Raw genomic sequence first — 64364 nt, forward strand, 5'->3', positions numbered from 1 at the left:
TGAAAATTATCCAGTGCATGGTTTTCTCTAAAATATTTTTCCAATCAATATTATGAAACATTGTTATTTTATTTAATGCCTGCAATATAAATGTCAGTATAATGGTAAGACTCCAGCAAAAATTTGGAATTTCACTTAACCCATTATGTATCATAAATTTAATCATTTAGCTTAATCCCTACTTGAGTCATTCCAAAGCCAGACTTACATAAATTGATGGAGTTCTATTAAAATGTTAAACAAAGAGCAATCACTTTCAAGAAACCTGTATATTTTTATAACTTCCTATCTACTTATACAATATCAATTATGCACAAAATTCTTTCTACCTATTCTAAGTAGTCACACAATTGTGTTAAATGCTAATGGGGTTTTTAATACCCAAAGGATTTAAAGAGACAAATTACATATTCTTGTTATTTACAGTTATTAGCCCAGAGACTTCATAGTTATGTATTTTGTAGTAAATTTATTAGAAGTATCATTAAAGTATTCAATAGGAATACTTTTATTTACTTTGTAATTTATAAACAATAGGCATTTATTTCTCATTTTTCTACAGGCTGAAATAAAAGGACATACTTTTAATGTCACATCTATGCAAGGTATGTTATCAGATATATCTACCTCCAAGTATTGCAACTTTAATTTTTTTCCATTTTTTCCAGTTTTTATATTCTAAAGCTTTAGTTAGTATTATTGCTATAAAACTTGATCAAATACAGAGTTGTTCTTATTTAAAAGAAGCCATAATTCCTTTGAATTTTACATTGTATTATGTAATATTTTCTCAAAACAGTAAACATTCACCCATCAGTTGCCCCCACCAGAAGTAAGGAAAAAGAAAATAAACCTAAGCTTAGGATAAGGCCCACAGGAAGGTTTGATAAAGAAGGCAAAGATAATGAAGTTTGCCTACAAGATCTCTGAAATTAGAGAAATGTTTTGAGCCAGCACTCAGTCACATTTCCAACATAAATAGTACAGTTTGTTCTGCTGGACACTGAAACATGAGCTGTCCACAAACCTAAAACAGACTGTGAAACTGAACTGTATCAAACCATATGACAGAAACCACCTATTTCAAGACAAAAAGGGTGAAGGGGAGAGGGGACTTATATTAAACTCAAGAAAATATTAAAACAACTTACCAGGTCAACTTAAAATCAGCAATATACCAAATCCACAGCTAAGTGTTTTTCAATTGTAAAATGACAAAAATCTCAGTTTTGCTTTTTTTTATTTTTCCATTTCAGCAGAAAAGAAAGAAATGCTGGGTTTAGAATTTTACAAATTTTATATAACCTCTTCCTTTCAAAATGCAATCCTACAACCCTATCCATTTCCTCAAATCTAATTTGTACAAGCAGTAATCCAAGCTCCATAATGACACCACATTGGCCACTATCACCCTTGCTTCCTGAGCAAACCACTGTCTTCCTTCTGCTAAATTTGCTGTTCTGCAACCTTTTCTGATTACACCATACCTACACAGTTGTTTCACTTACTTTTTCTACAATGTCCTCTTCCACTCTCACTTAATCTTTCTTTCCTGAACCACTTAAACTAATATACATGGGAAAAAAAACCTTTGCTAAATTAACTATAAAGATTGTATCATCATCTAATTGGGTCAAATTAGCTAAATAAAATAAGTGAGACTAGAATGTAAATAAAGTGACTACAAAAGAAACCTAGTTTTAAGTCTAAATTCTGCCATCTATGAGGTGAACCTTGGATAATCAATTGATATCTACATGATTTCATTAAGGTCTTCACTTTGGAAATGAGTGTGGTAGTATTTTAATGAATGTGGTAAAAGAACAGAATCCTCTAAGGATATTAACAATATGTATTGAGTGTTGCTTTCTAATTCAATGTTTTATCAGCTTGACCCACCCTCACCCCCCACACAGGCCCTGAAGGATAGAATTATGATTATTACGATTTTTGATAGAGTTTTATATTTTTTCTTTTTAGTTATACATGGCAGTAGACTATATTTAATATACTTATACAGGTATAGAATATATCTTTTTCCTATTCATACCCCAGGACCTCTTCTTCCCTTTCCCTCTTCCCACCCCCTGCCTCTACTGATTGTCCTTCCATTTACCCATAATTTTTTTTAATTAATTTCTTGCCAAAATATATCATGGTGAGATTCACTGTGGTATATTCATATATGTACATAGGAAAGTTATGTCAGATTCACTCCACTGTCTTTCCTTTTCCTATAACCCTCTCTTCCCTTCATTTCCCTTTGTCTACTGCACTGAACCTCTACCCAACCCCTTATTGTGGGTTAGCTTCCATATCCAGGGAAAACATTCAAATTTGATTTTGGGGGATTGGCTGATTTCACTTAGCATGATAGTTTCTAGATTCATCTATTTACTGGCAAATGACATAAAGTCATTCTCTTTATGACTGACTCATACTCATATCATTGTGTATATATGCCACATTTTCTTTATCCATTCATCTGTTGAAGGGCATCTAGGTGGGCTCCATAGCTTAGCCATTGTGGATTGAGCTGCTATAAACATTGATGTGGCTGTGTCTCTGTAATATGCTAATTTTGACTCCTTTGGACATATATCGAGGTATGGGATAACCCTGTCAAATGGGATTATCACTATTTTTAAAATGAGAAAACAGAGACATTGAAAAAAGCAAGCTATAAGATTTGTTCATTGTCAAATTGTAGAAAATATTGGACTGAAATTCAAGACAAAGTTGTCTAACTCTTCAGTGAGCTCTTCCTATAGTTCCCCTTGTTTGGTTGTTATGAAAATCAGACAAAGTATTGTTGGTGAACATATTTTGGAATATATAAATTCCTATTTAGTTAATAATAATATTTTTAGAAGACTGTGGAAGTGGTAAGAGTTCCTCATATATTTCTTGCTTTTCAAGAGTTAACTCAAATGGAATTATATCTTTCTGGTAGTTTTCAATTAAAACTTCACACTCACAAACAGAAAGACTATTGTTCACAATAGTTGGGGTGTCTCCCTGCAGGTGAAATATACACCTGTTTGAATTTGAGGAAGTCCAAGTAATGTGCTTTGGCAATGAAAAGCAATAAAAAAATAATGTTTATTTAGGGGCCTCCTAAATTGTTAAAGTATTTGTCAAAATAAAGGTTTTATTGCCATTGCAAAGGGACTAATAAGAATTCCCTTGCTGATCTTAGATGAAAATGAAAAACAAACTTGGTCATTTGAAGCCACTGAAAATTTTTGAGTTTTTCTTACTACAGCATAGTCTCTTGACCCATACATCCACTAGGTTCCTGTAAGCTTTTAAATTCATAAGATATTCTATACATTTCTTTTTTCATGGGATATGAAAATTTAAGGGAAGAATAAATGATAGAAAAATGCTAACAATCAAAGACACTATTGGAATAATTACTTCAGTATTTTCCAGACTTAAATTTCTAAGTAACCAGTGAAATTTCTGAGAATACTTCAATATAAAAATACTTCAATATAAAAAATATAAAATTAATGTATTGTTGTATTGTTGTTTACTTTTAAATTTAATTTTATAATTTATACTTTTTGGTCACATAGAACCACTTATCTAATTAAAATTTTATTTTATTGATGTGATTTAAGAGAGATACAAATGACATATACTATAACAAAAAATAATTTAAAAAGTAATAAAACCTTTTGCATGGTAAATAGCTAAACCAAATAATAATGCCAGCATACTTTTGGTACTCCCTATTTATTACCAACATTCAAGATTACTTAAATTTACACTACAAAAATTATTCAAAAATAAGTGATGGACAGGTAAAGAATACATCTGCAATATATAACAAACTATAACAAGAATACAAGGATTCCAAATTCTCAATATGAAGAAGAAAAATCTAGAAGTAAAAATGGCAGAAAAAGAAACAAGCAATCTTAAGTGAAAACCCAAGTTGCCAAATCTATAAAAGTTGCTGAATTTTGCTGGTAATGTGGGAAGTACAAATTGAAATAAAAAATACTTGTGGACTGGGGTTGTGGCCCAACAGTAGAGGGCTCAGCTAACATCTGAGAGGTCCTGGATCCAATACTCAGCATCACATTAGAAAATAAATAAATAAAATAAAGGTATTTTTAAAAAATTAAAAAATTTTAATTCAACAGAAAGGCAAAAGTTAGATACTTCATACAACAATTTCTGGTTAGACTATGATAAGTGTGCTAAGATATATTACAACACAACTAAAGAGACCACAGAGTATACCTTTGTAAGGAACCAACTTTAATAATATTAAATATTATTAAATAATATTAAATTAAAATTAATATTTGCATAATATTAAAATTACAATCAATAGAAACCAACCATACGATATTACTATAATTAACATCTTCTGTTCTATTTTGACCTTATAAAGACTCATTTTCTGATCCCAGATGTACACAATAGTCAAAAGAATATTTTCTCCATATTTCCATTTGATTAGGTTAATTAAATGCTATTCAAATCTATTGTTTTAACAACTCCTGAGGCTGGTATGTTAAATATTTCCCAATTTAATTGTGAACTATTATTTCTTACTATTTTTTTTAGCATTATCTATTTTAAAAATGGATTTTAAGGTGAGTTATAATTTGAAGAGTTAATTTCCAGAGTCAAATATTTTATTATTAAAGAATAGCTATTTTTGCCTTTTGTGCTTATTTGGCTGTAAAGCTAATATTTTAAATACTAACAAAGATATACTAGCTTGTATTTTGTTAGACTATCCATAGATTATTTTGTTCTGGTTTTTTAACTTTATTTTTTTTCTATCCCTACACTTTAATATTATGTGTGAAAATGCTTTTCTTTTAACAGAAACATTTAGTCCACTTAAACTGAAAGTAATTAATACATTTGTGTTTAAATCCACTTAATATCACATTGATTCTTCTTTTTATACCCTTGTCTTCTTTCATACTATTTTTATAAATCTCTTTTTACCCTTCATCATAGTGGAAATTAGGTACTTGGTTTCTATCTTTTCAATGAAAGTCACACCATAGAGATTTTTAAAGTCCAAAGAAAACTCTTAGATCCTTTGCCAAAGTCAATAATAATAAAAGATAGTAGTTCAATCAAACAGAATAGAGAACTCAAAAATAGACTCATGTAAATATAGCCAACTGATCTTTGACAAAGGAACAAAGGAAATACAGTTGGAAAAGGTAAACTTTTCAACAAATGGTGCAAGAACAAGTGGACATCCAAATTGAAAAAAACATAATGAGACAGACTTTACCCCTTTCACAAAAAATAACTCAAAATGGACCACACTGTAAGTATAAAAGGCAAAACCATGAAATACTTAGAAAATAACAGAGGAGAAAATCTTGGTAGGCATGGATGTGGTCATCACCTCTTAAATACAACACCAAAGGCATAATTCATGAAAAAATAATGAATCACCTGGACTTAATTAAAATTCAGAACATCATTTCTGTTAAAGATGTTATCAAGCTACAAGCCACAGACTGTGAGAAAATGTGTGCAAATGACATTTGATAAAGGACTGTTATCCAAAGTGTACAAAGAAACCTTGAAACTCAGCAATGAGAAAATGGACAATCCAATTAAATACTGGGCAAAATATTTGAACAGATATGTCATGAAAAAGATATGTTGGTTGTAAGTTAAGCATATAAGAAGATATTTGATATCATATTTCATTGGGAATTGCAAGTTAAAACAACAAAAAACTACTACACACTTATTAGAATGGTGAAAATCCAACATTCTGACAGCAACTGATTTGCTTGTATCAATACAAAATGTTATAACAAAAACTAAACATTCTCTCACCATACTTTGGTATTTGCCAACATAGCAAAAACTAATGCTCACAAAAATCCCACAAACCAATGTCCATAACATCTTTATTTATAATTGTCCAAAATGGGAAGCAGCAATATGTCCTTCAGAAGGTGAATGGATAAACCGAGGGTATATGTATGCACGCATGTGTGTGCGTGTTTAATTTTTTAGCACGAAGAAGAAATGAGATGAAAAGTTATAAAGGAAATGTAAATTAATGATACTAAATGAATGAAGAAAGTTTTTAAAAAGTGCATACTGTATGAGTACAAATATATGACATTCTTTAAAACAAAAGTGCAAACAAAGTAGGAATATCAGTGATCACCAGATGATAAGGGTAAGAGAGGGATGAATACGTGGAATATGGAGGATTTATAAAGTAGTGAAACCATTCTGTATATTTTAATAGTAAATACATATCATAGTTCATTTTCCAAAATATAAAATGTTCAATACCAAGCATGCACCATAATGTAAACTTTTGGTAATAAAGGTGTGTCAATGAAGATTCATCAATTATAGTAATGTTCCACTCTGGTGCAGTTGATAGTGGGAGTGGAATTGTGGGGTTGGGTTGAGGGTATATTGAAACTCTGTACTATACATTCATGTTTGCTATGAATCTAAAAGTTTTCATAAAAATAAAATCTATTAAAATTTTAAAAGGACATCAAATTCTATTTTTTAGAACTTCTGAACATTACCTCATTTAGAAAAAGGGTCTTTGCAGATGTGTTTGAATTAATATTCTTGAGATGGGTTGAATATTTTAGATTATTCACAATGGACCTAAATGCCTTGACATGTGTCCTACTAGAAGGAATAAAAGAGAAATTTGACATACAGGAAACTAAAGATGCAGATACTGGGTGATGTGGTCCCAACTCATGGAATTCCAGCAGCCACCAAAAACTGGAAGAAATAAGATTGGAATTATGTTTGGAGCCTCTGAAAGGAGCATAGCCTCACTGACTCCCTGATGTGGACTTCTGGCATCTTGAACTGTAACAGAATATGCTCCTGTGGTTTTAAGCCACTAAGAGTATGTTTATTTGTTACAATATCCATAGGAAATGAATTTAAGTATGTTCTTTGTGTTTATCAGTGTTTTTAAATATACTTTCTTTGGTGATGTATGATACAGATCAAGAGAAAGAAACTGGAGTTTTAGAGATTGTTATGCTCACAGATCTTAGGGAGAAACAATATACCACACAAAACTCCTCAGGAGAAGTACTAGGATGGAACACAACAATATCAGGCAGAAGTATAGAGGGAAATATGGGCAAGCACTTTCATTATGGTTTCTACAGGATAGAATGGGCAAGCAAGGGCTAGGGAGTGGTTAGGACTAGCTCTTTTGAATAATTTCATTGACGTTTAGGTAATAGGAGTTGTCCCTAATAGTTTGGCACCTAGACCCTGGGAAATCAGACTGCCATACAGAGTGAGAATTCTATAAGGGAGGTACTTGGGTCTTTGGACTTCATCAGCTGTTCTAAAAGGGAATCTTACTTAAAAACTTAATCAATGTGACACTTATTTTAAAAAATTATGTTGTAGTAGTATTATCATTTATATGGCTGTGCTGTATGCTGATTTATGAAATTCTGATTATTTGTTAATCTGTCTACATGTTGATGGACCTTTTAGTTATTTTTATTTTGGCTTTTATTTTTATCTTTGGCTTTATATTTTATCTTTGGTTATTTTTTATCTATTTTTATCTTATATATCTTACTTTAATCCTAAATGAAACTACTATGAAAAAGCAAGAAAAAGACTTTTCAGAGACTTATATTTTATATCTCTTTTTAAGATCTAAAAATAAAATTGTTGGTATTCATTTTAAATGTATACACTTATAAAGATCATGAAACTCTTTACCAACATTATAGCATATACTCCCTTTAGTAATTTAAGACTAATTCAGTTGCTACACATCATTTACATGACATTGCCTTTTTTGTTTGTTTTTAATATTGTCATTCCCTTTCAAAATGAATCTTATTTAGCCTTTAATTTTATTTTCTTGAGAACCAGTAAGGTTGACAATCTTCCTCCCATATATATTTTATACTTTTCACTATATGGGTCTTATTTTTCATATTTGTTATCCATTATTTTATGTTTTATATTCTACCATAAAGGACTTTTTAAAAAATTCACTTTCCAAATCATGCTACTACATGTAGAATTTATCTTGTATCTTTGATAAATTAATTCATTATTTCTAAGAAGTATATTTTTAAGATGCTGTAGGATTTTCTGCATAAATAATCATGGCATCTGAGAACAAAGACATTTTCACTTTTTTCTTTCTTTCATACCTATGCCTTTTCTTGCCTTATTGCATTGGCTAGAAATTCCAACAAACTATTAAATAATTTACATCCTGACCTTGTTCTTGATCTCAAAAAGGAAACTGGTAGGGTTGAGTTGTGTATTTTTTAAAAATTCACAGGTTTGAGTTCTAGTGCCTGGTTCCTCAGAATGTGACCTTATTTGGAGAAAGGGTCTTTATAGAGATAATGAAGTTAAACTTAGGTTACTAGAGTAGTCCCTTAATCAAGATGAACCTTGTCCTTGTAAAAAGGGTAAATTTGGCACAAAGATACCTACATGAGGAAAAATAATGTAAAACCACATAGGGAGAGGAAGGTCATCTACAAGTCATGGAGAAGAACATACAAAGGATCTTTCCTACTCTGGCATAAGAAAGAAGCAACAAGGGCAGAGGGGTGAGAGGGGAAGAGAGGGCCTTGGGATATTTAATGATGGTTAAATGTGATGATCATTATTATCCGAAGTACATGTATGAGGACATGACTTGGTGTGAGTATACTATGTATACAACAAGAGATATAAAAATTGAGCTCTATATATGTAATAAGAGTTGTAATTCATTCCAGTGTTATATATAAATTTTAAAAAAAAAGAAGAAAAGAAAAGCAAGAGTGCTGTCCCATTGACTTTAGACTTTCTAACTTCCAACACCAAATTTCTGTCCTGGAAGCCAAACAGAGTATGTGTGTGTGTGTGTGTGTGTGTGTGTGTGTGTGTGTGTGTGTGTCTGTCTGTCTGTTTATATGTAGTGCTGAGAATTTATGGCAGTCCTATTAAATTAATACAGAAATATTCAAATTTTTACCACTAAGAATGATATTAACTGTACATTTTTTACAAATACCTTTATTAAGTAGTCTATTTTCTTCTCAGATTGTCTTTTACAATGAATTTTGTCTTTTACAAAGAATTTTGTTGAATACTTTTTCTATCTCCTTTGATGTAAAATCATTATAGTAAATTAAATCTTTTTTTTTTTTTTTGTTACTGAGGATTGAGCTCAGGGGCACTTGACCAATGAGCCATATCTCTAGCCCTATTTTATATTTTAATTAGAGTCAGAATCTCACTGAGTTGCTTACTGCCTCACTTTTGCTGAGGCTGGCTTTGAACTTGTGGTTCTCCTGAATCAGCCTCTCAAGCTGCTGGGATTATATGCCAATGTCTGGGCTTGGCACAGAATCACGAGCCACCACACACCTTGTAGATTCAAACAGCAATCCTTTATTCCCGAACTCATACCGGCCTCTACAAACACGTTCTCCCGAAATCCAAGTTCTGCCCGCACAATTCACCTACTCCACGAGGCATTTTTTCAAATCCCATTTTAATCTCACGAGAACTCAACGGGAACAAGCAGCAGGAACATCCTAATCCCGGCAGCAATAATCTTCAACCGCCAACTTCCCTAAAACCCCTATTGTCTTAAACCGGGAACGCCCTAAACCCAAGGACCGGGATACTTCCTCAAACCTGATCAGCTCTAAACCCGGATCCGCCTTGGTCCTTGAGCAAGGTCACCTTACATGCAATGTCAACAGCGAAATCCATTTAACATGGGGTACGCTGGCAAGGAAATTTTGATGCATCATTCCTACTTGGCAATGGCCCTCAGCAATTATAGGCATGAGATCAATTGTTTTTTGAATATTAAAAAATCATTGCTGGGGCTGGAATTGTAGCTCAGTGATAAAGTGCTTGCTTAGCATGTGCGAGGCACTGGCTTTGATTCTCAGCACTGCATATAAATAAATAAAATAAAGGTCCATGATTACAACTAAAAAAATATATTAAAAAATTGCATTGCTAGAATAAGTTCCATGTGGTAGTAAACTATTATCTTATTTTTCATATTAGAGTGTTTATTTTCTTAAGGATTTTGCATCTATGTTCATGAGTATGTGGCTTTAACGTTTCTTTTTTATACAAGTCTTTTTAGGTGTGAATGTCCTCATAAAAATAGCTACTTACGGTAGAATGACAAGATTAAAATTAACACACACACACACAAACACACATACACACAATAAGATAATCATCTTACAACGAGAATGGCATGATTAAAACTAAAAAGACTGACTACGTCAAGTGTTGTAATCTGATAAGATATATCAGATTTTGATGTATTATAGGGTCATTATTTATCTCAATTTTTTCTAATTTCTTTTGATTTCCTTTTGAGTGCAAAGATGACTTAGAAGTATGTTAATAAATTTGCAAATGTTAGGGACATTTCATAGATATCTGTTATATATTTCAATTTAATAATGATGTCTTCAATATCTCTAAGGATCTTATCTTCATTTTTTAAAAAGTTCTTTTTTTGGTTGTAGATGGACACAATGCCTTTATTTATTTATTTTTATTTGGAGCTTAGGATACAACACAGTGCCACACATGTCAGGCAAGCGTTCTGCCACTGAGCCACAACCCTAGCCCCTTGTCTTCATTTTTTTCTCTCTGGTCCAGAGGTTAATCAAATTATATTGATTTATTTTCAACTATATTGATTTTCTTTGCCATCTCAAACCTGTTACTTATCTATTTAATGAATTTCTCATTATAGGTATTGTACTTTCTAATTTCCTTTTTGAAACTGTTCATTATGGTAAAAAACACATAACACAAAATATACCATCTTATCATTTTACATATAAGTTCGATAATATTAAGTATATTCATATTAATGTGTAGGAAATCTCTGGAATGTTTTGTCTTTCAGCTTAGAACTCTATATCTAATGACATTAATTTCCCATAGCCTCCTTCTGAACATAGTGCTCACTTTTCTAATTTCTATTTCTATGAATTTTGACTACTTTAGATACTACTTATGAGTGAAATCACATCATATTTTTCTTTTTGCAGTCATCATATTTTGATTAGCTTACCATCCACAAGGGTCATGTGTGTAATGACATGAGACAGAATTTATTTTTAAAGGCCATATAATATTACATTGCATGCTTATCAATTTATTTTTATCCATTAATTTTATAATTAACATCTCCCCAATACCATCTTTCAGTTCTTCGGGTTATATAGCCAGAAATGAGATTGATAGAAGTATGATAATATTATTTTTAATTTTTTGAAAACACTATGCTGTTTTCCATAATGGCTGCACCATTTTACATTCTCAACAGTGTAAAAGGTTTACAACTTTCCATATCCTAAAAAATAGTTATTTTCTTTTTATATTTTGTTTTAGCAAAAATATATATTGTATTGTTTCTGTTTGCTTTTCTCTAATAACTAATCATGTTCAGCATCTTTTCATAGGTTTATTGATCATTTTAATATTTTCTTTGGGAAAATGTAAGTTTTCACAAAATTTAAAAACAGATTTATAGGGGTTATTGTTACTGTTGTTGTAGAATTGTAGAAGATTCTTACTCATTTTAAATAGAAACTCCTTATCAGATATATGATTTGCAATTATTGTTTTCTGTGCTTTCATATTATACCAAGAAATCTTTGTCAAAAACAATGTGTGGAAGTTTTTCTCTGTTTTTCTTCTGGGATTTTAATAGTTTTAGATCTCATGTTAGCTCTTTAATCCATTTCAAGTTAACTTTTCTGGGTGGTGTAAGGTAAAGGTCCAACTCATTCTTTTTGCATGTGAATACCCCATTTTCCCAGTGCCATTTGTTAAAGACAAATGTTTATTCTAAGAATTTCTGTCAATAATCACTTGGCTATATGTGCAGGGGTTTATTTCTGGGCTTTCTGTTCTGTTATTTTGGCCTGTATATTTCTCTTCATATCCAGTACCACATGCCTAAAATATTTTTTCTGTGTTGTATACTTAAAATCAGGCAGTGTTGGGGCTGCGGTTGTGGCTCAGTGGTAGAGCACTTGCCTGACAGGTGTGAGGCACTGGGTTCAATCCTCAGCACCCACATAAAAAATAAATAAGTAAAGGTATTGTGTCCATTTACAACTAAAAATATTAAATAAAAAAGGCAGTGTAAGCCCTCTAAATTTGTTCCTGTTGAAGAGAATTTTGGCTGTCCATGACTCTTTGAGATTCCACATGAAATTTGAAATCTTTTTTGCTATTACTCTATAAAGGTTATTGGGATTTTCATAAAGATTAAATTTAATTAAATTAAATGTAGATCATTTTGGGTAGTATGAACATTTTAACAATTTTATGTCTTCCAGTTCATGAACACACGATGAATTTTCATTTACTTGTTCTGTTCCTTTCATTTCCCATAGCAATATAAGTTTAATGTATGTTTTTTTCATCTGCTTAAGTTTATTCCTAAGTATTTTCTTCTTTTTGATGTCAGAATAAATGGATATCTTCTCTTCATTTTTTTCCTTGTTTGCTTATTTATTGCTACAACTGAATTTGTTGATATTGCATCCAGCAGCTTTGCCAAATTCACTTATTCTAATAATTACAGGTTTTATGTGTATAAATCCTCAGAGATTTCTACGGACAAGATCATGTTGTCTGTGAGCAGAAATTGTTTGAATTCTTCCTTTTTTCAACTTGAATGTTTTTATTTTTTTTTTCTTGTCTAATTGATATGGCTAGAACTTCCAATCATATGTTTAAAAATAGTGGTTAGAGGGGGCATCTTTGTTTTTTTCCTAATCTTAGAGAAAAAAAATTCAGCCTTTCCCATTGAATATGCTATTAATTATGGGCATTTTATATATTAAATTTAGTATGTCCAAGAAACTTTCTCTTCCTTTTTTGATGAGTATTTTTATTATAAATATAAGTTGAATTTTATCAAGTGCTTTTTCTGCATTATCATATTATTTTGTTCTTCATTCTGTTAATGTGATATATCACATTCATTGATTTATATATGATGAATTATTTCGAATTTCATGTATAAATATTGGTGGCCATAATGTATGGTTCTTTAAATGTGCTCGTGAATTTAGCTTGCTATTTTTTTGTTAAAGATTTATGTATCAACATTCACCAGATATATTGTTCTATAATTTTGTCATGCTAGGTAATTTGGTATTAGGGTAATTTTGACCTCCCAGAATGAGTTTGGATATTTCTCCTCCTGTTTCTTTCTTTGGAAGAATTAGAGAAAAAAATGATGTTAATCCCTTTTTAAATGTTCAGTACAAATCTGCTGTGAATGCTGTGATCCTGAGTTTGCTTTGTGGGGAGGTATTTGTTATTGGTTCAATAACCTCACTTGTTATGGATGTGTTTAGATTTTTATTTCTTCTTGATTTCTTCTTGGTAGATTATACTTTTGTAGGAATTTCTACGTTTCTTCAAGGTCAACCAATTTGTCAGCATACAATTCACAAAGTAATGCTCTGAGTCCTTTTACTCCTTTAACATCAGTTGTAAGGTGTCCTCTGTAATTTCTAAGTTAGATATTCAAAACTTCTTTCTTGTTGGTCTAGCTAAGTATTTGTCAACATTGTTGATCTTTAAGAAAATTCTTGATTTCATCGATTTTTCTATTGCTTCCCTTGATTCATACTCATATAATTTTCTTTTTTCTGCTGACTTTGTATTTAGTTTGTTCTTCTTTTAGTTCTTTGGGATATAAATTTAAGTTCTTGATTTGCTATCTTCCTTCTTTTTTGATGCAGGTGTTTACCACTATGAACTCCTCTCTCAGAACTGCTTTTGCTGCATCTCATAAGTTCTTATGGTGTGCCTTTGCTTTTGTTTCCAAATATTTTATAATTTCCCTGGTCATTTCCTCTTTGACTCATTGGTGGTTTAAGAATGCATCATTAATTTCCATATATTTGTGGAGTTTCCTGTTTCTCTTCCGATATGTTTTTTTTCTTATATTCCTTTATGGGGTCAGAAAAGATGCTTTGTGTATTTTAAATCTTCCTAAATTTTTCAAGATTGATTTCATGATCTAATGTGGCTATCTGGGAGAGTATGCCATTGTTGCTTGAGAAGAATGTATGCTCTATTGTTGGGTGAACTATTCTATATAGGCCTGGTAGATCTGATTTTTCTAATGTGTTGTTCCAGTTCTGTTTCCTCATTTATACTATTTTTCAATCCATTGCTGAAAAAATGGAATTTTGAAGTCTCATGATATTATTTATTTCTTGTATATCCCATGAGTACTATCAATGTCTGCTAAATACATTTAGTTGCTCTGATATTAGGTGCATATTTAACCATTTATCTTGTGTTTAAACTGATCCTTTCATCATCATACAATGTTCTCTGTCTTGTGACAATTTTTGTCTTAAAATCTATTTTGTATAAGTATGGTCAGCCTTGCTATAGGTTCTAATATAACTGAAATATCTTTTTCTACCTTTTCATTTTGACATTAGATGGAAAGTTAGTCGCTAATAGGCAATTTATCATTGTATCTTATTTTTTATCCATTCAGCCTAAGTATATTTGCTGGTGCATGCAACCCATTTTCATTTCAATAAATTACTGATTTTTTCGTCTTATAGGATTTTTGTTCCTCTTTTCCTCCCTGATGGTTTTCCTTTGTGTTTCACTAATTTTTTTTGGGGGGGGGGGGCAGTGGCATGTTTTATTTCTTTTCTTATTTGCAAGTTTGCATATTACAATGGTTACCATTGCACTTATAATAATCTAAGGGCTTGGGGTGTCATGAGGACCTGGGTTATATTCCCAGTACTACAAATACAAAATAAAAATAAGTAAAGGTATAACGATCTATTTTAAACTGATAAAAATTAATTTCATTTGTATATAAAACACTATTTGGTTTATACCATGTTTCATGCTTTATAGAATGTTATACCAGATGTATAAGTGATTTGTTCACTTACATTATAATATCAGGGGCTTTTGTATTGTTCTGTACATGTACCTTTACCAGGGCCTTTACATTTTTGTGAGATTTTGCATTGTTATTTGTTGTTCTTCATTTCACATTATCAGACTCTTGTCCATATTTCTTGAAGAGCAGAACTAGTTGTGATGAACTTTTTTATCTCATTTATATAAGACAGTCTTAATTTTTCACTCATTTTTGAAAGAGAGCTTTGTATCCTAAAGCATCTGCTACATATATGGGCCTTATCACCCTAAGTTTATAGTCTTCACATCAAAACAGTTTCACTGTATGTGGCAGAAGGAGTGCAGGTTAACCTGGAGAGCAGTTCTAGACAAGAGATCCAAACTGTACCTGGTCTTACATGTTATGGCAGCTTTGTATTGATATATGTTTCTCAAATTGTTGCCTTTATTGAGTTTTCTCTGAAGGGATTAAATGTTATTAATTCTATAATTCATTAATAGTCAATATAAAAATAATTAAAATCTGTCTTACATAAAGAGATTTAAATGCAAAAAGTAAAAATGTCTAACATCTGATTACATAGTATTTATCTTGTCTAGCATTATGGGTTTTAAAGAAATGTTAATCAATTCACACTACATTGTCAAAGTGTTCCTATACATTAAAAAACTTGACAAATCCAAGTCATCTAGATAAATCTAAATCTTCCTGTTACATATACCATGATGTTTTAATACATTTCTGTATGCTTTATATTTTGTGTATTAAAATCTAACTTATTCCATGATTCTTAATGATTTAGTATTAAACATACAAAATTTAAAAATATTACAATGTTAACAGATTTGCTTAAAAGCAAAAGGAAATATGTCTAAATTCTGATTACACTAGTAATGATCAGTATTTAATCAATAATACTATAAATTCACAGTAACTTAAAGAAGCTTAATGTCACTGTTTCACTTAAGCCTTGCCCCATTTATACTGTGATTATATTTACCAATTATATTTTAGGTAAGTGATTATAAAGCTCATAAAGATTACTTCTATATTTTTCTTATCACTTAACTACTCACCTCTCTTAAAAGTAAAACACCTCTATCTGAGGTAAGACCTGTCAGTTCTGTTTCATGATAGGATAATTTAGGAATGCAAGGCCAAAGGTGATTAAACGCTTACAAAGCTTAGGTTGGCACAAAGTCCTCTCAAAAGCCTTATCTTTTTTGAGGCACTGGATCAACAGTAAGAAATTTGATTCTTTGTAAATTCTTTCCTTAGTATTAGACAAACTTTATGTTTACTGAATCTAAAGGGGGATGTATGGCTGCCCATCTCTCTTAGGAATGGCATGAAGATTTTATATATGAAGGTACTTTGTAAATTATTTCACAAACACAAATACATACATTTTAATAAAGAACTCACCTCATATGTATCTGGAGTAGGAACAGATGCTTTTTATATCTGTGGGCATGTATTTGCCTCCTAAACAATACTGCAGGGTTGGTTTAATTATATCCAAATTATAAATGTGAAAGCCCAGGGTCAGAAAGGTGAGATAACTTGTTGAGGTCAAGAATTAGTTTTGAAATTACAATTCTGCCTCCAGAGATAGTAAAATGTTCCTTTCTACACAGAGATAGAGTAATACACTATTAAATACCTTAAATATTGATTGGTGGACTTATAGAAATAAAAATCAATGAATAACCATCTCCTTTAGCAAAGCTAAATACATTGTTTATATTTGAAACTGATCATAAATTAAATTTAAAAATCCTTGAACTCATCCACTTAAAAATAAATTCCTTCATAATTTTAAAGGAGAAAATAGCATGTTTAATGTTAAATGATAGCATATTTCATACCAAAGATAACCAAAGTGTATCAGAGCTTAATTTTATCAATAGAAGTTCTATCCTACTTATATCAAGTGGATAAGTGAAAAAGGGTGGACTTTCTTTTCATTAAATGCAGTGTTTTTTGTATACAGTGAAATTCTTTGTGCGATGTATACAGATCCACAAGTTTTAGACACAGTGCACAGCAATAACAACAATCTGTATATTTCTATTATGCCATCAAATTCTCATGATCCTCTTTAGTCAGTCAAATTACTCAATCACATCTGACTTCTGGCAACCAGTTATTTTCTCTGTCATACAAGTTACCTTTACAAAATTTCAAGACAATGTTTTCACACTATGTAACTTTTTTGAGTTTGGCTTCATATACCTAATACGATGTATTTAAGATAAAGTCATATTGTTTCAAATAGCAGTCATCAGTACTTGGTTTAGATATACTACAATAGTTGAAAAATACCTGGGTTTCCATTGAAGCACTGCACTCACATATACATTTTTGTGTGAGCACTTTTCTTGGATACTTCTCTAATTGAGTCACGTTTAAAAGTTTAACTTTAGAAGAAACTGCCCCAAAGTGTTTTGCAATGTGGCTATCCATTTTGCATGACTACAAGCTATATAGTTATAGATGTACTACATTCTTGATAATTCTTGCTATTGTTTGAATTTTTCAGGCTATTCTAAGTGTGTTGGTGTTATTGTAGCTATATTTTACATTCGTTTATAGTTGAATGATGTTGAGTAACTTTTCACATAATTATTTGCCCTTTGTAAATCTTGGGCGAAGTGCCTGTTCCAATTAATTGTCCATTTTTTAAAAATACCTTTGTTTACTTATTTTTATGTGGTGCCAAGGATTGAATCCAGTGCCTCCCACATGTTAGGCAAGCACTCAACCACTGAGCCACAGCTCCAGCCCATTGACCATTTTGAGAATGTGTGTGAGATTTCTTTATTTGTTTTGAGATTTCTTTTTATAGTCTGGATATAATCTTCACCAAATACATGGTTTGTAAAAATTTTCTCCCAGGCCCTGACTTAAACCAATATATATATATATATATATATATATATATATATATATATATATATATATTTATAGGTAGATACAATACCTTTACTTTATATTTATTCATATGATGCTGAGGATCAAATCCAGCACCTCACATGCACTAGGTGGGCATTCTACCACTGAACAAAACCCCAGTCCCCATGCTCTGTCTTTTTAAAATTTTACTGTCTTTTAAAAAGCAAAATATTTTTATTTGATTAAATCCTCTGTATCTTTTTGTCATTTAAAAATAATTGATCCAATATTTGGTGTTGTATGTAAGAATTCCTTGCTGAACTATAGTAACAGGGACTTTAGAGTTTACATTTTACATCTAGGTCTATGATACATTCTGAATACACTTCTTTGTAAAGTGAGAGAAATGTGTTGAGGTCCTTTTTATTTCATTCATAATTTTTCTCTTATATGTTGAAAAAAAACTATCTTTTCTCCACTGAATTGGTTTCTCCCTTTGTCAAAATTTAATTGGCCATGTGTGAGCCCATTTTTGATCTTTTCTGTTTCAATGGTTTATGTCTTTTATTTTGTTAATACCACACTATCTTGAGTAGCTTTAAATTAAGTTTTGGTATTTGTAATATAAGCCATCTGGTTTTGTATGTGTTTTTCAAACCTGGTGGTTCTGCTTGTTCTGTTGCCTTTAAACCAAACAAATCTGAGTTAACCTGGCAACGTCAACAAAATATCCTGCAGGGACTTTTTAAGAGAATGAACCAAGAGGGGGAAGAGTGGACATCTTAACAAATCTTCTTACCCAACTAGGGTATACATCTTTCCATAAAAATTGGCAAAGATTTTCCAACATTCAGGCCTAGCACATATTTCAGTGATATACACCCAATTCTTTCTTAGATTTGGCATTCTGAGAAGTAATATTAAAAAAGGAATTTGAATTTCTAGTTGTTTATTGAAAATATATAGTACAATTGATTTTTTCATATTCACCTTAACTCATTTGTTGTTTGTAGGAGCCATTTTGCTATTTTTTAGGTATTTGCTACATCCAAAATCATTCCATCTCTAAGAACAACTTTATTTCATTCTTAATTTTTATACTTTTTTTCTTTTTTCATTTCACTGGCCATCCTGACAGTGAGAGGCTGAACAGGAATCTAGAGTTTGTACCTCCTTTCCTCGTTTACAACCTTAGGAAAAAGACCTTCATTATTCACTATTTCCCCATCAAGATAGATATAAGTTCTGTAGACACTGGTAGCTTAAGAGTCTGTTTCATTCCTGGTTTTCTAAGTTTTTGTTATAAGTGGATACTTAATCTTGTCAAATACCATCTCTTCTTCCCTAATTAAGATGATCATATGCTTTTTCTTTGTTGTTATACTTGATTACAATGATTTTCAAAGCCTCAAATAATCAAGATTTCCCAAGATAAATCCCACTTGACAAAATGAAATTTTCCATATTCATGAAAAGTAGTAATTTGTAGTTTTCTTGAACAGTCTTTTACACTGGACTCACGGTGTACTTTCTTCCTTTATTATTTGGCTGAATTCACCAGTGAAACAATGTGGGGAAACTATTGAGTTTTCCTTATGTGAAAACTTATCTACAGAGTAAATATCTTAAACATATATAGAATTCAGGTAACCTACTTTTTTAAATAGGCAGTAGTTTGTGACCTTCATGAAATTGTTCTTTTCATCAAATTTGTGGACATAAATTCTTCAGAATATTCCATTAGTACCTTCTTAGAATTTGGGGATTTAATTATAGCTTTCATCAATCATAACCTTCTACTCTTGACATTTGTCATTCATATTTTCTTGGTAATCTAGCAATAACTTTTTCAATTTCTCTAGTCATTTACTGGAATTAGCTATTGTTTACACAATTTATTTTCCCTTACTGTTTCATGTTTCAAGTTCAGTGATTCAAGTTTTGTTTTATTTTTTCCCTTCTACTTGCTCTGGGAATTTAGTCTTCCATTTTTAGTTTCTTAAGAAGAAAAATTGTGCTGGAAATGACGGCACATGCCTGTAATCCCAGCAGCTCAGGAGGCTGAAGCAAGAGGATCACAAGTTCAAAGCCAGCCTCAGCAAAAGCGAGGTACTAAGAAAAAGAATATATCAATTCATTTTACAAATACTTATTGAATTCATACATAATATTTTCTGGGTGCTATACTGAGATTAAGGATTCAATAAAGAGCAAAAGAGACATTTTCCAATGTACTAATGAGTAATAAGAAGGATGATATGGGCAGTCATGAAAGAAATCAGAGGATCTGACCTAATCCATAGGTCAGATATTGAACCAATATTTGAATGATGAATAGAAGTTTATTGGGAGAAGAGGTAAAGAATATCCCAAGTAGAAGGAAAATAATTTTTTTTGCAAGGGTTGGGTACTGGGATTGAACCCAGGAGCACTTGGCCACTGAGCCACATCCCAGCCCTATTTTGTATTTTATTTAGCGACAGGGTCTCAATGAGTTGCTTAGCACCTAACTTTTGCTAAGGCTGGATTTGAACTCCTGATCCCCCTGCCTCTGCCTCCCACACCACTGGAATTACAAGCGTGCACCATGGGCCCCAACCTAGAATGTTTCTTGTTTTGAACTTTAGAAGCTAAGTGAGGTTTGTTAAGTTCAAATAACTAAAAGGTTAGCTTTGCTAAAAAACAGAAGCTAAAGAGAAGGAATCTTTTGAGGTGAGGCTTCAAATGCAGGCTTAATAGTCTAGTTAGACTTTTGGCCTTTTATCCTATGGAAAGTAAGAAATCCATTAATGGGATTTGGAAACACTGTAGTGGTGATGGTAATGGTTTTCCAATTTCAAAATCACCTTGGTTGTGTGGTGGAGGACCATGTGATTGGAGGAAGGACTAAAGTACGATTATAAAGAAAATCTGGAGAATATAGTGTCATGAAAGCTTTAACTGAACATCCATGTTAGAGGTTAGAGCAAGAATGAAAAGCCATGTGACACCAAGTCAAAGAAAGAAAATGAAAGGCGGGCAGGGATTGTGGCTCAGTAGTAAAGACCTCGCCTAGTATATGACAGGCGATGGGTCTGATCCTCAGCACCACATGAAAATACATAAGTGAAATAAAAAGGCATTGTGCCCAACTACAGCTAAAAAAAAAAAAAAACAATTAAAAAAAAGAAAATGAGAGACAAGACCTCAGGGAAAGGAGTAGAATATTCTTGTGGGCTCAATAATATTAAAAATTATAGACTATGTAATTGAAGTCCCTTCTATTTTTCTAACTATATTTTAGATGTTGGTGGACCTTTATTTTATTCATTTATTTATATGTGATGCTGAGAAATGAACCCAGTGCCTCACACATGAAAGGCAAGTGTTCTACCACTGAGCCACAACAACAGCCCCAGTCTCTTCTATTTTTAACTCTGTAAATTATAAAAGCACTTCTGTATTGTAAAAAATCATCCAATTGGGCTATCTCAGTATGTGAATCACCATTAAACCAGCTCTTTCTAATTGACAGAAAGACTCTGTGAGAGAATTACAGACAGAATTTCAGACTATATCTGTAAACTGTAGACAGACTTTCAGACTATATCTCAGAAATAAGAGATACATAGTGGACAAATGGTGTCAATGACAATAAATATATTTGTCAAAATGCCTTTCTGAGTTCTTAGAAATTCCCTTTACAGGTAGGTGAAAGTGTGTCTTCTAAAAACAATAACACCTTGCCTGTTGTTTTCTTATAATTATACATATAAGTAATGCAATTTTTTAATACTTGAGCTTTTCAAGTTGATGACATATATCTTATAATAAAATATAAAAGATTATGAAAACTAATGTATATACAATAAAAAAGACACTTGATAATGCTGTGTATTTGCATTTAATTTAAATTTTACAACTTTGAATCAGCATGAATTGCAATGAATGGGTCTTCAGCAGAGTTACTAATAGAAAACTGAGCCTTGCCATCATTGGAAACATAGACTTTAATTCCTGTGCAATCTCCATTAATTTTATCTCCAGAAATGACATCACAGTATGTGCCACCAGGAAGACCAGTTTGCAAAGTTGTTGACAATGACCTATAAAACAAAATTTGCTATTTAACTTAAATTCATTACAGTCAAATATAAGAATTCAGATTCTCTCTGAAGTAAATAAACAGCTTAATTTTGTGCCATAGAATTTTAAGCAGTCAAGGTCTCAATAAGAAGAAAATGGAAACACAGAGACCATTCCAGTGGATGTGAACAGCACTCTCATTACAATGTACTCATACAGAACACCTATCCATTCCTAGTCAGTGGTGACTATTACCAGACCATAAAGGTTGAAGAATAGCAGTGAAGATCTACAGGAATTGCTACCCTTAGATAAAAGTACTGCCTGTGGTAAACATAAATATTTTCTATTTGTCTTTTTTGAACTTATAAAAATACTGTTTGCTTTAAAGAATTAAAATTGGAATTTTTCTTCAAAAAATATTTTTTTCAAGGACTTGAAGAAAAAATATTCTAACACTTTCATGAAGAAGTATATAGCTTGGAATAGAAAACTATATTGTATAAATTTATTTCAGTTCTTCTACACAGAAAACACAGAAATTAAAGAACTAGCCATAGGCTCTTTTGGAAATACAGAAAGACACATTATTTACCTATTTATTTTTGCCAATAAAATATGACTTTAGGCTAACCTGAGCTAAACATGAGCAGAAGTTGGGCTGGGACTGAGACATTCCAAAGCTGGCAGAGTTCTTCTGGCTGTAGTTCTCCATGTGAAAGACTCATTAGACTACAAGAATAGGCTATCAGTATCACTAAAGAAAGGCCAGCAATGAGAAGCTTTAAAAGTAAAACTAAAAAAATCTACAGAGGAAAGTCATTGGCCATAAGATACAGTTCTAAAACATACACTTTAAAAATAGTACTTGTCTCTGAGAGATAGATAGAGGAGTAGTTGAGATACAGAGCTTAAAAAAATGTATTCCAGTACTAAGACTGAGACTGAAAGCTACATTCTTTTAGAGATTTTTGCCATCCTTATATTAACTGTTGGTATATTTAGTGGCTCATGTAATATTAACATAAAGTGCATCATGTTTATGCATGGATGCATAAGAACGCTCTAATTAAAACAAAAACCCCTATAAAAATAGGGGGGGGGGAAATAAATGCCATCATCATTTTTCTTCTGTACTTTTCTGATTTCTTATTTTCTTAATTCCCTGACTTAAAGGATTTTTCAGATATGAAAGAAGTAAATTAACAGGAATAGAATAAAACTAGAACATAACAGTGTAAAAATTATTTAAAATTGATATCTACTTACCAGTCATCATTATTAAAGACAATGAATCCTTTGTTTCCTCTTCCAAAAGCCACTTGGTTGCTACCATTATCCCACCAGTTTTTAAAAGGCTGGCCATCAACCACATTTCGGAAAGTAACCATGTTTCTGAAAGCACAGGATCACATAAAATGTTGATATTCTTAAACTCAAACAGTTTAAAGTAAAATGTTAAGGAAAGTGTTATAGGATATGTATTAGTCTTACCTTATTTGGCGCCATCGATGTTCACAGACCCAGTCATTGCCACAAGTAGTGTCTGGATTAATAGTTACTTCTTTAGTCACTCCATTATTATTTGGTGGTCCAACCCAATCATTAACATCCTTAATTTAACAAAAACAGATTTTTAACACAAACGCATAAACACACGCAAACATTTATCTTTCACTTCATTATACTAAACTCAATTACTTGGTCCTGCTACTTGTCTCTGCAGTGTCTTTATTTAGAATACACGATGTATAGTATTTTTATAGACCTTTACTGAATTTTTATCATCTCTGTAAACTCTGGTTCTCTAGGTATCTGTCTGAATTATAGGATTTTAGATATGAAATCTCTGTAATGATGCTACTTCTGAAATCTTCAGTTTAAAAAGAAAACCCTCACTTAACTTTTAAAACATCTACATAATTTACTTCTCAATTCAGTTTTGAAATTGATATTTGGATTAATGTTTTTACCATATCCCCGATATTTTTCTCATTCTTCCTTATCCTGAAGTGGTCTTTAAATTTTTAATTCTGTAATATATATCATTTCATTCATCTTTTAAGATATTTTCCTCATTTAACTTTGGCTCAACTGTACCATTTCTTTGCAGTCCATAAAACTTTTTAAAAAAATATTTTCACAGTATTTATTTCTTATAATAAAAGCAGGAACTGATTTAAGTTCTTGATAAGTTTTAGCATGTGTAATCTTCATATCAACTCTATGAAAGTGGGTACTTATGATAAGTATATACTTTATACCCTGTAACTTGTTCTTTTTCATAAGTTTCTTTTCTTAGTGTGTGGATATCTGTCCTATTACTGAACAGTTTTCATACTCTTTGAAAAAAGAGAGCATAAATTTTATGTATTTAATATTCTTTCCATTATGAAAATCAGAGATCAGCATTATGTTTCCATTTAAATAAATACTTGATGAATAAATATTGAATGCAATAACCTCGTGAGAAATTAAAACAAAATTACCTACTTTTTCTTGAGAAAAAGATATTTTGAACAAATTCAAAACTTACTTGTCCATTCACAAAATATCTTGGCCAACGGTAGCTTGACATTACTCGTGTAAATCCATAAGGATGAGCAAGCATAAATCCAACTGCCATTTTATACAGCCTGAAAGTTATAAAAATATATTACAATAGAAGAATAGAATATTATTACTCTCATTAAAAGGTGAGTTAAAGACATATAGACAGGTTTTTTTCCTACCTTGCATCCCAGAACGTAAGAATGGATGCTCCTCCAGCTCCATGTCCTCGTTGGTTGTCATGGTTATCCACAAAGACTAGAGCTCTGTCTGAGGGCATGAAACCCCAACCTTCTCCCCAGTTCCTATTAAAAAAATAAATATTTTTATTCTTTTACAATAGGTTTAGGGTAACCTAAATCTGCATCTCTTTTTATATAGCATCCTTAGATAAACTCTCTAATTATTCCACAGAATTTAGTGTTTTTGTAGATTAACAAATTTATAAATTCATTGTGTGTTTGTATATACGTAGGATTCCTTGTATCCATTCATATGTAAGATTTTTGTGATAGAAAAGTTTCTTTTAAAGGTTTCAGTATATGCATTCTATGTGGATTTCTGAAGGTTAATATTCATACCACATTGTACAGAAAGGCAAACTTGGTTAAAATGAGGCTTCACCACTTTATTCTTTAGTGTGAACACCTTAATATTTCAAATTAATGAGTTGAGAAAATGCATACTTATTCCATAGTTATGGCCAAATTGTAGGTACTTTATAAATGGTAGCATCCTCTTAAAAATAACTTAGCTTTAATAGATTATAAGGAAACATTACTCAAATCCAGTGTACTCAAATAATAGATAGATGGAAATATTTAGGAGATGTTTTGGTTTCCAGAATACTTCCTGGAGACTGATATTCTAAATTAGAAAGATGATTAATTAGGAAGATGTTTGAGGAAGAATAACATTTATTAATAATCTACTTCTTGATTATCTAAGAAGGTTCTTAGACGATAACCCATACCGGAGTAATATGTCTAATAGATCTGTAAAATACTATAAATGACAAATTATATTTACTTTAAGTAAGCCATCTTCTCTCCATTCCACCTGCGAATAACTGTGCCCAGTTTTGCACCATACTTGAATTCTGTCACACGGCCATTTCCAAAGTACTCACTACTTTTAATTGCCTCACCACCCAGATCAATCACCTGGTAGAAATATAGTGCAAAATATCATTTTAATGTACAAAAGTTTTAAAGTATTTTAATGAAAAAATTAATATAAAAATAGCTTTAAAACATTTGTTATTTGAAATGCTTAAAACTGCTTTCATCACACTGAGATTCTTATTTTGTTTTGATAAAATATATGTCAAAATATTGAAATAAATCTCTTGACAAGGTAACCTGTGAAAATCTTGATCTCATTTAGTCTTACACATAAATTATAAGAACAATAGCTCACACTATCATAGAACTTACTACCTTGTCTATATTTATCATGCTTGATAATTACTAATTCATTAATTACTAATTAATTTTCTAAAGAGAACAAAAACATAAACTTTATCATTAGCTCTTTTCTTTACATAAAAAATATTTTTTCACAGAGAGGAAAATTAATTTGACTAAAAACTTAGACAGCCAATAGTGGTATAGTGAAGACCCAAACTCAGAATGGCTTGGACAACAACTATTTTATTTTTGGTCTTGTATAATGGTCTCTGGAATGTAATAAATATCAGGGATTTGTAGCCTAAATAAATTTCCTGTAGTTCCAAATAACATACTTTGATAGAATTAAATGTGTTATTTCTGAATAAAAATTTTAAGAATACTACAGCATATTAATGACTCACCCATTAACCTACAGAAATTTCTTATTGAATTAAATCTGCCATTTATTTTCTAGTGAATGAAATGATATAGTTTTTATGCACATATATAGATGAATGTACCTCCTGGAAAATGAAAGGCCTGCTTCCTCCAGGGAACCATTTTGTGTTTAGATTATGCAGTTTATCCAAAATTGCCTTTATGTCTCCAGGCCACATATGCTTAGAAGCATCCAGTCTGAACCCTGCTACACCAATATCAATGAGATGGTTCATATAATTGGCAATTTGCGTGCGCACATAATCTTTCCCCAGGGCAAGATCAAGAAGACCAACCAGACGACAATCTCTGACCTGTTGAGGTAAAAATTTTGTGTTTTTTAAAAATATCATCTATCACCTGAGAATCCATTTGATCATTTATTCATTCATTTATTCATCAAGAGATATTTCCATAATTCATTTTTTAAATTGCGCATTGGGAATATTGGCATTATTCTGTGGATGCACTTTGAAATATTTTCTAGCATAAAAATGGAGAAAGTAGAGAATGAGTAGATGAGATTTTTAGTTGATTGGAGGAATTTATTTATTTATTTATCCTTCTGGGATTGAGGAGTGACACCAGTGCCTAACACATGCCAGGCAAGTATTCTATCACTGAGTTCTATACCTAGTATCATGACTGCAGAAGCTTTGGATTATTGATTTTTTAATTTTTATGCAGTCATGGTTACTTATTTTACCTAGGAATCTAAACTAGTGTTTAAAATCAGTGTTTAAGTAAGCTACATGTGCATAATTAAAGGTATAGGTAGTTCTTTATTCAGATCATTATTTTAAAAAGAAAATTACCTGATAAGCATCATTATAGTTCTCAATGCCGCCACTTGAGGTTCTACATTTACCATCATTAAAATCCCAACCAGAGTATGGAACTGCAGGAAACTCCCTATTTCCAGCATTGAAGTAACTTCCACAAGTACTGCTTGTTCCTGCACCTCCCCCTTCATTACACATATGATTAATTACAGCATCCACATAAATTCGGACCTGAAAAGCAAAGGGTTTACTTCAGTTTTTTTTAAGTAAAAATCTGACACATTATTGATTGAACTTTACAGAGTATTCATTAAAATCTAACATATTTCTTTATTATTGTATAACTTCATTTTCCTATAAGACTAAAAAGTGAAGCATGAAAGGAAACTAATGTGAAATGAAGAGTGATATCCATTCTAGTTGTCTGGTCATATATTTACAAAAATGATGAATTGAGAAAAGCAGAAACTATGATAATTATTAAGAAAGTCATTTTAGAGGAGGTAAGAATCAGTTGAGATAGAAAAAAAATATTAATTTTTGAAATTTCAGTGGATCACAAGGAAAAAGAAACAATTAGCCTTTATTCTCTGCCTAGGATCTGAAGAAAGGAAGATAGATATTGCCTATCTTTACACTCCTCACTCTAAAGTGAAAATGGCTATTTATTATTTAAAAAAAAGATGAAGAAGAGTACTCAGGAATTTACTTGTAGATAAATCACATAAAATTCACAGCAACTATTATAATTGGAAATTTTAATACTTAATAAGAAATGTATTTAGTTATAAGGGTTAAAGTTGATGCCTTGCTTTAAAGTGAATTATTCTTTAAACTTTAATAGTCTTTTCTTTAGTAGATAAATGGCACATATATGATTATTTATAAAGGTTGAACATATAGCAATAGTTCATTTTGAGTTATTGCTCAAGTATGAAGTTAAATTTTAAAAAATCAAGTCCCAAAAACTTACTGCTCAAGAGAGAAAGAAAAAGAAGAAATTATCTTCCTATGTAATACTTTTAAAGAAACTTAAATTCACTTACACCAACATTGTTACACCTAGTCACCATGTCTCTGAACTCATCTTCATTTCCAGATCTTGTGCATATTTTATAGCTAATTGGTTGGTATCTTTCCCACCAAGGTCTTGAAGGGTTGTTAACAACAATATTTTCATTAGGTGGTGAGATCTACAAAGAAAGCAAACTTAATAAGTATCAAATTATAGCTTATTTTATATCATTAAAACCTCTAAAACAAATTAATAACCTAAAATTATTGCTGAATCTTTGTACATGCAGCTACAGTACTTTATAACCACTCTAAAACATTAACATCCCATTAAAGATGTCCTGCTGTTATTCTGAAACAAAACATAAAGTTGACACCAATTCTAATTTTTTTTTCTTTCTCAAAAAACTGTTTCAGAGGACTTATATGAGAAGTAAAATATTATCTCAGATTCACAGAAACGGATTGTCATATTACTATATCATTTATCATAAGCTCAAGTAAATGTTGCAATTTATGATGTGAACAATCCTTACCTGAACTCCTCCAAATCCATTGGGAGCTAAGTATCGCTCACATTCCTTAGCAATATCAACCCAGCGCCACTCAAACAAGTGGACCATAGAGGTCCTTCCCTGTTGAGTGTTTGGGGAATACTGAGCCCAACAGAGCCCAAGGGCTGAAAGCAGCACAAAGAACTTCATTTTGCTCTGAAGCTGCCACTGTTCTTTCTAGCAACTATATATATTCCTGTAAAAGAGCACATTTGACAAAGTAAATGTTAAGATGAAAAAATATTTAGAGTAAAAACACTGAATGTGAAAAAGATTATTAATAATAATGTTAACTCAACAGGTGAAGAACATTCATAAACTCTCCCAAGAAAATGATCTTAAATGACCTTTTAGAACTTTATGTTGTTCTTATTAAAGGAATATTAGTCTTTTCAAATATCTGGCATGTGACATATGTAAACAGTCCTCATTCATATATTATTTACCTAGAAGTAGATCTTATTTCTGATGTCCTTCACTAATAGAAAGTTACAATCAGACACAATTCAACTTATACTCAAAATGTTGTTTGAACTATTTATCTGCAATGTTTGTAATATTTCAATTTCCAAAAAGAAACAAGACATTAATTTTCTTGTCCTCCTTCCCACACACCAATTTTTATTTATTTACACTTCTGCATTCCCATCAATCCAAGTGCTTAATAACATGGCTAGAGAGTAGACTTTGTGCTAGAATAGTAGGATTTGTGATGGAATAGCAGAATTTGTGGTGGTTATGATTTTATCCCCATAGCCAAATATATTTTATATGTAATAAAACACTAAATCAATGAATGCACATCCTTTTCCTCCTTAATTAATAGTATAGGTGGGAAAATGTTATCCATCCTTTCAACAAGGATTGAGTGTTCTCCTTTGTCAAGTATTAAGGATGATATAAGGGATATAATGATGAGCAAGACAGTCATATTTCTATTCCAAGAGAGCTTACATTCTAGTGGAAGAAAAACAAAATATGCAAGTAAATATAATATTAGTAATGAGAATAACAGTGATGATAAATAATTTCAGATTTCAATAAAAACTACTATGAAGTAACAGCATAATAAAATAGAGAGTAACATCACTATCAGAGTATTTCAGATTGGATGGTCAGTGAAACATTACTTGAGGGAGTGATTTTAGCTGTGAATTAAAGATTTAAAAATAAGTAGTCATTTGAAGACAAGGAAAAGACCAATCTAGATACAGGAGAAAGCAAAAACTCATGGATGAAAAAAGCTTGGAATACTTGAGACAACTTTACTTTTTTTAAGTTAGCAAGGCCTAAGCATGTGTGATAAATGGAAAAGCAAATGAATTGAAAATAGATAGGTAGGTCAGATCTTATAATGAATCAAGAAAGAGAGCTAGTGAGGCTGTAAGCAGTGCTGAAAGAGCATGCTGTACTTTAAAAGGAAATCATCATTGCCTCTTGGAGGACATCAGAAACTGGAGTATAAGAATGAAAGAAGGAAGAATAGTTTGAAGCTTTTTATAGTAGTCCAGGAAAGAAGTGGGTAACTTTAACTAGGGCATAGACAGGATGTTTCAAAGGTGAGAGGCAACAGGTTTATGGATATATTAAATCTAAAGAATTAATGAAATGCAGACACTAAAGATATAGATATTTGATATGATATCATTTATCAAGATGAGGGGAAATGAGGAAGTACTATCTCTGGGGAAGAATTATTACTCCAATTATTAACTATTTATTTCTCTAGTATTCACAGCACTCTCCTTTGGTCCTTCCTGGGACCAACCATGTGGACAATCAAAGTTCCCTGTGTTTTACATGTAGTTCATACCTCCTGGTATTCTTCCTATGATCCTCTTCTACCATTGTTGTGTACATGGACCAAGCTTTTAAAAGGTAAACATCATATGTAATGTTGAACCTAGCAAATGATTACTATGTCTAATGTGCTCAATAAATGGCTATCTAACATATACTCATAAGTTACAAGTATTGTGCAAGACATTGAGGTTACTATGGGTTATCTCTTCATCTTATAAATAGATGAACATCATGTCAGAAATTCTGTAATACTTCAACCCTTGTATTTCCAAAAGTTTCATATACATGAAGAAACTAAGGCCTAGAGAGACTGAGCAAATTGCCAAACTTCTGTAGCATGTGACAAGGGCAAAATATGATAACGGGTCTGACTATGAAGTGACATTTTCTGTGTTATATCAATATTTCTTCCATATTTCTGAAGTTGAGATGTTCACTATAGAAGCCACGAGCAAAATTATCTATGGAGCAGTTGAAATGTTGCTAATTTGAACAGAGATATGCTCTAAGTATAAAATATACTTTATATTTCAGAGTTAATATAAAACCAGAACATGAAAATTAATAATTATTTTTACTTTATGAATTAATATTCTGAGAGAAATTAAGATAAATAAAACCTAATATCAACATGAATAAACTCAGTTCATTTTTTTCTTCTTTACAAATGGTCATTAAAAATGTTAAATTACATATATGATATGTCAGATCCTACTAGAGTTATTCTAGATGTTAAGTATGAGAAGGGATACAGCCACACACAAAAGCCAACCATAGTAAAGTGAAGGGTGAGATCATTGTGGTAAGAGAGTCATGAGTAAAGTGTGTTAAGATTTTATTGACACAAAAAATAATTTCTGACATAAATAGGGGAAGATGAAATTGATTCGAAGAATGGGTTTGACTTTAATGAAAAAAGATCAGGTAAAATTCCATTTTAGTAAGAAAATAGAATTATCAAATGTGAGTAAGGGCAAGGAGGAAAGTAATGCTTTAAAACCGTAAGCTGAGGTGTAGGAGAACCATGGGCATCAAGGTGGTAAAGATGTATTGAGAATGCTCAAAGTCAGGAAGAAGAAAACATTTTTCTTGGAAGCCTATATGAAGGTACTGTTTGTTTGCTTTAGACAGGAAAGGAACTTGATTAGAACTTTTTAAGTATAACAGATGGATTAGAAGGCACAGATAGCAGGGACAGAAACACTAGAAATCCTGCAGATTATTATTTTTTTTTAAAGAGAGAGTGAGAGAGGAGAGAGAGAGAGAGAGAGAGAGAGAGAGAGAGAGAGAGAGAGAGAGAGAGAGAGAGAATTTTTTTTTAATATTTATTTTTTAGTTCTCGGCGGACACAACATCTTTGTTGGTATGTGGTGCTGAGGATCGAACCCGGGCCGCACGCATGCGAGGCGAGCACACTACCACTTGAGCCACATCCCCAACCCTCCTGCAGATTATTAAACAGGCAGACATGAAAATCTGAACTAGGATTATAGCAATAAGAATGAGAATTAGGAGAGTAGTACAGATTGTTGCAATAAGGGCTACCCTATGAATAACATTTCCAGTGGCCATACCTATGTGGAGTCTCTTCCTATATAGTGTGTGGGCTGATTTACCCAGTGTGTGATTTGCCTCATAGAGTGAAATGTCAGTCAACAGGAAACACACAAAAATTTTATTAGGACTTGCATGAGGCTTAATCTTATCAAAATCAGAGTCTATTGTGCTGTGTGCAGAGTTGGAATGAATGGATAGGTAAAGAGGTCTGGTTGTCCCTCGCCATTCCAGTCATCTGAGTTTTTGACCCACTAGCTAACAGTAGGTGAATAATGCTCCAGGGCTGAATCAGCAGAAGGGCCATCTGTTCACCCATACAATTATAAGACATGAGATATTTTTATTAAGTAATAATTAACTATACAGAGAGGAGGGATGCAATAAATCTGGTGAAGATTGACTACATGAAGTGGTAGCTAAATAGACATCAGTGGAGAAAAAAATGGAGTTAAAGAGGACTCTGTTATTTAAAGGTTGGGTGAGTGGAAAATGGCGATGCCCATGTCACTTACAGTGCAATTTAAAGGTAGAATGGTTACAGGAACACTAAATCCTGAGTTTGAGCTTCTACTCTTAAGCCTTCATGGGAATACAAAAACAACTTAAAAGATAGGTGCGAGAAGCAAAATATCAGAGAAATTTGGGAATTTCCAATAAAGCTATGATATTTTGAGGAATGGCATTCAAAGTATTTATTGATTTACCAGAGATACTGAGCAGAACAGATGTCATCCCCAAACAATGTCCCAGCTAATGCTGTCTGAATTATCTGGTCTGGAAACCTGCATCCTTGATAGCTGACAAGGTACCAAGAGAGACATTTAAAGCAAAGATACTATCAATTGATATAAAAGATGGCGTAGATGGTATAAGAAGGAGAGAATAAAGAGCTCTTTCATTACCAGAGAATGGATTTCAACAACAAACAAAAAAAGGAAAATTTGCAAGGTTTACAAGACACTAACTGGATGCGGTTGAGTATTAGAATCAGATTAGAAGAGAAGACAGATTAGAAAGTTGGTGGTAAGATAGGGCTGATGCTCTAAAGAGTTGAGAGAGAAGAGAGGAATCATTAGAATGTCACAGTTGGTTGTAGGTTACAAATTCAAAAATGTGATGATTCAGAACATGATCTCAAGATTAAGATGAGCTAGTTTTAAATCTTTCTTTAATGTAAATTTTTTATATGACTGCAGAACACATTACAATTCTTATTACATATATAGAGCATATTTTTTCATATCTCTGGCTGTATATATAGTATTTTCCCACCAATTTGCATCTTTATATATGTACTTTGGATAGCAATGATCATCACATTTCACCATCATTAATTACCCCATGCTCCCTCCTTTCCCCTCCATCCCCTCTGCCCTATCTAGAGTTTGTCTATTCCTCCTATGCTCCCCCTCCCTACCTCACTACGAATCAGCCCCCTTATATCAAAGAAAACATTTGGCATTTGGTTTTTGAGGATTGGCTAACTTGATTTAGCATTATCTTCTCTAACTCTATCCATTTACCTTCAAATGCCATGGTTTTATTCTCTTTTATTGCTGAGTAATATTCCATTGTGTATATATGTCATATTTTTCATCCATTCATCTATTGAAGGGCATATAGGTTGGTTCCATGGTTTAGCTATTGTGAATTGTGCTGCTATAGGCATTGATACAGCTGTGTCCCTGTAGTATGCTGTTTTTAAGTCCTTTGGGTATAGACCGAGGAGAGAATTAGCTGGGTCAAATGGTGGTTGCATTCCCAATTTCCAAGAAATCTCCATACTGCTTTCCATATTGGCTGCACCAATTTTCAGGCTCACCAGCAGTGTATGAGTGTACCCTTTTCCCCACATCCTTGCCAACACTTATTGTTGTTTGTATGCATAACAGCTACCACTCTGACTGGAGTGAGATGAAGTCTTATAGTGGTTTTGATTTGCATTTTTCTAATTGCTAGTGGTGATGAACATTTTTTTAATGTATTTGCTGGTATATGAGACCTCTGAGAAGTGTCTCTTCAGGTCCTTGGCCCATTTATTTATTGGTTTATTCATTTTTTTGGTATTTAGCTTTATGAATTCTTTATATACCCTAATGATCAGTACTCTATCCGATGTGTGAGGGGTAAAGATTTGCTCCCAAGATATAGGCTCTCTATTCACCTAAAAGCTTGTGTCTTTTACTGAGAAGAAGGTTTTTAGTTTGAGTCCATCCCATTTATTGATTCTTGATTTTAATTCTTGTGCCACAGGAGTCTTATTAAGGAAGTTGGGGCCTAATCCCAAATGATGGAGATTAAGGCCTACTTTTTCTTTTATTCAACCAAGGGTCTCTGATTGTATTTTTAAGTCCTTGATCCATTTTGAGTTGAGTTTTGTGTATGGTGAAAGATAGGGGTTTAATTTCATTTTGTTGCATATGAATTATTTTTCCAGATGAATTTTATGATTGCTTTTTCTATTTCTATGAGGAATGTCATTGGACTTTTGATCGGAATTGCATTAAATCTATGGTGCTTTTGGAAGTATGGTCATTTTGATAATATTAATTCCCCCTATCCAAGAGCAAGGTAGATCTTTCCATCTTCTAAGGTCTTCTTTGACTTCTTTCTTTAGGGTTCTGTAATTTTTATAATATAGATCTTTCACTTCTTTCATTAAATTGATTCCCAAGAATTATTTTTTGAGGCTATTGAGAATGGGGTAGTTTTCCTCCTTTCCCTTTCTGAGGATTTGTCACTGATAAACAGAAATGCCTTTGATTTATGGCTGTTGATTTTATATCCTGCTACTTTGCTGAATTCATTTACTAACTCTAGAAGATTTCTAGGTGGAACTTTTAGGGTCTTCCAGGTATAGAATCATATAATCAGCAAATAGTGCGAATTTGAGTTCTTCTTTTTCTATGTGTACTCCTTTAATTTCTCTCATCTGTGTAATTGCTCTGGCCAGTGTTTCAAGAACTATGTTAAATAGAAGTGGTGAAAGAGGGTACCCCTGTCTTGTTCCAGTTTATAGAGGGAATGCCTTCAATTTTTCCCCATTTAGAATGACGTTGGCCTGGGGCTTAGCATAGATAGCTTTTATGATGTTGAGATATGTTCCTGTTATCCCTAGTTTTTCTAGTGTTTTGAACATAAAGAGTGCTATATGTTGTCAAATGCTTTTTCTATGTCTATTGAGATGATCATGTGATTCTTACATTTAAGTCTATTGATGTGATGAATTACATTTATTGATTTTTGTATGTTATGTTGAACCAATCTTGCATCCCTGGGATGAATCCCACTTGATCATGGTGCATGATCTTTTTGTATTTGATTTGCCAGAAATTTAACATTATGTTTATTAGAGATATTTGTCTGAAGTTATTTTTTTTTGATGTGTCTTTGCTTGGTTTTGGAATCAGAGTGATATTGGCCTCATAGAATGAGTTTGGAAGTGCTGCCTCTTTTTCTATTTTCTGAAATTAATTGGAGAGTATTGATATTCCTTCTTTCTTTAAAGGTCTTGTAAACCTTGGCTGTGTATTTGTTTGGTCCTGGGCTTTTCTTGTTTGGTAGACTTTTGATAGTGTCTGCTATTTCATCACTTGAAATTGATCTGTTTAAATTGTGTATATCATCCTGATTCAATTTGGGCAAATTATATGATTTTAGAAATTTGTTAATGCCTTCGATATTTTCTATTTTATTGGAGTACAGGTTTTTGAAATAATTTCTATTTATCTTCTGTATTTCTGTAGTGTCTGTTGTGGTATTTCCTTTTTCATCATGTATGTTAGTGATTTGAGTTTTCTCTGTCCTCTTCATTAGCATGGCTAAGGGTCTGTCGAAAGAACCAACTTTTTGTTCTTTCAGTTTTTTCAATTGTTTCAGTTTCATTGTATTCAGCTAAGAGTTTAATTATTTCCTCTCTTCTGCTGCTTTTGGTGTTGATTTTTTTCTTTTTCTAGGGCTTGAGATGTAGTATTAAGTCATTTTATTTGTTGACTTTTTCTTCTTTTAAGGAATGAACTACATGCAAAGAACTTCCCTCTTAGAAGTGCTTTCACAGTGTCCCAGAGATTTCAATATGTTGTATCTGTGTTCTCATTCACCTCTAAAAACTTTTTACTCTGCTCCTTGATGTCTTTTGTAATACATTGTTCATTCAATAGCATATTATTTAGTCTTCAGGTGTTGAAGTAGATTTTATTCCTTATTTTATCATGATTTCTAATTTCATCCCATTATGATCTGATAGAATGCAGGGTAGTATCTCTACTTTTTTATATTTGCTAAGCGTTGCTTTGTAGCATAGCATATGGTCATCTTAGGGTACAATCCACGTGTTGCTGAGAATAAAGAATATTCTCTCATTGAAGGTTGGAATATACTATATGACAGTTAAGTCTAAGATATTGATTGTATTACTGAGTTCTACAGTTTCTTTGTTCAGATTTTGTTTGAAGGATCTATCTAGTGATGAAAGAGGTATGTTAAATTCAACCAAAATTATTGTGTTGTGGTCTATTTGACTCTTGAACTTGAGAAGAGTTTGATGAACATAGCTGCTCCATTGTTTGGGGCATATATATTTATAATTGTTAAGTCTTATTGGTGTATGATTCCCTTGAGAAGTATGTAGTGTCCTTCTTTATCCTTTTTGATTAACTTTAGTTTGAATACTACTATATTGATATGAAGATGGAAACCCCTGCTTGCTTCAGCATTCCATGTGAGTGGTATGATTTTTCCAAGCCCTTTACCTTCAGTCTGGGAATGCCTTTTTCTATGAGATGTGTCTCTGGGATGCAGCATATTGTTGGGTTGGTTTTTGTTGTTGTTGTTTGTTTGTTTAATTCAATCCGCTAGTCTGTGTCTTCTGATTCTGAGTTTAGGCCATTAACATTCAGGGTTATTATTGAGACATGATTTGTATTCCCAGCCATTTTTGTTTATTTTTGGTATTTAACATGACTTGGTTTCTACTCTGATTAGATTTTCTTTTAGTGTAATCCCTCCCTCTGCTGATTTTCATTATTGTTTCCCATTTCCTCATCTTGGAATATTTTGTTGAGTATGTTCTGTAGTGCAGGCTTTCTAGTTGTAAATTCTTTTAACTTTTGTTTATCATGGAAGGTTTTTATTTCATCATCAAATCTAAAACTTAGTTTTGCTTGATGTAAGATTCTTGGTTGGCATCCCTTTTTTTTCAGACCTTGGTATGTGTTGTTCTACAGTCTCCTGGCTTTGAGATCTGGGTTAAAATCTCTGTTGAGATATGAATTGGTCTCCCCCTATATGTGAGCTGATTCCTCTCTCTTGCAGCTTTTAAGATTCTATCCTGATTCTGTATGCTAGGCATTTTCATTATAATGTGTCCTGTAAGCCTCTTGTATTTGGTTTTCCAATTTGCTTTTCGTGCTTGGTTAATTTTCTGATATTATCTCATTGAAGAAATTTCACATTCCTTGGGTATGGAACTCTGTGCCTTCCTCTATCCCAATAACTCTTAGATTTGCTCTTTTGATGCTTTCCCATAATTCTTGGATGTTCTGTTCGTGGTTTCTACCTTTCTTCACTGTGTGATCAGCTTTATTTTTTAGATTGTATACTTTGTTTTCATTTTCTGATGTCATTTCAAGTGATCTAGTCTATTGGTTATGATTTCTATTGAGTTTTTGATTTATTGTATCCTTCATTTCAAGGATTTTTGACTTTTTATTGGAGAGTATCTATGTCTATCTTGAAGTAATCTTTTGCTACCTGCATTTGCTCTCTTATCTCATTGTTGGAGTGATCAATTTTTGCTTGTATTTGCTCATTTAGGTCATTCTTTAATTCACAGATCATCTTAATTATGTACCTTCTGAACTCCTTCTCTGACATTTCCTCAACTTTGCTGTCCATAGGTTCTGTTATTATAGTGTCCTGGTTTGTTTGGGTCACTTTCCTCCCTTCTTTTTTTCATGTTGTCTATGTGTCTTCCTTTCTTCCAGTGCGGATCTGAGATATTACAGTTTCTTCCCTATATTCTTGTAGTACCCATGCAGATTGTCTGACCCTCACCTTGATATTGGACTTCCAGACCCTGCTGGTGTCCCTCAATGGATGCTACAGCATCCTGAGTCTGGGATCTCCATAAGTTAGAGTGGGTGGATCAGGGACACTGGGCTTGACCTCCTGTAGTCGTCAACTGGTAGAAAGGGTGGTCCTTTGCCAAAGGCTAGGCTATGGCATAGTCTGCCCCACAGGGAAAGGGGTTGTCCAGCCATGCTATGGGCCTGGGCCCTACAGAGGCCAGTGTGGGTGGATCTCTAGTTTTAAATCTTGACCTTTCCATTTTTCAGTTGTGTGATCCTGGAAAGTGGCCTTTGTAAATTTAACTTATCTATGAACTAGATAAAGTGATGTTTATGTCATGAAATTATCATGATTAAACAAGTTAATGCAAGTAAAGCTGTTATCCTAGTGTATGAATATGATAAAATCTCAGTAAGCTTGTTTGCTATGATATTGTTATTACAGCATGTTTTTTATAGTCTTGGTCCTACTGAAATTGTTACAAACTCATTTCTCTTTCCACCTTTCATTCTTTCATCACATGGCATTCTCTTTCCTTTCCACGCTTTTCAAATTCTAATAATTCTTTCTACTACTCAGAAATAATTTTGTATCCCCCAGGGTAAGATACAGGAATGAAAAGACATCTTTATTATTTTCCATCTTTAATTTTGTGCATTTTTTCTTTTCCCTTTCTTCTTTTCTTTCTATATTCCCTCTCTCTCCCCTTCACATATCTCTTTCTATTTCTTTTCTTCTTTAGGATTTCTGGCAGACCTGTGTTGATTTTGAAACATACTTTCATCGTTACCTATTAAGTTAATTTTAAGTCATCCTGTTAGCCACAGATCAGTGATATTCATAGTGCAGGTAAGATGTTGTTAAAATAAGAAAACTTGAGGATATTATTGAGGAATTTTATTAGCAAACCAAGATAGGTGGAGATATACAAATATAAGCTTCTATTACTCGTCACATACATTGTCATTTATTTTTCTCATTTATTCTTTTTTTTAATAGTATAATATATTCTCTTGTATTTTGTAATTTTCTTTTCATAGAATACATGTGGTCATTATCAATTTCAATAGTGGAAAAAAAATATTTATTATGTATAATTTTATATCCATGGGAAGATTATCCTAGGACAAGTAAATCTCAGTTGAGGATAAAGTCTGTTGGAATCTGTAATACTCTGATACACCGACAATGGAGAGCTCTTCCCTAACTGGAACTTCTCTGTTAGAAGTTCTACAAGATTTCCTTCCTAGGATTGAGAAATCTGTAAACTGAGATTTCAGCATCTCCTAATTTTAAAGTTTTCTAGGGGATAGGTGACCATCACTACCCGGTATCAATGGAACAGAGGGAAGTTCCTAGTTTTTAATTAAACAGTGTCTATTTTCTGGGGTCTTTACTTGCCGCAGTCTGGCTGGGCACAGAATCACGAGCCACCACACAGCTTTGTAGATTCAAACAGCAATTCTTTATTCCCGAACTCACACCGGCCTCCACACACGCTCTGGGGCAATCCCAGTTCTCCTCCGCCTAATTCACCTACTCCAGGAGGCATTCTTCCCAAAATACTCTCTGAATCTCAGGAGAACTCAAAGGGAGCTCAGGTAGCAGAAACACCCTATTTCCAGCAGCAATAATCCTCAACCTCCAACTTCCCTAAAATCCCTATTGTCTTAAACTGGGAACGCCCTAAACCCAAGGACCAGGATACTATACTTCCTCAAACTGCAGGATACACCCTAAACCTGGATCCACCCTCGTCCTTGAGTAGGGTCATCTTTCTCAAACACACATGCAATGTCAATAGCGAAATTCCAAGGCAAGTCCATTTAACATGGGGTACGCTGGCAAGGAAATTTCGATGCGTCATTCCTACTTGGTTCAGCATCTCCCCCCTTCTGATTAATTAAACAACAAGCAATGTGGCTTAAGGACCGTGCCTGGTAGGTTGTCCAATTCAACATATGGTTCTTACCCATCATGGGAGAACTGACATTTAGGCGTCAGCTTCCTGTCTTAGGTTGAACCACTGCAATCAGATCAACCCATCACTGACTACCGGTCCAGCATTCAGCCATGCTTGTGGATAGGCCTATGCACCAGTGGGGAGGTGAGGTTCTTGCCTCACCTCTGTTGGCCTCCAAATTTAGCCTTGGTGCCAGTGGGGGGGGTGAGGTTCTTTGCCTCACCTCTGTTGTCCCCCAAATTTTAGACCATCACTAGTAGAAGGGAGGCGGATACAGAAATGCCACTACACCAAGCCAATTGATGGCTCCTTTGGAAAAATTGCGTCACTGGTGACACCATCAGCAAAGATATGCCAGCAGTACCACAATTCGCTGCACCAGACAATATTTCACAATGCATGCAACTGATATATAGTCCAGGCAAGTTCTGCAGGCAGTTCAAATTGGAGGAGTCTATCAATATGTCCATTTCCTCCCAAAGTAAATCAAGTCCTTGATTGAGCATTACTTGTTGAGTTATATTCATTGATGCATCAGTTTATACAGTTTACTGTGATGGCTATCATAGAAGCTGTAGTTTGGTTTTATCTTAGTCTTCACTGGCACTGGGATGGAGATGGGAATTCTGGCAATGATGCTAAAGAGACATTATCCTGAACAGAATTATTAAATATAATGAAAAGGAAAGGTGAAAGTAAACAAACAGATCTGTTAACCTCCTTAAAAAACAATCCTTAACAGCTGTTTACCTAATTTAAATAAGTAAGCAAACAGATCTGTTAACCACCTTTAAAAACAATCATTAACAGCTGTTTACCTAATTTAAATTAAACCATTTAAATCACGTGGATAAAAAAAAATTCGGATCCATTTTTTCATGAGCGCTCCTCATAAATGAAATATGGACATACACACATACAGACATACAACACAAAACAGAAATGTGCACACAACATACAACACATAAGACAATAGTAAATAAAGGCCTTGTAGCTATACCTAGGTGAAATCTCCATTGCAATGTTTAAAAACTCCACAGTCAAAAAATAAAACATAGTCAAAAAATAAAACTGATCAGAAAAACATTAAACTAGGTTTGTATGAGCTCAAAAAATAAAATAGAACTTTACAATGTGGGAAAAATGCAATAATAAAATAGATATTGAAAAAAGCACCGTGGTTAATCACTGTCGCAGATGTAAGAATAGCCAAGCTGGAGCTCTGGATATCAGCTGTTATGGATTTGAGTCAAATCATCTTCTTTTTCTGTAGAAATTGCTTTAGTTAATCTCTCTGGAATCCAAATCGGCTGCTGTTCTCCCTGTGGAAAAACACAAACGGAACCCCGATTCCAGACAGTAACTGGGTCGGGACCTTTCCATTGTCCTGTTAGAATATCTTTCCAAAGTACCTTAGGCTTATGTACATTTTTTGGGTACATATGTCTTTCCGCAGCACTAAGTCCTGATGAATCCAAATTTAAAAAGTTTAGAGTAAAAAGGGTTATTTTAAGTTTATCTTTGGGGGATATATACCCCTTACCAATTCCCTCTTTTTGCTTTAATAGGTAAGTTTTAATAGTTTGATGAGCTCTTTCAACTATGCCTTGTCCCTGTGGATTGTATGGGATTCCTGTTATATGAGTAATACCAAATGATGAGCAAAATTGTTTAAAAAGAGGCAGATGTATAACCAGGACCATTATCAGTTTTTAACTGTTTAGAAACACCCACAGTGGCAAAATTTTGTAAGCAATGAGCTATAACATCTTTAGTTTTTTTTCCGGCATGAAGGGAGCCCATCAAAAATCCAGAAGAAGTATCAACTGTAACATGTAAATATTTTAATTTTCCAAATTCTGGCAAGTGTGTGACGTCCATCTGCCAAATATGGTTAGGTATCAGTCCTCTAGGATTGACTCCAAGATTAACTTGTGGTAAAAAGGTCACACAATTTTGACATTGTTTTATTATATGCCTGGCTTGTTCCTTAGTTTTTTAAAACACTTTTGTAAAGTATTAGCATTAACATGAAACCTTTTATGAAAATTTGTAGTTCTTCTGCACCAATTTGCAGTCCCACCAACAATGAACAAGTGTACCCTTTTCCCCCGCACCATTAAGAGAGGTAAACAGGGAGCCTACATCCTGGGAACAAATCTTTACCCCCTTCTGTTTAGTTAAGCAACAAGCAATGTGGCTAGGGACCGTGCCTGTTAGGTTTGTCCAATTCAATATATGGTTCTTACCCGTCATCGGAAAACTGACCTCTAGGCGTCAGCCTCCTGTCTTAGGTTGATACCACTGCAATTGGATCATACCCATCACTGACTACCAGTCCAGCATATAGCCATACTTGTGGATAGGCCTATGCACCAGTGGGGGGGTGAGATTCTTTGCCTCACCTCTGTTGGCCCCCAAAATTAGACCATCACTAGTAGAAGGGAGGAGGATACAGAAATGCCACGACATCAAGTCAATTGACGGCTCTTTAGGAAAAATTGCAACACTGGTGACACATCAGCAAAGATACGCCAGCACTACCATAATTTGCTGCATCAACAGATAGAGCACAATGCATACAAGTGATACATAGTCCAGGCAAGTTTTGTAAGCAGTTCAAAGCGGAGGAATCTATCAATATGTCCATTTTCTCCCAAAATAAATCAACTCAGTGATTGAGCATTACTTGTTGAGTTATTATTCATTGATGCATAAGTTTATACAGTTTGTTGTGATAACTATCGAAGAAACTGTAGTTTGGTTTCATCTTGTCTTCACCGGCACTGGGATGAAGATAGGAATTCTGACAATGATGCTAAAAAAAAAATTATGTAACATTCCAACAGGTACTAAGAAAACAATTTTTTGAACAATTTACATTATCCTGAACAGAATTATTAAATATAATGAAAAGGAAAGGTGAAAGTAAACAAACAGATCTGTTAACCTGCTTATTTGTACACATATTAAAACAATCCTCAACAGCTGTTTACCCAATTTAAATTAAACCATTAAAATCACGTGAATAATAAAAAAATTCACATCCAATTATTCATGAGCGCTCCTCATATATGATATATGGACATACCCACATACAGACATACAACACAAAACAGAAATGTGCACACGTAACATACAACACATAAGACAATAGTAAAGGCCTTGTAGCTTTACCTAGGTGAAATCTCCATTGCAATGTTTAAAAACTCCATAGTCAAAAAATAAAACTGATCAGAAAAACATTAACCTAGGTCTGTATGAGCTCAAAAGTAAAATAGAACTTTATGATGTGGGAAAAAGCAATAATAAAATAGATATTGAAAAAAGCATCCTGGTTAATCACTGTCGCAGATGTAAGAATAGCCAAGCTGGAGCTCTGGATATCAGCTGTTATGGATTTGAGTCAAATCATCTTCCTTTTGGTCTGTAGAAATTGTTTTGGTTAATCTCTCTGGAATCCAAATTGGCTGCTGTTCTACCTGTGGAAACACACAAACAGAGCCCCAACTCCAGACAATCACTGGGTCAGGACCTTTCCATTGTCCTGTTAGAATATCTTTCCAAAGTACCTTAGGCTTATGTACATTTTTTGGATACAAATGTCTTTCTGCAGCACTAAGCCCTGATGAATTCAAATTTAGAAAGTTTAGAGTAAAAAGGGTTATTTTAAGTTTATCTTTGGGGGATATATACCCCTTTCCAATTCCCTCCGTTTGTTTTAATAAGTACATTTTAATAGTTTGATGAGCTCTTTCAACTATGCCTTATCCCTGTGGATTGTATGGAATTCCTGTTATGTGAGTAATGCCAAATGATGAGCAAAATTTTTTAAAAGAGGTAGAAGCATAACCAGGACCATTATCTGTTTTTAACTGTTTTGGAACACCCACAGTGGCAAAATTTTGTAAGCAATGAGCTATAACATCTTTAGTATTTTCTCTGGCATGAAGGGAGCCCATCAAAAATACGAAAGAAGTATCAACTGTAACATGCAAATATTTTAATTTTCCAAATTCTGGCAAGTGTGTGACGTCCATCTGCCAAATATGGTTAGGTATCAGTCCTCTAGGATTGACTCCAAGATTAACTTGTGGTAAAAAGGTCACACAATTTTGACATTGTTTTATTATATGCCTGGCTTGTTCCTTAGTTATTTTAAAACACTTTTGTAAAGTATTAGCATTAACATGAAACCTTTTATGAAAATTTGTAGTTCTTCTAATGTAGAGAAAATATGTGCATCATGTGTAGTTTTATCTGCTAAATCATTGCCCAAACTAAGGGCTCCAGGCAATCCTGTATGTGCCCTAATATGTCCTATAAAGAATGGATCTTTTCTGTCCCATATTAGACTTTGTATAGTGGAAAACAAAGAAAAAACAGTAGAGGAAGGGGAAATCCTACCAGCATCTTCAAGGGAATTAATAGCATTAACTATATATTGACTATTAGAAAATAAATTAAATACAGAATCTTTGAACATCACAAAAGCTTGTAAAACTGCATTAATCTCTACCTTTTGAGCTGATTGTTTGGGTACTAAAAATGTAAAAGTTTGATCAGGGGTAACTACGGCTGCTGTACCATTATTAGACCCATCAGTGAATATATTTGTAGCATTCATGATAGGTGTTTTCCTTGTCATTTTAGGAAAAACTACAGGATGCTTAGACCAAAAAGACAACAAAGGATTCAATGGCAAATGATTATCAAATGAAACATTAGATTTACACATGATTATTGCCCAAGTATTTAACTCATTAGCTAACTCATCAATTTGATCCATAGTATATGGAGTAATAATTTTATTGGGAGAAATTCCAAATACTCCCTTTGCTGCTCTTATTCCTTTGAGTATTAATTGTCCTACAGCCTCAGGATACCTAGTAAGAATAGTGTTAGGAGAATAAGATAAATGTATCCACAATAATGGACCTTCTTGCCAAAATACTCCTGTAGGAATATTTTTTGTTGGTAGTACAATAAATAATAAAGGCAAACTTATATCAATTCTATCTAGATGTATATTTTCCATATATGTTTCAATAATTTTTAATGCCTTTCTAGCTTTAGGAGTTAACATTCGGGGTGAATTTGGATCTGATGGACCCTTTAGAATATCAAATAAAGGTCCCAACTCTCCTGTTGGTATGCCTAGATAAGAACTTATCCAATTTATGTCTCCCAATAACTTTTGAAAATCGTTGAGTGATTTGAGTTGATCTACTCGTATTTGAATTTTCGGTGGACGGACCATGGTTGAGGATAATAGAACTCCTAAATAATTAATTGGAAAATTTAATTGTACTTTATCTATTCCTATCTCTAGATTATAATTTTTTAATAAGTTCCTAAGTGTGGCATAACATTCCAGCAATATGTTTTTATCTTTATGTGCTAATAATACATCATCCATATAGTGAAATATTTTTAGTTCAGGATTTTGATTTCTAAGTGGTGGATTGCTTTATTAACATAGATTTGACACATAGTTGGACTGTTAGCCATTCCTTGAGGGAGTACTTTCCACTCATATCTCTCATCAGGACCTTCATGATTTAATGCAGGGATAGTAAATGCAAAACGTGGACTATCCTCGGGATGAATTGGAATCGAAAAAAAAACAATCTTTAATATCTATGGCTAAAACATGCCATGTTTTTGGTAAAGCAGACAATTGAGGAATCCCTGATTGAGCAGGTCCCATAATAACCATCTCATTATTAATGGCTCTTAAATCTTGCAATAATCTCCATTTACCCGATTTCTTTTTGATGACAAAAATGGGAGTATTATGGGGAGATACGGAAGGTTGTAAATGTCCTTCCGCTAATTGTTGTTTGACCAGATCATGGGCTACTTGTATCTTTTCTTTAGTCAAGGGCCACTGAGGAACCCACACTGGTCTTTCTGATTTCCAAGTAATTTTGATTGTCTCAGTGGCCCTTTCTGAAAATCCGACCCATGTCTGTCTGTTCCTTGATCTAATTGAATTGGTGCTGCTAAACCTTGTTCTTGTTTTCCTAATCTTTTTTCTTTCTTAACACCTTGTCTAGTCCTAGTAGTGGGCGTATTAGAATTGATGTTATTTGTTAACATCAAACCTAGTTGATCCAGGACATCTCGTCCCCATAAATTAATAGGAAGGTGATCCAAAACATATGGCTGTATAGTTCCTTCACATCCTTCAGGATCCTTCCAATCTAATATCATAGAACTTCTATGGGGATTAGTCGCCACTCCTAGGCCTCGAAGCATTTGAGTGGCTTGTTGTAATGGCCAATGTTTTGGCCATTCTCGACGAGATATGATGCTAAGGTCAGCACCTGTGTCCAGTAGCCCATTAAACTCGTGACCTTGAATATTTAGTTTTAGCATCGGGTGAGAATCTAAATTTAAAGACAACATAGCCCAATCTACACCTGTGGAGCCTAATCCCTTAGAACCTCTTTCTACATTATGACTAGAGAACTTATTATGTAGGCTGGGTATTATTAACAACTGTGCTATTCTATCTCCAGGTGAAATTACTGATATACCTCCTGGAGAACTAGCTATAATTTTTATTTCACCTACATAATCGGGATCAATTACCCCAGGACTTATCATAAGTCCTTTTAATGTAGATGAACTACGTCCCAATAATAAGCCTACTGTTCCTTGGGGAAGAGGTCCTTTTACTCCTGTAGGAATGATTTGAACTCCCATCTCTGGAGTTAATACTGCTCTGGCAGAGGCGCAGATGTCCAACCCTGCGCTCCCTCGGGTTTGTCTGATGAGGGATTTAATGGACAATGTGTCCTGGGCACCACCCTGATGGTGTTGCTGGGTTCCTCCACTGCCCCGTATATTTGTGGTTGTGGGCCCCGGAGCATTGGGCCCCTCAGTCCGTTTTTTGGCAATGAAGCCTGATGCCTTTCTCCACGATATCGTGGGTAAATACCTGATCCTTGTCCGTTTTTTGATAATGGAGTACCTTCTATGGTGGTTTGAGAACGGCATTCATTAGCCCAATGTCTCCCTCTACGGCATCGTGGGCAAATACCCGGTATTCTATTCCTTTGATTTCTAGTTTTGTTAAAACCTCCTCTTATAGGGCAACTCCTTTTAAAATGTCCTGTTTGTTCACAATTATAGCATGTTTCTGGCCTGGCATCTAAAGCCTATTGTACTGCAGCTGCCAAGACTTGCCCTTGTTCATTAATATCTCTACATATTTTAATATATGTATTTAAGTCTTCATGTCTCCATGGTCTAATAACCTCTCTGCAGCAACGATTTGCTTGGTCATAAGCCAGTTGTTCTATTAATGGCATTGCTTGATCTGTATCCCCAAAAATTTTGGCGGCTGTTTGAATAAGCCTATCTACAAAGTCAGCGTAAGGTTCATTAGGTCTCTGTATTACCTTAGATAGCTGACCTTGTAAATCTCCATGTCCTTGTAAAGTCTTCCATGCCCTAACTGCGTCTGCAGCAATTTGTGCATATATAGCAGGATCATATTCAATTTGTTGCCGTTGACCCTCATAAGGTCCTTTTCCTAAAAGCATATCTAGATTTCTTTGAGGGTAACCAGCTGCTGCATTTCGCCTAGCTGTCTCAGTACAAAATTCCTCATTGGCAACTTTCCATAACAAATATTGTCCTCCATTTAGCACAGATTTACACATGCTAGCCCAATCTGCTGGCGTCATGTCCAAGTTAGTAATGGATTCGACCATGCTTACTGTGAAGGGAGCTTGGGGACCGTAGGTTGTTACAGCCTCCTTTAACTGCTTCACTGTTTTAAAATCTAAAGCACGGTGATTTCGCTGCCCTCCTACCTGCTCAAGTACGGGGCATGCTAATCTTTGAGGTCCTGTCTCAGGATCCCACTTATCAACTACGGGGTTTGAGGGCCACTCAGCTGTTTCCATCGGTGGGGCTGTTGGTAGAATTACGCCCTCTGGTAATAAAACGGAGTTAGTAACAGCCTCTTGTTGTGGCCTTTTTCCTAATAACCCCTTTTCCTTTAAATTTTCTTCCTCTGTCTGACTAGCTCGAGAGACCTTCTCTTTTGCTTGATCTAAAATGTCTTTCTCCATGGTCTGAACCTCTAACAATTTACTTAACACCTTTTCGGTTTCTTTTTTACTAATTTCTAATCTTCTATAAAGATAACACAACCCAATAAGATAACACAAAACAAAACCGCAACTGAATGAAACAAAAACTGAATAAAAATTCGCTGTATCAATTTTCTCTTTCTCCGGGCTGACAAACTTCAAACCTTGAGCCATCCATTTTTCCCAGTTTGCCTGAGAAATTTCTAGGGACAGGCAGCTTGAAACAAAAATGAAATAAATCAAAACAAGAACACATTGTTTTTTGAAATGGTCACCCATTCTCTCGCCTTCCCTCAGGGGCGAGCAATTTCACTTACCTCCAAGTTTCAGACGTTCCGCGTATGGGCCACCAAATGCCGCAGTCTGGCTGGGCACAGAATCACGAGCCACCACACAGCTTTGTAGATTCAAACAGCAATTCTTTATTCCCGAACTCACACCGGCCTCCACACACGCTCTGGGGCAATCCCAGTTCTCCTCCGCCTAATTCACCTACTCCACAAGGCTTTCTTCCTAAAATACTCTCTGAATCTCACGAGAACTCAAAGGGAGCTCAGGTAGCAGGAACGCCCTATTTCCAGCAGCAATAATCCTCAACCTCCAACTTCCCTAAAATCCCTATTGTCTTAAACTGGGAACGCCCTAAACCCAAGGACCAGGATACTATACTTCCTCAAACTGCAGGATACACCCTAAACCTGGATCCACCCTCGTCCTTGAGTAGGGTCATCTTTCTCAAACACACATGCAATGTCAATAGCAAAATTCCAAGGCAAGTCCATTTAACATGGGGTACGCTGGCAAGGAAATTTCGATGCGTCATTCCTACTTGGTAATGGCCCTCAGCATTTACTCGTGAATGAAATTTTTCCCTTTATCTATATTCCCAAGTCAAATGCAGAAGAATGATCATGTATTGACAATAACAAAGCTAAATTATTTTTAAAATATTGATAAATCAAAAGGCAAAGGCGCATATCTAAATTTAGTAATACTGTGAGCCTTGTGAATTGGGACAAACCCCATTATCTCATCATAATATAAAACTCAGTCTTATGATTACTTGAATACATTTCCTCTCGAATTTCTCTCAACAATTAAATTCTAAAATAATCATGTGATTGGGATAAAGTTTGTCCACAGATGGAATGATCTCTTAATTCTTCCTCATTGTGAGCTAAATAGCATGACAGTAGAGGCAAAGAGGTGTAAGATTGGTTTTAAGGTATTAAAAATGTCAGAGCTTCCACAGCATGGCAACAGCTTTGCCAATGTCCACATGATAGTTGAAAATACGAAGCCCAGCAAAGGTTAAAGCTGACAGTTGCAAAATGACTGCTTGGATATCTTTCTGCAATGCATCCCCATGAACATAGTAACAACTCATCCAAGGCTTCAATGACTATGAACAGTGAGGGCTACAACCAAGGACGAATGGTCCACTGCAAAGCAAAGATTCAAACATGCAGCCAGAACATCCCCGGGAGCAAAACACTGATAACCCTCTTACTAGTTCAATGGAGCCTTAAAACCAAAATGGGGCTTGGTGACCAGTGAAGGTGCTGCATTCCACAGCATCCTGGGGTAAGTCAGTGGTAGAGAAATACTGAGACATGAGCATTTCTGACCATTGGTATCCAAAGTAACAGAGTTCAGCCTCCTTGGATACTGCAGAGGACACTCAATCTTAAGAGAATTGCTATCCTCTTTTTGAGGGCTCCAGGTCCTTCATCAACCTGAAAGCAGTTATGACCCATTTAATCTTAATTTTCCCCTAAAGCAAGCAATCTGAAGATCTCTAAACCCCACAGGAGAAGGCTTCATATAACCAAATATGTTGCTACCTTGCGAAATCAAATCCTGGATAACTTTGGAATAAAAAAATGGATTTGCAATATTTGCTGTGTCTACTTTCCTAGAATAGCTATCCCATAAGAATTTTCCTCAGAAAACCTATCACAGTTAGTAATAATAATTCTGTTAACCACATATGCTTATTTTTTGCATTGCTCTACAAAGAGGAAATTTCTCTCTTTCAGAAGCTCTATTGTTACAATATACGCTGGCAAATGAAATAACTTGGAAATTCCTTGAAAATATGAAGTAGAGCTAGGTATTCATACGCATAAAATATATAAAAAAGGGCATCTAGTGATATCACAACAGTAAAGCAACAATATTCAGGTGAAGATTTATAGTCAATAAAATATACCTAATATTTATGGGATATAGTGTAATATTTGGATACATGTATATAAGATATGTACTGATCAAAACAGGATATTAAATGTGTACATCTTCTTATCATTGTTTTATGTTTAAAACTTTCAAGTTTTCTCTTCTAGTTATTCATAATATATTTATTAGGTTATTGTTAAACATAAATATCCCATCAATATATATAATTATTATGTGTTAATAAAATATTATTTAAATTTTTAAACAGTTGGAAATTTGCTAACTACCCTTATTTGATCATTGTACCTTGTATACACTAGTCAAATAATTACACTACACCTCATAAATATGAACTATTAAAATAATAATATATAAATGAATAATTGTAAAATAAATCATATCCACGGACAGAAAGAAAGTTCTAAATGAAAATTATCCAGTGTATATTTTTCACTAAAATATTTTTCCTAATGATATTATATTAGACATGGTTATTTCATTTAATGTTTGCAATATAAATGCCAATATAATGGTAAGACTCCAGCAAAAATTCAGGATTTTGCTTAAGGCATTAAATATAATAAATTTAGTCATATAACTTAATCCCTACTAGAGTCATGCCAAACATAAATTGATGGAGTTCTATTAAAATGTTAAACGAAGAGTAATAATTTCCAAGAAATCTTTATATTTTTATAAATCCTGTCTACTTATATAAATATCAATTATTCACAAAATTCTTTTTCCCTTTTCTAAGTAGTCTGGGAACTGTGCTAAATGCTAATGGGGTTTTTAACATGCAAAGAATATGAAAGGACAAATTATGTACTCTTGTCATTTACACTTATTAGCCAGAGACTTCATAGTTATGTATTTTGTAGTAAATAATTTAATAGAAGTATCATTAAAGTATTCAATAGGAATACTTTTATTTACTTTGTAATTTATAAACAATAGGCATTTATTTCTCATTGTTCTACATGCTGAAAAAAAAGGACATACTTTTAATGTCACATCTATGCAAGGTATGTTATCACATATATCTACCTCCAAATATTGCAACTTTAATTTTTTTTATTTTTTCTAGTTTTTATATTCTAAAGCGTTAGTATTATTGCTATAAAACTTGATCAAATGCATAGTTGTTCTTATTGAAAAGAAGTCATAATTTCTTTGAATTTTACATTGTATTATGTAAGATTTTCTCAAAACAGGAAACCTTCACCCATCAGCAGTCCCCAGAAGAAGTAAGGAAAAAGAAAATAAACCTAAGCTTAGGATAAGCCCCACGTGAAGGTTAGATAAAGAAGGCAAAGATAATGAAGTTTGCCTACCAGATCTCTGAAATTAGAGAAATGTTTTGAGCCAGCACTCAGTCACATTTCCAACATAAATAGTACAGTTTGTTCTGCTGGACACTGAAACATGAGCTGTCCACAAACCTAAAATAGACTGTGAAACTCTGTATCAAACTATATGTCAGAAACCACCTATTTCAAGACAAAAAGGGTGAAGGGGAGAGGGGACTTATATTAAACTCAAGAAAATATTAAAACCCACTTCTCAGGTCAACTTAAAATCAGCAATATCCCAAATCCACAGTTCAGTGTTTTTCAATTGTGAAATGACAAAAATCTCAGTTTTGCTTCTTTTTTTATATTCCTGTTCAGCAGAAAAGAAAGAAATGCTGGATGTAGAATTTTACAAATTTTACATAACCTCTACCTTTCAAAATGCAATCCTACAACCTTATTCCAATTCTTCAAATCTAATTTGTACAAGCAGTAATCCTCTTAGGATATTAACAATATCTATTGAGTGTTGCTTTCTAATTCAATGTTTTATCAGTTTGACCAACCCTCACCCCCCACATAGGCCCTAAAGGATAGAATTATGATTATCACTATTTTTGATAGAGTTTTATATTTTTTTCTTTTTTGTATACATGATAGTAGACTACATTTAATATACTTATACAAGCATAGAATATATCTTGTTCTAATTCATACCCCAGGACTTCTTCTTCCCTTTCCCTCTTCCCACCCCCTGCCTCTACTGATTGTTCTGCCATATACCCCAAATTATTTTTTAATTAATATCTTGTCAAAATACATCATGGTGAGATTCACTGTGGTATATTTATATTTGTACATAGGAAAGTTATGTCAGATTCACTCCACTGTCTTTCCTATTCCTATAACCCTTTCTTCCCTTCATTTCCCTTTATCTACTGCACTGAACCTCTACCCAACTCCTCATTGTGGGTTAGCTTCCACATGTCAGGGAAAACATTCAAACTTTGGTTGTTGTGGATTGGCTTATTTCACTTAGCATGAGAGTTTCTAGATTCATCTATTTACTGGTAAATGATATAAATTCATCTTCTTTATGATTGAGTCATAATCCATTGTGTATGTATGCCACATTTTCTTTATCCATTCATCTGTTGAAAGGCATCTAGGTTGACTCCATAGCTTAGCCATTGTGAATTGAGCTGCTATAAATATTGATGTGGCTGTGTCTCTGTAATATGCTAATATTGATTCCTTTGGACATATACTGAGGTATGGGATAACCCTCTCAAGTGGGATTATCACTATTTTTAAAATGAGAAAACAGAGACATTGAAAAAAAGCAGGCCATATGATTTGTTCATTGTCAAATTGTATAAAATATTGGACTGAAATTCAAGACAAAGTAGTCTAACTCCTCAGTGAGCTCTTCCTATAGTCTCCCTTGTTTGGTTGTTGTGAAAATCAGACAAATTATTGTTGGTAACATATTTTGGAATATATAAAGTTCTGTTTAGTTAATAATAATATTTTTAGAAGACTATAGAAGTGGTAATTGTTCTTCATACATTTCTTGCTTTTCAAGTGTTAACTCAAATGAAATTACTTCTTTCTGGTAGTTTTCAATTATAGCTTCAAACTCACAGACAGATGGACTATTGTTCACAATAATTGGTGTGTCTCCCTGCAGGTGAAATATACACCTGTTTGAATTTGAGGAAGTACAAGTAATTTTCTTTGGCAATGAAATGCAAGAAAAATATAATGTTTACTTAGGGGCCTCCTAAATTATTAAAGTATATGTCAAAATAAAGGTTTTATTACCATTGTGAAGGGACTAATAACAATTCCCTTGCTGATCTTAGATGAAAATGAAAAATGAACTTGGCTATTTGAAGCCACAAAAAATTGTTGAGTTTTTCTTACTATAGCATAGCTCTTAACTGATACATCCACTAGGTCCCTGTAAGCTTTATAATTCATAAGGTATTCTATACATTTCTTTTTTCATGGGATATAAAAATTTAAGGAAAGAATAAATCATCGAATCTGAAAAGGATAACAATAAAAGACACTATTGGAATAAGTTACTTCAGTATTTTCCAGACTTTCACTTCTAAGTAACCAGTGAAATTTCTAAAATATAAAAAGATACTTCAATATAAAAAATATAAAATTAATACATTGTTGTCTTGTTGTTTACTTTTATATATAATTTAATAATTTATACTTTTAGTTCATATAGCACCACTTATCTAATTAAAATTTTATTTTCATTTTTAGTTTAGATGAAATGTTAGTTGCTAATAGGCAACATTTAATTGTATCTTATTTTTTATCCATTTAGCCTAAGTATATTTGCTGGTGCATACAACACATTTTCATTTCAATAGATTACTGATTTTTTTTTTTTGTCTTATACGATTTTTGTTCCTCTTTTCCTTTTTGATAGTCTTCCTTTGTGTTTCACTGATTTTTTTTTTTTTTGGCAGTGGCATGTTTTATTTCTTATTTGCCAGTTTGCATATTACAATGGTTACCATTGCACTTATAATAATCTAAGGGCTTGGGGTGTCATGAGGACCTGGGTTACATTCCCAGTACTACAAATACAAAATAAAAATAAGTAAAGATATAACAATCTATTTCAAACTGATAAAAATTAATTTCATTTGTATATAAAACACTATTTGGTTTATACCATGCTTCATGCTTTAAAGAATGTTATACCAGATGTATAAGTGATTTGTTCACTTACATTATAATATCAGGGGCTTTTGTATTGTTCTGTACATGTACCTTTACCAGGGCCTTACATTTTTGTGAGATTTTACATTGTTATTTGTTCTTCTTCATTTCAACTTATCAGACTCTTGTCAATATTTCTTGAAGAGCAGAACTAGTTGTGATGAACTTTCTTATCTCATTTATATAAGAGAGTCTTAATTTTTCATCCATTTTTGAAAGACAGCTTTGTATCCTAAAACATCCACTACATTTATGGGCCTTATCACCCTAAGTTTATAGTCTGCACATCAAAACAGTTTCACTGAATGTGGCAGAAGGAGTGCAGGATAACCTGGAGAGCAGTTCTAGACAAAAGATCCAAACTGTACCTGATCTTATTTTTTTTTTTAATTATTTTATTGTTGGTTGTTCAAAACATTACATAGTTCTTATTATACCATATTTCACAGATTGATTCAAGTGGGTTATGAACTCCCATTTTTACCCCGTATACAGATTGCTGTGTCACATCAGTTACATTTCCATTGATTTACAAATTGCTTTTCTAGTGACTGATGTATTCTGCTGTCTATCCCATTCTCCACTGTCCCCTCACCCCTCCCCTCCCCTCCCCTCCCCTACTCTCTCTCCATCCCCTCTACTATAAATCGTTTCTTCCACTTATATAATTTTTCTCCTACTCCTCCTTTCCTCTTATATGTAATTGTGTATAACCCTGAGGCTCACCTTCCAGTTCCATGCAATTTCCCTTAACTCTCACTTTCCCTCCCGCCTATCATCCCTGTTTAATGTTATTCTTCTTCTCCAGCTCTTCGTCTCTACCCTGTCCTTGGTTACTCCCCTTATATCAAAGAAGACATTATATGTTATGACAGCTTTGTATTGATATATATTTCTCAATTTATTGCCTTTATTCAATTTTCATTGAGTTGGGGATTAAATCTTATCCATGCCATAATTCCTTAATAGTCAATATAAAAATAATTAAAATCTGTCTTACATAAAGAGATTTAAAAGCAAAAAATAAAAATGTCTAACATCTGATTACATAGTATTTATCTTATCTAGCATTATGGGTTTTAGAGAAGTGTTAATCAATTGACACTACATTGTCAAAGTGTTCCTATACATTAAAAAACTTGACAAATCCAAGTTATCTAGATAAATCTAAATCTTACTGTTACATATACCATGATGTTTTTAATACATTTCTGTATGCTTTATATTTTGTGTATTAAAATCTAACTTATTCCATGATTCTTAATGAATTAGTATTAAACATACAAAATTTAAAAATATTACAATGTTAACAGATTTGCTTAAAAGCAAAAAGAAATATGTCTAAATTCTGATTGCAATAGTAATTATCAGTATTTAATCGGTAATACTACAAAATTCATAGTAACTTAAATAAGCTTAATGTCACTGCTTCATTTAAGTCTTGCCCCACTTATACTGTGATTGTATTTACCAATTGTATTTTAGGGAAGTGATTATAAAGCTCATAAAGATTACTTCTATATTTTTCTTATCACTTAACTACTCACCTCTCTTAAAAGTAAAACACCTCTATCTGAGGTAAGACCTGTCAGTTCTGTTTCACAATAGGATAATTTAGGAATGCAAGGCCAAAGGTGATTAAACGCTTACAAAGCTTAGGTTGGCACAAAGTCCTCTCAAAAGCCTTATCTTTTTTGAGGCACTGGACCAATAGTAAGAAATTTGATTCTTTGTTAAATCCTTTCGGATGTATGGCTGCCCATCTCTCTTAGGAACGGCATGAAGATTTTATGTATGAAGGTACTTTGTAAATTATGTCACAAACACAAATACATACATTTTAATAAAGAAGTCACCTCATATGTATCTGGAGTAGTAACAGACGCTTTTTATATCTGTGGGCATGTATTTGCCTCCTAAACAATACTGCAGGGTTGGTTTAATTATATCCAAATTATAAATGTGAAAGCCCAGGGTCAGAAAGGTGAGATAACTTGTTGAGGTCAAGAATTAGTTTTGAAATTACAATTCTGCCTCCAGAGATAGTAAAATGTTCCTTTCTACACAGAGATAGAGTAATACACTATTAAATACCTTAAATATTGGTTGGTGGGCTTATAGAAATAAAAATCAATGAATAACCATCTCCTTTAGCAAAGCTAAATACATTGTTTATAATTGAAACTGATCATAAATTAAATTTAAAAATCCTTGAACTCATTCACTTAAAAAAATAAATTCCTTCATAATTTTAAAGGAGAAAATAGCATGTTTAATGTTAAATAATAGTATATTTCATGCCAAAGATAACCAAAGTGTATCAGAGCTTAATTTTATCAATAGAAGTTCTATCCTACTTATATCAAGTGGATAAGTGAAAAAAGGGTGGACTTTCTTTTCATTAAATGCAGTGTTTTTTGTATACAGTGAAATTCTTTGTGTGATGTATACAGATCCACAAGTTTTAGACATAGTGCATAGCAATAACCATAATCTGAATATTTCTATTATGCCACCAAATTCTCATGATCCTCTGTAGTCAGTCAGATTACTCAATCACATCTGACTTCTGGCAGCCAGTTATTTTCTCTGTTTTTTTCATACAATTTTCATTTACAAAATTTTATGACAATATTTTCACAGTATGTAACTTTTTTGAGTCTGGCTTCTTAACACAATGTATTTAAGATAAAGTCGTATTGTTTCACATAGCAGTCATCAGTACTTTATACAGATGTACTACAATAGTTGAAAAATACCTGGGTTTCCATTGTGAAGGATGAATAAAAGCTCTGCACTTCACATATACATTTTTGTGTGAGCAGCTTTTCTTGGATACTGCTCTAATTGAGTCACATTTATATGTTTAACTTTATAAGAAACTGCCCCCCAAAGTGTTTTGCAATGTGGCTATCCATTTTGCATGACTACAAGCTATGTAGTTATAGTTGTACTACATTCTGGATAATTCTTGCTATTATTAGAATTTTTCACGCTATTCTAAGTGTGTTGGTGTTATTGTAGCTATATTTTACATTCGTTTATAGTGGAATGATGTTAAGTAACTTTTCACGTAATTATTTGCCCTTTGTAAATCTTGGGCGAAGTGCCGGTTCCAATTAATTTTCCATTTTTTAAAAATACCTTTGTTTATTTATTTTTGTGTGGTGCTGAGGATTGAATCCAGTGCCTCACACATGTTAGGCAAGCACTCAACCACTGAGCCATAGCTCCAACCCATTGTCCATTTTGAGAATGTGTGTAAGATTTCTTTTATTAATTTTGAGATTTCTTTTTATATTCTGGATATAATCTTCACCAAATACATGGGTTGTGCAAATTTTCTCCCATGCCCTGACTTTTTAAAAAACTACATATCTATCTATCTATCTATCTATGCATATATATGTATGTATATATATATATATATATATATATATATATATATAATAAAAATAAATGTATTGTATACACACACACATACATATTTGTAGGTTGACACAATACCTTTATTTTTTATTTTTTCATATATGATGCTGAGGATCAAACCCAACACCTCACATGGGCTATGCGGGCACTCTACCATTGAGCCACAACCCCAGTCCCCAGGCTCTGGCTTTTTAAAATTTTACTGTCTTTTGAAAAGCAAAATATTTTTATTTGATGAAATTCTTTTGTCATTTAAAAAAATGGATCAAATATTTGGTGTTGTATGTAAGAATTCCTTGCTGAACTATGGTCACAGGGACTTTAGAGTTCACATTTTACATTTAGGTCTATGATCCATTCTGAATACACATTTTTGTAACGTGAGAGAAATGTGTTGAGGTCCTTTTTATTTCATACAGGTGTCAAATATTTCTCTTATATGTTGAAAAAAAACTATCTTTCCTCCACTGAATTGGTTTCTCCCTTTGTCAAAATTTAATTGGCCCATTGCTGATTTTTTCTGTTTCAATGATTTGTGTCTTTTACTTTGTCAATACCACGCTATCTTGAGTAGCTTTAAAATAAGTTTTGGGATTTGTAATACAAGCCATCTGGTTTTGTATGTGTTTTCAAACCTGGTGGTTCTGCTTGTTCTTTTGCCTTTAAACCAAACAAATCTGAGTTAACCTGGCAACATCAACAAAATATCCTGCAGGGATTTTTTAAGAGAATGAACCAAGAGGGGGAAGAGTGGACATCTTAACAAATCTCCTTACCCAGCTAGGGTATACATCTTTCCATAAAAATTGGCAAAGATTTTCCAACATTCAGGCCTAGCACATATTTCAGTGATATACACCCAATTCTTTCTTAGATTTGGCATCATGAGGAGCAATATTGAAAAGGAAATTAAATTTCTAGTTGTTTATTGAAAATATATAGTACAATTGAGTTTTTAAATTCACCTTAACTCACTTATTGTTACTAGGAGTCATTTTGCTAATTTTTAGGTATTTGCTACATCCAAAATCATGCCATCTCTAAGAACAACTTTATTTCATTCTTAATTTTTATACTTTTTTTTTCATTTCACTGGCCATCCTGCCAGTGAGAGGCTGAATAGGAATCTAGAGTTTCTACCTCCTTTCCTCGTTTACAACCTTAGGAGAAAAATACTTTCTTTTTAAAAAATTTTTTTATTTGTTTTAATTAGTTATACATGACAGTAGAATGACTTTGATATATCATACATTTGAATCAGATGGGATATAATTTCTCATTTTTCTGAGTGTATAGGTTGCAGTATCATATTGGTCATACAGTCACATATATACACACATTAATAATAATGTCTGTTTAATTCTACTATGTTTCCTATCCCCACATCCCCTCCCCTCCCCTCCCATCACTTGTCTCCACCTAATCTAAGGTAATGCTATTCTTTTTTTTTCACATATTCATACATGTATTTTGTATAACGATGAGGGTCTCCTTCCACCATCCATGCAATTCCCCTTCTCTCTCCCTTTACCTCCCACCTCTCTTCCCTATGTAGATGTAATCTTCTTCCCATGTTCTTCCTCCTTACCCCATTTTGAGTCTCCCACTTTATATCAGAGAAGACATTCGGCATTTGTTTTAGAGGGATTGGCTAACTTCACTTAGCATAATCTGCTCTAGTGCCATCCATTTCCCAGCACATGCCATGATCTTATTATTTTTTAGTGATGAGTAATATTCCATTGTGTATAAATGCCACATCTTTTTACCCATGCATCCATTGAAGGGCATCTAAGTTGGCTCCACAGTCTAGCTATTGTGAACTGTGCTGCTATAAACATTGATGTGGCTGTGTCACTGTAGTATGGTGTTTTTAGGTCCTTTGGGTATAGTCCAAGAAGAGGAATAGCTGGGTCAAATGGTGGTTCCATTCCCCGCTTTCTAAGGAATCTCCATACTGCTTTCCAAATTGGCTGCACCAATTTGCAGTCCCACCAGCAATGTACTACGAGTGTACCTTTTTCCCTGCATCCTTGCCAGCACTTATTGTTGTTTGACTTCATGATGGCTGCAATTCTTACTGGAGTGAGATGGTATCTTAGAGTAGTTTTAATTTGCATTTCTCTGATTGCTAGAGATAATGAGATTTTTTCGTATATTTGTTGATTGATTGTATATCCTCTTCTGAGAAGTGTCTGTTCAGGTCTTTGGCCCATTTGTTGATTGGGTTATTTGTTTTTCTGGTGTTCAGCTTTTTGAGTTCTTTGTATACCATAGAGATTAGAGCTCTATCTGATAAGTGAGGGGTAAAAATTTGTTCCTAGGATGTAGGCTCCCTATTCACCTCACATATTATTTCTCTTGCTGAGAAAAAAAAATTAGTTTGAATTCATCCCATTTGTTGATTCTTGGTTTTAATTCTTGTGCTATAGGCATTTTATAAAGGAAATTGAGGCCTAGCCCCATGTGATGGAAATTAGGGCCTACTTTTTCTTCTATTAGACACAGAGTCTCTGGTTTAATTTCTAGATCCTTGATTCATTTTGAGTTAACTTTTGTGCATGGTGAGAGATAGGGATTCAATTTCATTTTGTTGCATATGGATTTCCAGTTTTCCCAGCACCATTTGTTGTAGATGCTATCCTTTCTCCAGTGCATGCTTTTGGCACCTTTGTCTAATATAAGGTAGTTCTAATTTTGTGGGTTGGTCTCTGTGTCCTCTATTCTGTACCATTGGTCTACCAGCCTGTTTTGGTGCCAGCACCATGCTGTTTTTGTTACTATTGCTCTGTAGTATAGTTTAAGATCTGGTATAGCAATACCACCTGTTTTACTCTTAATACTTAGAATTACTTTAGCTATTCTGGGTCTCTTATTTTTCCATATGAATTTCATAATTGCTTTTTCCATTTCTGTGAGGAATGCCATTGGGATTTTGATTGGAATTGCATTGAACCTGTATAGTACTTTTGGTAATATGGTCATTTTAATAATATTAATTCTGTATATCCATGAGCAAGGTAGATCTTTCCATCTTCTAAGGTCTTCTTCTATTTCTCTCTTTAGGGTTCTATAGTTTCATTGTATAGATATTTCACCTTTTTTGTTAAGTTGGTTCCCAAGTATTTTATATTTTTGAGGATATTGTGAATGGGGTAGTTGTCCTCATTTCCTTTTCAGCTGATTTGTCACTGATGTACAGGAATGCCTTTGATTTATGGGTGTTGATTTGATATCCTGCCACTTTGCTGAGTTCATTTACTAGTTTTAGAAGTTTCTTGGTAGAGTTTTTGGGTCTTCTAGATATAGAATCATCTCATCAGCAAATAGTGCTAGTTGAAGTTCTTATTTTCCTATATTTATAACTTTAATTTCTTTCATATAATTGCTAACAGTGTTTAAAGAACTATGTTGAATAGAAGTGGTGAGAGAGGGCATTCCTGTCTTGTTCCAGATTTTAAAGAGAATGCCTTCAATTTTTCTCCATTTGTAATGATGTTGGCCTGAGGCTTAGCATAGATAGCTTTTACAATGTTGAGGTAAGTTCCTGTTATCCCTAGTTTTTCTAGTGTTTGGAACATAAAGCGTTGCTGTATTTTGTCAAATGCTTTTTCTGTATCTATTGAGATGATCATATATATGATTCTTATCTTTAAGTCTATTAATGTGACAAATTAAACATTGATTTCCGTATGTTGAACCAACCTTGCATCCCAAGGATAAATCTCACTTGATCATGGTGCAAGATCTTTTTGATATGTTTTTGTATCCAATTTGCCAGAATTTTATTGAGGAGTTTTACATCTATATTCATTAGAGATATTGGTCTGAAGTTTTCTTTCTTTGAACTGTCTTTGTCTGGTTTTGGAATCAGGGTGATATTGGCCTTGTAGAATGAATTTGGAAGTATTCCTTATTTTTCTATTTCCTGAAATAGACTGAAGAGTATTAATATTAGTTCTTCTTTAAAGGTCTTATAAAACTCAGCTGTATATCCTTCCAGTCCTGGGCTTTTCTTGGTTGGTAATCCTTTGATGGCTTCTTCTATTTCCTCACTTGATATTGGTCTGTTTAAGTTGTGTATATCTTCCTGAATCAATCTGGGCAGATTATATGACTTAAGGAATTTATTGTTGCCTTCACTATTTTCTATTTTATTAAAGTATAAGGTTTCAAAATAATTTCTAATTATCTCCTGTATTTCTGTAGTGTCTGTTGTGATATTGGCTTTTTCATCCCATATGCCAGTAATTTGGGTTCTCTCTCTCCTTCTATTCACTAGCATGGTTAAGGGTCTGTCAATCTTATTTATTTTTTCAAAGAACAATCTTTTATTAGTTTTGTCAATTTTTTTCATTTCTTTCTTTTGTTTCAATTTCATTGATTTCAGCTCTGATCTGAAATATTTCTTGACTTCTACTGCATTTGCTGCTGATTTTTTCTTCTTTTTCTAGGGCTTTGAGATGTAGTGTGAGGTCATTTATTTGTTGGCTTTTTATTATTTTAAGGAATGAACTCCATGCAATGAATTTTCCTCTTAGTACTGCTTTCATAGTGTTCCAGAGATTTCAATATGTTGTGTCTGTGTTTTCATTTACCTCTAAGAATTTTTTAATTACCTCCTTGATGTCTTCTGTGACACATTGTTCATTCAGTAGCATATTGTTCATTCTCCATGTGATGTAGGAATTTTTCTTCCTTATTTTATCATTGATTTTCAATTTCATACCATTATGATTGGATTAAAGCATGATAATATCTCTACTCCTTTGTATTTGCTAAGAGATGCCCTGTGGCATAATATATGGTCTATTTTTGAGAAGGATTCATGTGTTGCTGAGAGAAAAGTGTATCTGCTTGATTATGGTTGATATATTCTATATATGTCAATTAAGTCTAAGTTATTAATTATGTTATTGAGTTCTATAGTTTCTTTATTCAACTTTTGTTTGGAAGATCTGTCCAGTGGTGAGAGAGGTGTGTTAAAACCACCCATGATTATAGTGTTGTGGTCTATTTGTCTCTTGAACTTGAGAAGAGTTTGTTTGATGAACATAGCTGCACCATTGTTTGGGGTACACATATTAATGTAGTGTCCTTCTTTATCCCTTTTGATTAACTTTGGCTTTCAGTCTATTTTATTTGATATGAGTATGGACACACCTGCTTGCTTCTGTGGTCCATATGAGTGGTCTGATTTTTCCCAACCTTTCACCTTCAGTCTGTGTATATCTTTTCCTATCAGATGAGTCCCCTGTAGGCAGAATATTGTTGCATCTTTTTTTTAATCCAGTCTACTAGCCTCTGTCTTTTTATTGGTGAGTTTAAGCCATTAACATTTAGGGTTACTATTGAGATATGGCTTGTATTTCCAGCCATATTTGTTTATTTTTGTTATTTAACTTGATTTGTTTTTCCTCTTTGATTAGATTTTCCTTTATTGTACTACCTCCCACTGTTGATTTTTGTTGTTATTTTTCATTTCCTCTTCATGTAATGTTTTGCCAAGGATGTTTTCTAGCTGCAAATTCTTTTAACTTTTGTTTATCGTGGAAAGTTTTTATTTCATCTTCAAACCTGGAGCTTAATTTTGGTGGATACAAGTTTCTGTTTCTTGGTTGGAACCCATTATCTTTCAGCATTTGAAATATTGTTCCAAGATCTTCTAGCTTTCAGAGTCTGTGTTGAAAAATCAGCCATTAACCTAATTGGTTTACCCCTAAATGTAATCTGCTTCCTTCCTCTTGTGGCTTTTAAAATTCTCTCCTTGTTCTATATGTTGGGCATTTTCATTATAATATATCTTGGTGTGGATCTCTTGTGGTTTTGTACATTTGGCATCCTGTAGGCTTCTAGGATTTGGATTTCCAATTCATTCTTCATGTCTGGAAAGTTTTCTAAAATTATTTCATTGAACAGATTGCTCATTCATTTTATTTGGACCTATATACCATCCTCTATCCCAATAATTCTTAAATTTGGATTCTTTATGCTATTCCAAATTTCTTGGATGTTCTGCTCATGGTTTCTTATCAGTCCCTCTGAGCTGTCTACACTCTTTTCAAGATGATATACTTTGTCTTCGTTGTCTGATGTTCTGACTTCTAAGTGTTCTAATCTGTTGGTGACACTCTCATTTGAGTTTTTAATTTGGTTTATTATTTCCTTTATTTTCAGGATTTCTGTTTGGTTTTTTGGTATAACCTCTATCTCCCTGTAGAGTTGATCTTTTGCTTCTTGGATTTGTTTATGTAATTCATTGTCAAAGTGATCTTTCATTGTCTGCATTTGCTGTCTAAAGTCTTCCTTGAGACTCCAAATCATCTGATCCATGTATATCCTGAAATCTTTATCTGACATTCTTTCTGCTGTAGCTGTTATCTCCTCTGTTTTTGAATTGTTCTGCATTGTTTGTGGTCCTTTATTTCCTTGTTTTTCATGTTGCTCACATTTCTTTCCAGCTCTGTGTGACTGTTGTGCTATTATTTTTCTCCTATAGATTTGTATTGCTCTTGTATAGTTCCAAGGTCTCTCCTTTGTGACGGGAGACAATTTCTAGAGATGTTGGATTCGATTATAATTTAAAA

The 64364-nt window shown here is 33.3% G+C and overlaps 1 protein-coding gene across 1 annotated transcript; it reads right to left on the reverse strand.

Moving 5' to 3' along the window:
• Positions 1-21706: 21706 nt before the first annotated feature.
• LOC308655171 (pancreatic alpha-amylase-like) lies at positions 21707-51750 on the reverse strand. The gene is made up of 11 exons (XM_081305033.1): positions 51643-51750; positions 28613-28826; positions 28109-28255; positions 27096-27293; positions 26364-26594; positions 25481-25614; positions 24634-24756; positions 24438-24537; positions 23396-23514; positions 23171-23296; positions 21707-21921 (listed from the first exon to the last, which is right to left on the reverse strand). The coding sequence occupies exons 2-11, from the start codon at positions 28778-28780 to the stop codon at positions 21732-21734; spliced, it is 1536 nt and encodes a 511-aa protein (XP_081161159.1). The 5' UTR covers positions 28781-28826; positions 51643-51750; the 3' UTR covers positions 21707-21731.
• Between the last annotated feature and the right edge of the window lie 12614 nt (positions 51751-64364).

This window comes from Spermophilus citellus (genome assembly GCF_964194105.1).
Source record: "Spermophilus citellus genome assembly, chromosome: 9".
Taxonomy (NCBI): Eukaryota; Metazoa; Chordata; class Mammalia; order Rodentia; family Sciuridae; genus Spermophilus; species Spermophilus citellus.

Bases quoted from the DNA above. Each gene is read 5' to 3' on its own strand.
- LOC308655171 (XM_081305033.1), bottom strand. From the start codon at position 28,780: ATGAAGTTCTTTGTGCTGCTTTCAGCCCTTGGGCTCTGTTGGGCTCAG. The intron at 24,538-24,633 runs GTAGGAAAAAAA...TATAACTTTCAG, and splicing joins CTTACGTTCTGGGATGCAAG to GCTGTATAAAATGGCAGTTG. The intron at 23,515-24,437 runs GTAAGTTTTGAA...TGTTAAATTAAG, and splicing joins GATATTTTGTGAATGGACAA to GATGTTAATGATTGGGTTGG.